At 44.8% G+C, this 71,260-nt stretch overlaps 2 protein-coding genes across 2 annotated transcripts in view; one reads left to right on the forward strand and one right to left on the reverse strand.

Moving 5' to 3' along the window:
- Positions 1–26,250, forward strand: part of LOC121549440 (microtubule-associated protein 4) — a 140,884-nt gene extending 114,634 nt beyond the window's left edge. The window contains exons 7-17 of the mRNA XM_041861248.2: positions 1,071–2,398; positions 3,058–3,285; positions 6,997–7,150; positions 7,436–7,483; positions 9,059–9,360; positions 10,346–10,408; positions 15,033–15,125; positions 15,949–16,030; positions 16,666–16,778; positions 20,215–20,404; positions 21,475–26,250. Of these exons, the coding sequence (XP_041717182.2) occupies positions 1,071–2,398; positions 3,058–3,285; positions 6,997–7,150; positions 7,436–7,483; positions 9,059–9,360; positions 10,346–10,408; positions 15,033–15,125; positions 15,949–16,030; positions 16,666–16,778; positions 20,215–20,404; positions 21,475–21,479 (2,606 nt within the window). The 3' untranslated portion in view covers positions 21,480–26,250. The remainder of the gene's footprint in view (positions 1–1,070; positions 2,399–3,057; positions 3,286–6,996; positions 7,151–7,435; positions 7,484–9,058; positions 9,361–10,345; positions 10,409–15,032; positions 15,126–15,948; positions 16,031–16,665; positions 16,779–20,214; positions 20,405–21,474) is intronic.
- A 13,030-nt stretch (positions 26,251–39,280) lies between these two features.
- Positions 39,281–58,628, reverse strand: LOC121549717 (myosin-7-like). Its single transcript, XM_041861561.1, has 40 exons — positions 58,599–58,628; positions 58,425–58,466; positions 56,522–56,731; positions 55,693–55,836; positions 55,449–55,605; positions 55,336–55,363; positions 55,138–55,243; positions 53,773–53,865; positions 53,323–53,386; positions 53,134–53,232; positions 52,615–52,718; positions 51,859–51,997; positions 51,637–51,755; positions 51,286–51,435; positions 51,013–51,183; positions 50,536–50,845; positions 50,356–50,429; positions 49,956–50,161; positions 49,733–49,856; positions 49,048–49,184; positions 48,706–48,961; positions 48,236–48,478; positions 47,972–48,148; positions 47,730–47,875; positions 47,557–47,647; positions 46,573–46,962; positions 46,339–46,465; positions 46,122–46,240; positions 45,837–46,033; positions 45,327–45,510; positions 44,825–44,990; positions 44,070–44,194; positions 43,674–43,982; positions 43,361–43,564; positions 42,965–43,261; positions 42,718–42,822; positions 42,526–42,621; positions 42,294–42,428; positions 40,275–40,323; positions 39,281–39,398 (listed from the first exon to the last, which is right to left on the reverse strand). The coding sequence occupies exons 3-39, from the start codon at positions 56,720–56,722 to the stop codon at positions 40,303–40,305; spliced, it is 5,814 nt and encodes a 1,937-aa protein (XP_041717495.1). The 5' UTR covers positions 56,723–56,731; positions 58,425–58,466; positions 58,599–58,628; the 3' UTR covers positions 39,281–39,398; positions 40,275–40,302.
- Positions 58,629–71,260: the final 12,632 nt, after the last annotated feature.

The following is a 71,260-nucleotide window of genomic DNA, read 5'->3' on the forward strand; positions in this document are numbered from 1 at the left end:
AACACCACATAAAGAGAGACACCACAACACTACATATAGAGAGACACCACAACACCACATAAAGAGAGACACCACAACACCACATAAAGAGAGAGACCACAACACTACATAAAGAGAGACACCACAACACTACATAAAGAGACACCACAACACCACATAAAGAGAGACACCACAACACCACATAAAGAGAGACACCACAACACCACATAAAGAGAGACACCACAACACTACATAAAGAGAGACACCACAACACCACATAAAGAGAGACAACACAACACCACATAAAGAGAGACACCACAACACTACATATAGAGAGACACCACAACACCACATAAAGAGAGACACCACAACACTACATATAGAGAGACACCACAACACCACATAAAGAGAGACACCACAACACTACATAAAGAGAGACACCACAACACTACATAAAGAGAGACACCACAACACCACATAAAGAGAGACACCACAACACCACATAAAGAGAGACACCACAACACTACATAAAGAGAGACACCACAACACCACATAAAGAGAGACACCACAACACCACATAAAGAGAGACACCACAACACTACATAAAGAGAGACACCACAACACCACATAAAGAGAGACACCACAACACCACATAAAGAGAGACACCACAACACTACATAAAGAGAGATCTAAAACAACAACATAGCATGGCAGCAACACATGACAACACAGCATGGTAGCAACACAACATGGCAGCAACACAACATGGTAGCAGCACAACATGGTAGCAACACAACATGGTAGCAGCACAACATGGTAGCAGCACAAAACATGGTTCAAACATTAATAGCACAAAGGCAAGAAGGTAGAGACAACAATACATCACGCGAAGCAGCCACAGGTGTCAGTAAGAGTGTCCATGATTGAGTCCTGACTAAAGGATATTGTGTGGTGGTACTTGAGGTCGATCTTTGAGGTCAGCAAGGCATTTGGTTCTTTGTATTGATGATGACTTCATTCACATGATTGGTATGGTTCTAAAATATGGTGTTTGCTCTTTCTCTCTCTCTCTCTCTCTGTCTCTCTCACAGTCAAATCCGAGAAGATGGACAAACCAGAGAAAGAGGAGAATATGGACAACTTTGAGAAGTTGGACCAATTTCAGATGTTAGATAAGCTAGACAAAGTGGAGAAGAAGGATACGACTGCGAAGACTGAGGCGTCAGTGAAGGTGGAGTACACAGAACCACTGGACAAAGGAGAGAAGGTGGATCAAATGGACAAGGCAGAGAAAACAGAAAAGCTGGAGCCAACAGATAAGGCAGAAAAGACAGAAGAAGAAGAAGAAGAAGAAGAAGAAGAAGAAGAAGAAGAAGAAGAAGAAGAAGAAGAAGAAGAAGAAGAAGAAGAAGAAGAAGAAAAACCAGAGATGATGGATAAAATGGACAAGAAGACTGACAAGGTAGAGAAGACGGACAAGGTAGAGAAGACGGACAAGGTAGAGAAGACTGACAAGGTAGAGAAGACGGACAAGGTAGAGAAGACTGACAAGGTAGAGAAGACTGACAAGGTAGAGAAGACTGACAAGGTAGAGAAGACTGACAAGGTAGAGAAGACGGACAAGGTAGAGAAGACTGACAAGGTAGAGAAGACTGACAAGGTAGAGAAGATGGACAAGGTAGAGAAGACTGACAAGGTAGAGAAGACGGACAAGGTAGAGAAGACTGACAAGGTAGAGAAGATGGACAAGGTAGAGAAGACGGACAAGGTAGAGAAGATGGACAAGGTGCAAAAGACAGACAAAGAAGAAAAACCAGAGAAGATGGACAAGGACGAGAAGACTGGAAAGGTAGAGAAGGTGGACAAGGTGGAAAAGCCTGGGAAGACAGAACAGGAAGAAGTGGAGAAGGCACCAGAGAAACAGGAGACGTCGGTGAAGTCGAACACATTTGACCATATGGAAACACAGTCTGACAGGGAGAAGACAGACCATGTTGGAAAGGTAACAGTAACAGCTGAGAAAGAAACAGACAGAGCAGAGAAGCCCACAGACAAGGTGGAGGAAGAGAAGAAGCCAGAGAAAACAGACAAGGTGGTGGTGGAGGAGGAGAAGGAGGAGGAGAAAACAGACAAGGTGGAGGAAGAGAAGAAGCCAGAGAAAACAAACAAGGTGGTGGAGGAGGAGGAGAAGGAGGAGGAGAAAACAGACAAGGTGGAGGAGGAGAAGAAGAAGCCAGAGAAAACAGACAAGGTGGAGGAGCAGAAATCGGAGAAAAAAGAGCTGAAAAGTCCTGAGAGGAAAACGGACAAGATAGCAGAGATAGCTGATAAGGCCAAAAAAACTGCAAGTAAACCTTCGACCAATGGGAGCGGTGCCGCACCAAGCCGGGACCTGCCCAGTCCAGACAAGAAGACCAAGGTAGGCCAGAGTCGAGGTTTAAAGAGGAACATGATCAAATCATACATCATTCATGCTGCTGCTGCTTCTACTTTATTATCCGTACAGTAGTGAGATTGTAGTCCATTGAACTCACTTTCATTTAAGTAATATCAGTCATAACATTATTATCAGAACAATGAAAATATTTTGTTCCTTGTTTTAGTGCAGATTTTAACTCGACTTCTTCACTGAGTGTTTGTTTTTATCAGGCACACAGTTCCATTTGTTGGTATTCTGTTGATTAAGGCTGCTTCTGTTGATTAAGGCTGCTTCTGTTGATTAAGGCTGCTTCTGTTGCTTTCTCCTGCTGCTGTTATCCTGCTGCTGTTATCCTGCTGCTGATATCCTGCTGCTGTTATCCTGCTGCTGTTATCCTGCTGCTGTTATCCTGCTGCTGATATAATGCTGCTGTTATCCTGCTGTTGATATCCTGCTGCTGTTATCATGCTGCTGTTATCCTGCTGCTGATATCCTGCTGCTGTTATCATGCTGCTGTTATCCTGCTGCTGTTATCCTGCTGCTGATATCCTGCTGCTGTTATCCTGCTGCTGATATCCTGTGTTTTGTTGTTTTCTTTCTCGCTTTCTTTTGTTCTTTCTGTTTCTCTCCATTTGTCTGGTGTGCCGTCCATCGCGCAGCCTGTCGCCGGGGCAACCAAACCGAGCGCTGCTAAGCCGCGGCCGAGTCCCCCTAAACGCCCCACCCCTTCCACCCCTTCCTCCACCTCAGCCAACCTTGGCAAAAAAACGCCCATGCCCAAGGCCCCCACCCCCACCGCTGGCCACAAGCGGCCCTTGTCCGCAGCCAGCCGCCCCGCGTCCGCAGCCACCACCTCCACCACTGCACCCTGTGAGGTCAAGCCCAAGGTGAGTGCCCCCTGCCCTGCTTTAGGGACAGCCGAAGTCCCCTCCACCTCAGATATCGGCACCTCCATACCCTACCACTGTGTGGTGTCGGTCTGTCTAGGGAAACTACTACCTACTTCTACTCTAGTAGCCTGTCTTTTTATCTCCTATTCATCATGTTGTTGATCAGAAGTATGGGCATGTTCAGTTCTGTTTAGCATAAGTGTTAGCTTAGCTAGCTACTATATTAATTTTCACAGGAGCTGTAAATTAGACACTGTCTGACTGCTGTGGTGCTCAGAGCATAATCCGCCTGTAAGGTATCCACCTTTTTTAAACTTGGCTCCCAGTAAGCCCTTGTGTCCCGAGTGCTGAGTGGCCGTCCACAGGATTACTCAGAGCACGGTTCTAGAGTAGGGGGCCGAGGGGAGGGGCCCAGAGGGAGGGGGCCGAGGAGGAGAGGGCCAGAGGGGAGGGGGCCAGAGGGAGGGGAGAGGGCCAGGGGCCTGAGGGAGGGGGCCAGAGGGGAGAGGGCCAGAGGGGAGAGGGCCAGAGGGGAGAGGGCCAGGGGAGAGGGCCAGAGGGGAGAGAGGGGAGGGGGGGGCCAGAGGAGGGCCAGAGGGGAGGGGGCCAGGGAGAGGGCCAGAGGGGAGAGGGCCAGGGGAGGCCAGAGGGGAGAGGGCCAGAGGAGGGCAGAGGGAGAGGGAGGGGAGGGGGCCAGGGGGAGTGGGAGGGGGGGCCAGAGGAAGGGAGGGAGGGCAGGGGAGGGGGCCAGAGGGGAGGGGGAGAGGGAGAGGGCCAGAGGGAGGGGGGCCAGAGGGAGAGGGCCACAGGGGAGAGGGCCAGAGGAGGGGGCCAGAGGGGGGGCCAGAGGGGAGGGGGAGAGGGGAGAGGGCCAGAGGGAGGGGGCCAGAGGGCCAGAGGGGAGGGGGCCAGAGGGGAGGGGGGAGAGGGAGGGGCCAGAGGGGAGGGGGCCAGAGGGGAGGGGGGAGAGGGGAGAGGGCCAGAGGGGAGGGGCCAGAGGGCCAGAGGGGAGGGGGGCCAGAGGGGGGCCAGAGGGGAGAGGGCCAGAGGGGAGAGGGCCAGAGGGAGGGCAGGGGAGAGGCCGGAGGCCAGAGGGGAGAGGGCCAGAGGGGAGAGGGGGAGAGGGAGGGCCAGAGGAGAGGGAAGGGCCAGAGGGGAGGGGCCTGAGGGGAGGGCCAGAGGGGAGAGGGCCAAGGGGAGAGGAGAGGGCCAGAGGGGAGGGGGCCAGAGGAGAGGGCCAGAGGGGAGAGGGGCCAGAGGGGGAGAGGGCCAGGGGAGAGGGGAGAGGGAGAGGGCCAGAGGGGAGAGGGCCAGAGGGGAGGGGGCCGAGGAGGGCCAGAGGAGAGACGGGGAGAGGGCCAGAGGGGAGGGGGCCAGAGGGGGAGGGCCAGAGGGGAGGGCCAGAGGGGAGAGGGGCAGAGGGAGGGGCCAGAGAGGGCCAGAGGGGAGAGGGCGAGAGGGGAGGGGGCCAGAGGGGAGAGGAGAGGGGAGAGGGCCAGAGGGGAGAGGGCCAGAGGGGAGAGGGCCAGAGGGGAGAGGGAAGAGGGGAAGGGGCCAGAGGGGAGGGGCCAGAGGGGAGAGGGCCAGAGGGGAGGGGGCCAGAGGGGAGAGGGCCAGAGGGGAGGGGGCCAGAGGGGGAGGGGCCAGAGGGGAGAGGAGAGGGCCGGGAGGAGAGGGGGGCCAGAGGGAGAGGGCCAGAGGGAGGGGACCAGAGGGAGAGGGCCAGAGGGGAGGGGCCAGAGGGGGGAGGGCCAGAGGAGAGGGGCCAGAGGGGGAGAGGGCAGAGGGCGAGGGGCTGAGGGAGAGGGCCAGAGGGGAGGGGGCCAGAGGGGAGAGGGAGGGGGCCAGAGGGGAGAGGGCCAGAGGAGGGGGCCAGAGGGAGGGGCCAGAGGGGAGGGGAGAGGGAGAGGGCCAGGGGGGGAGAGGGCCAGAGGAGGGGCCAGAGGGAGAGGGCCAGAGGGGAGAGGGCCAGAGGGGAGAGGGCCAGAGAGGGCCAGAGGAGGGCCAGAGGAGGGAGGGCCAGAGGGGAGAGGGCCAGAGGAGAGGGCCAGGGAGAGGGCCAGGGAGAGGGGGAGAGGAGGGGCCAGAGGGAGGGCCAGAGGAGAGGGCCAGAGGGAGGGGGCCAGAGGAGAGGGCCAGAGGGGGCCAGAGGGGAGGGGGCCAGAGGGAGAGGGGGAGAGGGAGGAGGGGAGGGGGCCAGAGGGCCAGAGGGGAGAGGGCCAGAGGGGAGAGGGCCGAGGGGAGGGGGAGGGGGAGAGGGCCAGAGGGGAGAGGGCCAGAGGAGAGGGCAGAGGGGAGAGGGGAGAGGGCCAGAGGGGAGGGGGCCAGAGGGGAGAGGGGAGAGGGCCAGAGGGGAGGGGGCCAGAGGGGAGAGGGCCAGAGGGGAGAGGGGGAGAGGGGAGAGGGCCAGAGGGGAGGCCTTGAGGGCAGCCAGCATTCATCACTCCTCCCCTGGTATTTACTAGAGAGACCCAGGGCCAACCATCAGTCGCTCAAGGCTTCCCTCACCACACCACACCACGTCTCTCACCTTCAGCCTTCAGTGTAGCAGATATACATTACAATGTACATGATGCACAGCCACTTCTCTAACCTGCTGGTGTAACGTCTTTGACTATATTACACCACTATTTATTGTAGTACAGCAATGGAGTCTAGGGCAAAAGGGCTGGCAGCTCGAAGGATCTCAAGACACATGAATGAGAGAGGGAATGAATGAGGAGGCGGTGCGGAAAACAAGGCCATTTTCCATGTAAAGCCTCCCTCGGGCGGTGCGTCCACGCGTGGGGAAATCAGACACACGGTGCATTGGCATTCTTTTAATATCCCTGGTTCCCAGCGTAATCCTTACATCAGCGCCAAGGCAACATATATCATATTGTGAAACCAGAGACCTACCAACAGCTGTCTCTCCTGTTGATTGAGGATTCTGTCGCATTCTTTTCGATTCCTTCCAGTTCCGATGCAACACATTCCAGACGCTTCCATGACAAGATTGTCTGGAGAGGAATAGGAAATAAATAACCACTTCATTCCTAATGTCTTGATAGTATTAATCTGACCTGTGCTCTAGGGGTGGCCTGTTTAACAACAGACAGGGACATTATCACAGCTTTTTTTTGGCTAAACAACATCCCAGGGGCATGAGGGGTGAGGCAATTTAGCGTGCCCAATGTTGTGAAAATACCGTAAAGAGCAGTGCATTTTGGAAATGCTTCAAAAAACACCATGGGACCTGACCCTTGAATGTTCTGCTCCGCTCTGCTCTGATTGCAGAGGATTCTGGACAGATGGCAATAAGAGAGATATCATGAATAATTATCAATTATAATCGTGCAATTACATTATAAGCATTTGTTGACGTTTTTGTTGTACATCGAATGGTAGATATTTATGGTAAGTGGTTTTATAAATATATCATTATCCAATGTTTTTTATGAATGTAACATTGTGCAATGAGGAGGTTCTTTCCCACAGCTTTAATTTATTAGAGCGCTATGTTGCACATTCAACCTTTTATTTGTTATTGAATTCTGTTACTCCATTATTTGTAACTGAAGAGTGTAGCTCTTTCCTTCCTTCCTTCCTTCCTTCCTTCCTTCCTTCCTTCCTTCCTTCCTTCCTTCCTTCCTTCCTTCCTTCCTTCCTTCCTTCCTTCCTTAATGTCTCTCTGTTTACCACACATTTCCTGTCTGTCTCTGCCTCCAGACCACAGAGAGACGTCCTCTAGTGCCAAAGGCGGCCGCCACCTCCAAGGCTCAAACTGCTGCCCCCAAAAACGGCACTGCTACCACGGCAACCAGTAAACCAGCCACGGCTACCCGCGCCACCACAAGCGCACCCACAACCAGACGCCCTCTGGGTGAGTCTCTATGCCACACACTTACACATCTTCGAACACCCACACACACACCCGCACACACACACACACACACACACACACACACACACACACACACACACACACACTGTCACCAATTATTTTGGTGACTCAAAGGGTCTGATGTCGAGCCAGCAGGGTACCTAACTGTTTCTGCATTCCACAACTTGACTTCACTGTTTTGCCAAACAAACTTAGGCAAGACAAGAACAAGCAAGAATAGGCTGAGCTCTGATCATGAACGATCTCTTCTGTTCTGCCTTTCAGCCTCAAAGACTGACAGCAAGCCAGGAGAGGAAAAGAAGCCAGCAACAGGTACAGAAACACTCTCTTCCTCTCCATCCATTCCTCTCTCTCTGTCTCTCTCTCTGTCTCTCTCTCTCTCTCTCTCTCTCTCTGTCTCTGTCTCTCGCTCTCTCTCTCTCTCTCTCTCTCGTCTCTCTCTCTGTCTCTCTCTCTCTCTGTCTCTGTCTCTGTCTCTGTCTCTGTCTCTGTGACTCTGTCTCTGTCTCTGTCTCTGTCTCTGTCTCTGTCTCTGTCTCTGTCTCTCTCTCTCTCTCTGTCTCTCTCTCTCTCTCTCTGTCTCTCTCTGTCTCTCTCTCTCTGTCTCTCTCTCTCTGTCTCTCTCTCTCTGTCTCTCTCTCTCTGTCTCTGTCTCTCTGTCTCTGTCTCTCTGTCTCTGTCTCTGTCTCTCTCTGTCTCTCTCTGTCTGTCTCTTCTCTCTCTCTCTCTCTCTCTCTCTCTCTCTCTCTCTCTCTCTCTCTCTCTCTCTCTCTCTCTCTCTCTCTCTCTGCTCTCCTCCTTTTAAAGGCAGCACTAGGTCCCTCAGCCACAGTACTGTAACTCCAGCTGAGGGATTCGGGGCAGCTGTTGCACGGAGACAGAAATGAAGAGTGACACAGTGTCACGCAGGAACATATAGATGACGCATGCAGGCCGTGACAAAGAGGCGGTGAAGTCTCAGAGGAAAAAAATGATTTATTTCTAAAAGACGCAGAGAGTAAAAACCTCAACACAGCACTCTAGGGATTACGATCTGTTGACATGAGTTAGTCCTGACACTGGCACTACGTCTCAACGTTGCATAACCAGCAACGCAGGCAGAAGCCGTTTCCATACGCATAAAGAGGGATGATTTCCTGAACCGAGTCTTTCTGCTCAGAAATAAGACTTTCAGGGAGGATCTAAGGTTTGTCTCGGCAGGCAGGGCACATTTGAGGGTATTTTCATCCATATCGGGTGAACTGTTTAGAAATTACAGCACGTTTTTGTACATAGTCCCCCCATTTTAGGGGACCAAAAGTATTGGGACAAATTCACTTATGTGTATTAAAGTAGTAAAAAGTGTAGTATTTAGTCCCATATTAGCACACAATGACTACATCAAGCTTGTGACTGTACACACTCGTTGGATGCATTTGCTGTTTGTTTTGGTTGTGTTTCAGATTATTTTGTGCCCAATGGAAATGAATGGTAAATAATGTATTGTGTCATTTTCTAGTCACTTTTATTGCAAATAAGAATAGAATAGGTTTCTAAACACATTAATGTGGATGCTACCATGGTTACGGAGAGTCCTGGATGAATCGTGAAAACAGATGAGTGAGAAAGTTACAGACGCACCAATATCATACCCCCCCCAAAAAATGGTAACCTCCCCAGTTATTGTAATGGTGAGAGATTAGCATGTCTTGGGGGTATGATATTTGTGTCTCTATAACTGTAAAAAGTGCTGGAGTACAGAGCCAAAACAACATCAAAATAGTCGGTGTCCCAATAATTACGGAGGGAAGTATATATATTTTATCTGCACTGGAGTTTAAGTAATAGTTATTTGCTTCATTACCTGTTTTTTTTATTGTGCTGTTCCTCCTCCTCCCCCCATTCTAGCTGACTCAACCCTGCCCCGGACCAGCACCACTCGCAGCTCCATAGCTAGCACCACCAACGCCACCCCCCGTGTCCGCCCCACCACCACCAAACCAGCCACCGCCCCCTCCTCCTCCACAGTACCAGAGAAGAAGCCCCCTGGGCCCAGGGTCCCCCGTCCCACCTCTACCACCACCTCGGGCAGTGCCAGCGCCTCGGGGACCACCTCCCGCCCAAGCACAGCCCCCGCACCAGACATCCGCAACGTGCGCTCCAAGATCGGCTCCACGGACAACATGAAGTACCAGCCCGGAGGGGGGAAGGTAGGGGGTCGTGCATAAGTGATGGAGGGGGTGCTTTTGGGGATTGGGGGGGTGGAGACAGTGGGATGGACTGATATTCTTATTGGGGATCCCACGTTGATTATTGGGGATCCCACGTTGATTATTGGGGATCCCACATTGATATTGCAAAGGCTTATGAGCCAGGTTCTATTTTATACATTAGTTCTTACATTAATAAAATTGGTATTCTGTTTCAAAGATGGGCTTGCTTTACAGACACTGTTGTTATGATATTCTGTAGGGTTCTGCATGTTGATTCTCAGTGTTGACCATCTAATGGCTTTGCCTCCTACAGGCAGGTTATGTTCAGTAGATGATGACTCAGTTAACTCAGTTAAATTTTCCCATAGTACAAGCCTCCTGACATCACATCCCGCATCAGAGCTGTCCCAGTTAACAACCCCCTCCTCCTAGTTTCGTCTCCCACCTAGTAACTGGTCCCAGCTTGTCTCCTATTTTACCCGTTGTAATTCAAAATGTTCGCCAGTTAATCTCAGTTAACTCTGTGACTTCCTCCATAAATCTCCATTTGATTCCATTCACCATCTTGCATCCATCCTGACATCTCACCCCATTCTCTGCATCTGCCTCTGTAGTACTTCACCTCTCACTTCCTTTTTCCTGTCTGTCCCCTTATTCTATAGCTTTCACTTTTACTGTCAAGTGTCAACATGGTGGAATAACCAAGTCCAATGTTGGAATAACCAATAACCAACGTTGAAAGGAAAATGGTTCCACGTGTTGAGCGATAGACCCCAAACTGCATGTTCCCAGTAACGCAGCCATGCATGTTCCCAGTAACGCAGCCATGCATGTTCTCTGAAATAAACGGAGCCCTGCTGTTTTGGATACATCATCAGAATAGAGGAGGTAGTCCTGCTGTCCGCTCTCCTCCCTCCCTTCCCACGTTCCACCCCTCCGTTGGTCTTCCTGTATTGACCCAAGGTGGGCCTTGTCTCCCCAGGTCTCTGGCAGGAGCGACGCCCTGGGCCAAGGCTCCTCCTCCAAAGAGACCAGCCAGGTCAAAGTGAGTTCACCCCCCATCGCTCATCTCATCCTATTGCTTTTTTTTCCCTCTTCAAATCTCCCTCTTTCTAACCCTCTGTTTACTACTCTCTCTCTCGCTTTCACTCTCTCGCTTTCACTCTCTCGCTTTCACTCTCTCGCTTTCACTCTCTCGCTTTCACTCTCTCGCTTTCACTCTCTCGCTTTCACTCTCTCGCTTTCTCTCTCTCGCTTTCACTCTCTCGCTTTCACTCTCTCGCTTTCACTCTCTCGCTTTCACTCTCTCGCTTTCTCTCTCTCGCTTTCACTCTCTCGCTTTCACTCTCTCGCTTTCACTCTCTCGCTTTCACTTTCTCGCTTTCACTCTCTCGCTTTCACTCTCTCGCTTTCACGCTCTCGCTTTCAATTTTTCTCATTATATTGTCTCTCACCCTGTCTTTCTCTGTCCCTCTCTCTTTCTCTCTCATTTTTGTCTCTTGCCTTTTCTTTTTCTTCCCCAAGCTGTTCATATCTCCGCCCTCTGACTGTTACCGTTTTTTTTTATTGCAACATTTCATTCTTCACACACATAAAGACACGCACTCACTCATCTCTGATTGTCCCTCATTCACTGCATGGACTGACTGACGGACGGCTGTCTAAAGTAGATGGACGAGTGACTGACCGACCGACTGACACACACTGGTCCTGAGTTTTCCATTGTGAAAATGCAGCCTGAAAACAGAGGCATGATGAATCACTCAGTGGACTGTGTTTACAGCCAGACATCTTTTCTGGAATTTCTATTGTCAACGTGTGACAGCAAAGAAACAACCGTTCTGATTCATGTTGTATTTTAGGTTTCACCTCAAAAACAGAGTTAGTGATTATTGAGATATGGAAGAACTGTAAATGGGATACCAGATCGGATGGCATACCCTTGGAGGGGAGACACACATCCGTGGTAGACTGCTCACAGGAATTCATACAGTAACACAAGGCTCAAGCCAGAGAGCCAGCAGTCCATATTGACAATGTTGCTTGACAGCAATACAAATATATATATATATCCTGTATCATGGTTTGAAAACGGGCCTGGCCTGCAGCATAGTGTTTAATGCCCTGAGGCAGAGTAGTTGCTGAGGGCTGTGATAAGTCATTAAGTCATTGTCTTTCTGAGTTCTGCTCAGTCACACACTCTACTAAAATCTCCCTAATTATCATAATGATACCCACCGGACTCCGATGGCTGTCAAGGATCTGAGCTTAAACCTTGTACTGCTTAGTGTGTGTGTGTGTGTGTGTGTGTGTGTGTGTGTGTGTGTATTTGTGTGTTTTTTTGTTTATGTATCCTTGTGAGGACCAGAATTCCTCACTAAGATAGTAAAACAAGGAAAATTCAGACAAGTGGGAACATTTTGCCAGTCCCCACGAGGAAAAAAAGCTATTTTAAGCTTAGGGGTTAGGTTTAGGGTTACGGTTAGGGTTAGAATTAAGGTTAGGGTTAGGATCTACGGCTAGGGTTAGGGTTAGGTATAGTTTTAGGGTTAGGGGTTTGGGGTTAAGTTGGGACATTTTGCCAGTCCCCACGAAGAAAAATGCTATTTTAGGCTTAGGGTTTAGGGTTAGGGTTAGAATTAAGGTTAGGGTTAGGAGCTAGGGTAAGGTATAGGGTTAGGAGCTAGGGTAAGGTATAGGGTTAGGAGCTAGGGTAAGGTATAGGGTTAGGAGCTAGGGTAAGGTATAGGGTTAGGAGCTAGGGTAAGGTATAGGGTTAGGAGCTAGGGTAAGGTATAGGGTTAGGAGCTAGGGTAAGGTATAGGGTTAGGAGCAGGTTAGGGGTTAGGAGCTAGGGTAAGGTATAGGGTTAGGAGCTAGGGTAAGGTATAGGGTTAGGAGTTACGGTTAGGTATAGGGTTAGGAGCTAGGGTAAGGTATAGGGTTAGGAGCTAGGATAAGGTTTAGGGTTAGGAGCAAGGGTAAGGTATAGGGTTAGGAGCTAGGGTAAGGTATAGGGTTAGGAGCTAGGGTAAGGTATAGGGTTAGGAGCTAGGGTAAGGTATAGGGTTAGGAGTTACGGTTAGGTTTAGGGTTAGGAGCTAGGGTAAGGTATAGGGTTAGGAGCTAGGGTAAGGTTTAGGGTTAGGAGTTACGGTTAGGTTTAGGGTTAGGAGCTAGGGTAAGGTATAGGGTTAGGAGTTACGGTTAGGTTTAGGGTTAGGAGCTAGGGTAAGGTATAGTTTTAGGTTTAGGGTTAGGGTTACAATTCAGGTTAGGGTTAGGGAAAATAGGATGGGAATCAATTTGGTCCCCACAAGGATAGCTGTGTGTGTGTGTGTGTTCGCGAGCATATGTGTTTCCTTTGCTTAACTGTCAGCACAAGGGTGGGTGCAGTGATTTCTTACAAACATGTCTAGTGAACTGTATGAAGTTGTCATGTTCCTGTCTAAATCTAAGTACTGGGTTTGTGGGTTCATGGAACTAGTGTCATATTGTCACAGTGTTATTATCGGTCTATGTGCTAACAAGTATGAATGTCTCAATATGGCAGGATATCACCAGGGTGACTAATTAACAAACAAGTATGAATGTCTCAATATGGCAGGATATCACCAGGGTGACTAATTAACAAACAAGTATGAATGTCTCAATATGGCAGGATATCACCAGGGTGACTAATTAACAAACAAGTATGAATGTCTCAATATGGCAGGATATCACCAGGGTGACTAATTAACAAACAAGTATGAATGTCTCAATATGGCAGGATATCACCAGTGTGACTATTAAACAAACAATGACACAAGCCATCCACTTAAGACCATTAGAAGGGCATATGCATAGCAATATCAACAGTGATGAACACCAACACAGTTCTGCTGAGTATCACAAACAACACAAGTAGGTTAGCAACAACATACAGTACATATACAGGTGGAACCATCACTATCATAATACGTTCACATTTAAAGGTGGCCTGTTTCAATACCGCAGCAATTGAGCATCCTCAAAGGGCAGGTGTGGATGTGGGACCCGCATGCGTGACTTTAATAGACCTCTCTGTGTGGCCTCTAGATCTTTTCTGCACTCTTCTCTTCCTTCCTCGTCACAGCACGCCCTCACCCCGACCCTCCCTCTAACCCTAACCCCCACGGTGACCCTACTCTTCCTCTAACCCCCCACGGTGACCCTACTCTTCCTCTAACCCCCACGGTGACCCTACTCTTCCTCTAACCCCCACGGTGACCCTACTCTTCCTCTAACCCCCACGGTGACCCTACTCTTCCTCTAACCCCCACGGTGACCCTACTCTTCCTCTAACCCCCACGGTGACCCTACTCTTCCTCTAACCCCCCACGGTGACCCTACTCTTCCTCTAACCCCCCACGGTGACCCTACTCTTCCTCTAACCCCCACGGTGACCCTACTCTTCCTCTAACCCCCACGGTGACCCTACTCTTCCTCTAACCCCCACGGTGACCCTACTCTTCCTCTAACCCCCCACGGTGACCCTACTCTTCCTCTAACCCCCCACGGTGACCCTACTCTTCCTCTAACCCCCCACGGTGACCCTACTCTTCCTCTAACCCCCCACGGTGACCCTACTCTTCCTCTAACCCCCACGGTGACCCTACTCTTCCTCTAACCCCCCACGGTGACCCTACTCTTCCTCTAACCCCCACGGTGACCCTACTCTTCCTCTAACCCCCACGGTGACCCTACTCTTCCTCTAACCCCCACGGTGACCCTACTCTTCCTCTAACCCCCCACGGTGACCCTACTCTTCCTCTAACCCCCACGGTGACCCTACTCTTCCTCTAACCCCCACGGTGACCCTACTCTTCCTCTAACCCCCACGGTGACCCTACTCTTCCTCTAACCCCCCACGGTGACCCTACTCTTCCTCTAACCCCCACGGTGACCCTACTCTTCCTCTAACCCCCACGGTGACCCTACTCTTCCTCTAACCCCCACGGTGACCCTACTCTTCCTCTAACCCCCACGGTGACCCTACTCTTCCTCTAACCCCCACGGTGACCCTACTCTTCCTCTAACCCCCACGGTGACCCTACTCTTCCTCTAACCCCCACGGTGACCCTACTCTTCCTCTAACCCCCCACGGTGACCCTACTCTTCCTCTAACCCCCACGGTGACCCTACTCTTCCTCTAACCCCCACGGTGACCCTACTCTTCCTCTAACCCCCCACGGTGACCCTACTCTTCCTCTAACCCCCCACGGTGACCCTACTCTTCCTCTAACCCCCCACGGTGACCCTACTCTTCCTCTAACCCCCCACGGTGACCCTACTCTTCCTCTAACCCCCACGGTGACCCTACTCTTCCTCTAACCCCCACGGTGACCCTACTCTTCCTCTAACCCCCCACGGTGACCCTACTCTTCCTCTAACCCCCACGGTGACCCTACTCTTCCTCTAACCCCCACGGTGACCCTACTCTTCCTCTAACCCCCCACGGTGACCCTACTCTTCCTCTAACCCCCACGGTGACCCTACTCTTCCTCTAACCCCCCACGGTGACCCTACTCTTCCTCTAACCCCCCACGGTGACCCTACTCTTCCTCTAACCCCCCACGGTGACCCTACTCTTCCTCTAACCCCCACGGTGACCCTACTCTTCCTCTTTGCCTGGCATGCTGTGTTTGTAGGTTCAGATAGTCTCCAAAAAGCTGGACTTCAGCCACGTCACCTCACGCCTGGGTTCTAAGGACAATATCAAGCATGTTCCTGGTGGAGGGAAGGTTAGTACCGGATTGCGGCTTAGCTTCAATGGCCCAAACCCCACATGACCGACCACACATCATTACCAATAAATACCTTGGGGGTTTTTATTAGATATCTTCTGAAGACTCCACTGGAACAGGTCTGAGACTGAACTGCACTAATACAAAAAAATAATAACTCCCCCGCCCATTTATTGTGGACTTTTCGGTCTGAGACCTTTTTCAAGAACCTGACTCATAGACTCAAATGATCTGAGTCACTGTCCTACAGTTGACAGTTATGTTCAGGATTCGGTTCTAGTCTAGGAAATTCTACAGTGCTGCCCCCTTCTGGCACTGGCACGTCATTGCCTGAACACATCGCTCCTGCCGATTGACACCACCAAACGCTTTTGAGACACGTCACTCTTAATCACAGTTGTTTTCCCTTTCTGTTGTTTTTGGACCTTGGCGACGAGGCTATTGTTCAGCATGGTAGCTTTAGCTAGCCCTTCTCCCTAGTGCCTGCTGCTGCCTTTGGTTTAGACTGTCTCTGTCTCTAACTCACTCAACACCAAACACCACCCTTACTTGTCTGACCTCTGACCTGCACAGACACTCAATCCTGATTTGGCTCTCCATACATACTTCCTCCTTTGATTGGTTGTGCTCTTATTGCTACTGAATGCGGTGGACATTGGTAGAAGGGGGTAGTACATGACTTTTTCCAAGAACAGATGGCTGATGATCAAGCTGAATAGATTCAACTGCATGGCGAAGAAGATGGCTGTCATGGCTCATTGACCGATTTTCATGAATTACCTCTTCAGTGTGTGTAACTGGGTTTGATGTATATTTGCAGGTTCAGATACTCAACAAAAAGGTGGACCTAAGCAAAGTGACATCAAAGTGTGGTTCCAAGGCCAACATCAAACACAAGCCTGGTAAGGTCCTCATGGGTAGACCTGTTGAGTTGCCATCCTGTATGTACCCAGTATTACATGTGTCTCTGTGTTTTATTGACCACAGCACTTACTGTCATTATATTCTCAACTGTATATACGTATTGATAGATAAAATCCAAAAGTAATTAAGGAACATGACTACCAAAGATGATTATAAAGATTAAGCAGAACATCTGTCCATTGGCCTCCCGAATGGCTCAGTGGTCTAAGGCACTGCATCGCAGTGTTTCAGCATCACTACAGCCTGGGGTTCGGCTGGGCGCCTGCAGGCTGACCTTGGTCGTCAGTTGAACGGCGTTTCCTCCGACACATTGGTGCAGCTGGCTTCTGGGTTAAGCGAGCGGGTGTTAAGAAGCGCGGTTTTGGAGGACGCATGATTCGACCTTCGCCTCTCCCAAGACCGTTGGGGAGTTGCAGCGCGATGAGACAAGATAAAACAGGGGGTGAAAAAAAAGAAAAACATCTGTCCATTGCTCGTTTAATCACCAGCTGATTAATTTGTAAGTCGCTCTGGATAAGAGCGTCTGCTAAATGATGTAAATGTAAATGTAATGTTCCTTAGACATAGTGCAGTGTATCTCTATGCTGTTCCACTGACTGTGTGTGTCCTGTAGGGGGCGGCGATGTGAAGATCGAGTCCCAGAAAGTGAACTTCAAGGATAAGGCTAAGTCCAAAGTGGGCTCAATGGACAACCTGTGTCACGAGCCAGGCGGTGGCAACATCAAGGTGAGGTCACCAGACAAAGGGGCCTCATACTGAGTAACTTTATACTCCTACTTACACACACATTACAGTTTAGTCTCATACATCTGGTGCATGTCAGACGTTCAGCCTGTATCAAATGGCATAGTCGAGAAATGTGATCTCCACAATGTTAGCATTCTGAAAAACATTTAAGGGAGGATAGCCAAAGGCACAGGTACAGTAAGTGCTATCTGTATTTTGTCCCTGTTTACTGATCGATGGTAATGCCACGTTATTACAATACACTGTGGACAATACCAGCTGTGGAAAGTGTCGCTCCCCACTGTTTTGTTTGTTTGTTTGTGTGTGTGTGTGAGAGACAGAGAGACAGAGAGACAGAGCGAGAGAGAGACATAAAAATAAGCAATGAGGGGGAAAGCATTGCATTTAGTTTCTCTGTTTGTACTCTTTCCTCACTGTGTTGATAACAACACTTGAAGAATGCTGGGAGGTGTTTTACTCATGGCGGTTGACAGCATGGTTCTCTCTCTTCCTGCGGCACCTCCAGAATCTGAACTCTCCCTCCTGCCTCCCTCCACCACCTTTTCTCCCTCTCAGAGATGTAGGAAGACTGGACCTTCAAGCATGGCTAGGCCCGAGCAGTTCTAGTCTGAGCAACAGCGAAAGACCGGGGGATGGAAGCAGGGGGTTGGGGTGGAGGAGAGAGAGAGAGAGAGAGGGATGAGATGAGGAGGAGGATAGAAGGAGGGGGTTGGGGTGGAGGAGAGAGAGGGAGAGAGAGAGAGAGAGAGAGAGGGATGAGATGAAGAGGGGATGGAAGGAGGGGGGTTGGGGTGGAGAGAGAGAGAGAGAGAGAGAGAGAGAGAGAGAGAGAGAGAGGGATGAGATGAGATGAAGAGGGGGATGTGCATCCCACAGGGGGGAAGGAGAGCCAGACACAGACTGACCCTCATTCCCCCATAAGAGGACGTGTGTGAGAGGAGTAAGGATGACCAAGGGGAGAGGCTGGTGGTACTGGAAGGAACTCTCCTAGGGACCAGCCCTATCTAGCGTGATGTCGCCTGTCCCCTCAGCCTATGACAGTCCATATTATCAGTCACATCTCAATGGCTGCACCATTCATCTCCTCTGGCACTGTGAATTAACTTGAACTTTCTGCAATGCATAGAGTACACAGTTGATAATAAACGCACATACACAATGGGACATGTTCTCAGTTGGTCCTCGATCACATTCTTTTGGATTTCATCTATCAATACTTGTATACAGTTGAGAATATAATCCCAGTGAGGTGCTATAGGCCTATTTCAGAGATGTTATAGTATGCCTGCACATGCCTATCATCTTACACAACACTTGACCAATACATGTTTACATCATACAGTGAGGGAAAAAAGTATTTGATCCCCTGCTGATTTTGTACGTTTGCCCACTGACAAAGAAATGATCAGTCTATCATTTTAATGGTAGGTTTATTTGAACAGTGAGAGACAGAATAACAACAAATAAATCCAGAAAAACGCATGTCAAAAATGTTATAAATTGATTTGCATTTTAATGAGGGAAATAAGTATTTGACCCCCTCTCAATCAGAAAGATTTCTGGCTCCCAGGTGTCTTTTATACAGGTAACAAACTGAGATTAGGAGCACACTCTTAAAGGGAGTGCTCCTAATCTCAGCTTGTTACCTGTATAAAAGACACCTGTCCACAGAAGCAATCAATCAATCACATTCCAAACTCTCCACCATGGCCAAGACCAAAGAGCTCTCCAAGGATGTCAGGGACAAGATTGTAGACCTACACAAGGCTGGAATGGGCTACAAGACCATCGCCAAGCAGCTTGGTGAGAAGGTGACAACAGTTGGTGCGATTATTCGCAAATTGAAGAAACACAAAATAACTGTCAATCTCCCTCGGCCTGGGGCTCCATGCAAGATCTCACCTCGTGGAGTTGCAATGATCATGAGAACGGTGAGGAATCAGCCCAGAACTACACAGGAGGATCTTGTCAATGATCTCAAGGCAGCTGGGACCATAGTCACCAAGAAAACAATTGGTAACACTACGCCGTGAAGGACTGAAATCCTGCAGCGCCCGCAAGGTCCCCCCTGCTCAAGAAAGCACATATACAGGCCCGTCTGAAGTTTGCCAATGAACATCTGAATGATTCAGAGGAGAACTGGGTGAAAGTGTTGTGGTCAGATGAGACCAAAATCAAGCTCTTTGGCATCAACTCAACTCGCCGTGTTTGGAGGAGGAGGAATGCTGCCTATGACCCCAAGAACACCATCCCCACCGTCAAACATGGAGGTGGAAACATTATGCATTGGGGGTGTTTTTCTGCTAAGGGGACAGGACAACTTCACCGCATCAAAGGGACGATGGACGGGGCCATGTACCGTCAAATCTTGGGTGAGAACCTCCTTCCCTCAGCCAGGGCATTGAAAATGGGTCGTGGATGGGTATTCCAGCATGACAATGACCCAAAACACACGGCCAAGGCAACAAAGGAGTGGCTCAAGAAGAAGCACATTAAGGTCCTGGAGTGGCCTAGCCAGTCTCCAGACCTTAATTCCATAGAAAATCTGTGGAGGGAGCTGAAGGTTCGAGTTGCCAAACGTCAGCCTCGAAACCTTAATGACTTGGAGAAGATCTGCAAAGAGGAGTGGGACAAAATCCCTCCTGAGATGTGTGCAAACCTGGTGGCCAACTAAGTCATGTTTTGCAGAGGGGTCAACTGCTTATTTCCCTCATTAAAATGCAAATCAATTTATAACATTTTTGACATGCGTTTTTTGGATTTTTTTGTTGTTATTCTGTCTCTCACTGTTCAGATAAACCTACCATTAAAATGATAGACTGATCATTTCTTTGTCAGTGGGCAAACGTACATAATCAGCAGGGGATCAAATACTTTTCCCCCTCACTGTATTTGTTTTGGCGCTCTCTATGGTTTAGGTATGCACATTTCTTTCAAATTAAAATGGTGATAAAACCCAGGGTTTAATGGGTTTGAAATATATTGAATTACACACACATTTACCAAACGATCTAACTTCCCCTGGATTTTATCATTGGTCCCTTCCATTGTAGTCTCTTTGTGAAATAGTGACACCTGATTTATGGACCCAGAGACTCCTACTACGTACTCCTACACCCCTGTCTAAAGATTCCGATTATTATTATTCCAATTGTTAAATATAGATTAAGAATATATTCCTCATCTAATATGTTTGAGTAAATATAGCTCGATTTTCCACTTGATTTGATTCTGTCAGACCACTCACCCTGGTTGTGCTATAGCTTTAATGATTTTCTTACCATTTTTATTGAAGACATTCTCAGCGCTTGCCATGTTTTCTTTGAGTACTCTTGTTGTCCTACTGTACACACACTGCAAACCCTTTTCCATTCCATTGCCCCAACTGACACCCTGCCACTGTATGTGTTTCTAGGCTGAGGGTGCCCAGGAGATAGCAGAGGGGAATGGGGTTCCCCCCAGTGATACCCCAACCCTAGCCCCAGTCTCAGCCACGGTGCCAGGGCAGGCAAACAGCCCCGCCCAGGAGAATGGGGTGAAGGAGGGCGTCCCGTGCCAGGGCCTCCATTACCCCCAGGGCCTGGACTCACGTATCCCTGAGACAAGTAAGTATGCCCTCCTCCCAAGCCGACCTGTCCCCCACCTCTCCTCGCTCCTCCAGGGCCGCGTACCACTCCTGACTCCTTGTCAGACTCCTATCCCCTGATGTGAGTCCAGGCTCTGTCGTAGCTGGCCGTGACCGGGAGACCCATGGGGCGGCGCACAATTGGCCCAGCGTCGTCCAGGGTAGGGGAGGGAATGGCCGGCAGGGATGTAGCTCAGTTGGTAGAGCATGGCGTTTGCAACGCCAGGGTTGTGGGTTCGATTCCCACGGGGGGACAGTATAAAAAAATAAAATAATAATGTATGCACTCACTAACTATAAGTCGCTCTGGATAAGAGCGTCTGCTAAATGACTAAAATGTAAATGTAAAATATGAGCTGAAATGAGGCCTCTCAAATACTGGCCTGTACCTTTGACCACCTAGCTTCAATTCAAATGTGCTTTATGAATGTCTGGTCTGGAGAGGGGCCTTTTGAAGTTGGGATGCAGAAGGAGCAGAGAGGGTCTGTTATCTAAATGACTTTGTGACGTCCTTATTTATTTTGTGAATTATTTAATTTGTACATGAAGTCCCTGACCTCCACATGACCTTTGACTTCTTATTCTACAGGCGTCTAATTCTTCTTTGTGTTATCCCTCTACCCTCCTCATCTCAACATCTCCTCTCTCTCTCCTCCTCTCCTCTCTCTCCTCCTCTCCTCTCGCTCCTTCACTCCTCTCGCTCCTTCACTCCTCTCTCTACTTCTCTCCTTCTCTCCTCGCTCTCCTTCTCTCCTCTCTCTTCTCTCTCTCCTTCACTCCTCTCTCTACTTCTCTCCTCGCTCTCCTTCTCTCCTCGCTCTCCTTCTCTCCTCTCTCTTCTCTCTCTCCTTCACTCCTCTCTCCTCCTCTCCTCTCTGTCCTTCGCTCCTCTCTCTCCTTCACTCCTCTCTCTCCTCCTCTCTTCTATGTCCTTCTCTCTCTCTCCTTCTCTCCTCTCTCTCCTTCTCTCCTCTCTCTCCTCTCTCTCCTCCTCTCCTCTCTCTCCTCTCCTCTCTCTCCTTCACTCCTCTCTCTTCTCTCCTCCTCCAGATTGAGTCTTTCAAGCTCAACTTCCGCGAGAACGCCTGATCTCGCACGGACCACGGCGCCGACATCATAACCTGGCCAGCCTCGGACGACAGCCCCTCACACCTGCAACCCAGCGTCTCTCTCAATGACTCCCAGGCCTCCGCCAGCTACCCCTGCTGCCCCCGGCCCCCTCACTCCTCCCCCTGCTGGGGCATGGGGGCAACGGCACACTAGCAGGACTCAGGTCATGACCCTCAACCCCACTCCCCACATCCAAACACCTCTCCCTTCCTATGATCTCATTCATGTGTCATGTTATTACGTCTACCCCTGCGCTACCTACCTACCTACCGCTGTCCTGTTCTCATTGGCTGAGCTGACATTGTGCATACAGTAGACCAAGCTTCAGGCAGGGTGGGATAACATTGGGAGGGGAACGGAAGCTTGCCATGTTCTCTCCGATTTCTCTGGTTGTGCTAACCTTGTATTAACGTGCTCTGAGGACTCTCCTAGGATCATGGTTTCCATTGGTCCCTCTGATCAGGTGATGGGAGGAGCGATGGGTTGTGTTGTATATGAACCTTTCCCTTCCTGGCGTCTGACAACAGTGCTCATATTAGATCACGTTTCCTTCACCTCTACAAGAGCATAACATGGCAGTCACAGCGTACAGTAGCAAACGTCAGTCTTATCCAGTATTACAGTACGTACTAGTGCCGTTTTAGTGAGAGCGTAACCTACCAGGCAACCCCAGCCTTGAACAAACCTGTTTGCTTCGCACAGACACCCCCATAGACACTACCCAATGGGAAACCCTCCTAGACTCACCTGTGGGTTATGTATGCAGGGTAATATGTGTGTAGCACCCCTTTACTTGTGAGCATGTAGGGCTGTCGTGTGTTCCCAATAACCATTGATTATTCACTCACTATTCACTAACCATCGACTCACTCACTGCCTCACCTCCCTCCTCTCTTTCTTCACTGTCCATCATAAGAGCATTTTAATCTAGTAGACTGTTTGAACAGTAGGCTATTTAACTCTCTTTAATCTCTGTGTTTGTGATGGTGTGTTTGAGTGAATTTTGCTGTAACAATGAGCTGTGGTGTTCTGTTCTGTTTACTTTCTCTCTCTCGACTGGTTTATTTTCATCATCTGTTTTGGTAGAAGGTTTTTCTCATAGTTTTCTTCTTGATTTTTATATTTTCTTGTACAAGCAATACGGTGGATGGTCACTTTACCGTTAGGACACAGAAAGCCTCTTGAATACACGCACACATTTATGTTTCTTGAAACAAAGGCATACAGTCATAAAGATGCAACTCTGTTTAGGGCTTTGAGACTGAGGAAGCATGTCAGGCGTGTGACGAGGGAGATGAAGACAGGGAGACAATGAACACTGAAAGACGTCTCCAGTGTGTTAAAACAACACTGTGATGTGTCAGAATAGTAGTCTGGGAAAGTTCAAGAAAGTAATAGAGTTTGGAAGCTTTTATTTTGAATTCAGTACAAGGGACTTGTGGGAAGATTAATGATGTGAAGGAAAGTGTCTTGGAAATTGGTGGAGCTGTGTGTCTTTGTCTATGTGCCTCCTGTCCTGCTTACCTGAAACTGGGATGGAACTCGGGCTGGAAGCTCAAGCTGATGTACTCTTGTCCCTGGAGAGACACAGACAGAAAGAATGTCATAGTTGAAAACGAACCGTCAAGCCGCCTGGTGGTACTGTAGTTTGATTAGGATTTAGAAGAGTTGTATTTTGTAACTAGTCCTGGTTGTTGTTCCATTTCAGTTGTTTTCTGAAGGTTCTGGTCAGGTGTTATTGACAGTTACAAGAGGACTTGCTGAAAGACTTGTTGGAACATTATTAGAGGACTTGCTGAAGGACTTGTTGGAACATTGTTGAAGGACTTGTTGGAACATTATTAGAGGACTTGTTGAAGGACTTGTTGGAACATTATTAGGGGACTTGCTGAAGGACTTGTTGGAACATTATTAGAGGACTTGCTGAAGGACTTGTTGGAACATTATTAGAGGACTTGCTGAAGGACTTGTTGGAACATTATTAGAGGACTTGCTGAAGGACTTGTTGGAACATTATTAGGGGACTTGCTGAAGGACTTGTTGGAACATTATTAGAGGACTTGCTGAAGGACTTGTTGGAACATTATTAGAGGACTTGCTGAAGGACTTGTTGGAACATTATTAGAGGACTTGCTGAAGGACTTGTTGGAACATTATTAGAGGACTTGCTGAAGGACTTGTTGGAACATTATTAGAGGACTTGTTGAAGGACTTGTTGGAACCTTATTAGATGACTTGCTGAAGGACTTGTTGGAACATTATTAGAGGACTTGCTGAAGGACTTGTTGGAACATTATTAGAGGACTTGCTGAAGGACTTGTTGGAACATTATTAGAGGACTTGCTGAAGGACTTGTTGGAACATTATTAGAGGACTTGCTGAAGGACTTGTTGGAACATTATTAGAGGACTTGCTGAAGGACTTGTTGGAACATTATTAGAGGACTTGCTGAAGGACTTGTTGGAACATTATTAGAGGACTTGTTGGAACATTATTAGAGGACTTGCTGAAGGACTTGTTGGAACATTATTAGAGGACTTGTTGGAACATTATTAGAGGACTTGCTGAAGGACTTGTTGGAACATTATTAGAGGACTTGCTGAAGGACTTGTTGGAACATTATTAGGGGTTCTGCTGAAGGACTTGTTTTGTCAGGCTGTTGGCAGTGGAACATTCAATGTGGCTTATTTTACTCATAGCAATGTATCCAACAATTGCCTCCAATTGCCTTTTTAGTGCATGGCCAGGTAATATAATGCCCAGAGCAGAAAGCCTATGTGCATTATGACTTGCAGTGTTGTGGTTCAGTATATTTGTCCTTGGGGGCTAGTCAGTGGTGTATCTTTCCTTATTATTGCTTTCTTTGCTTTAGACAGTGGGCAGGAAGAAAATCGGGGGCTGTCATTTTGCCTGACAATTATATTGCAGTTTGGTATATTATATAATTCAGCTATAAGTTCATCGTGTTTATTTGTGTTGTATTCAAATGAGGACAGGACACCAATTACGCCCTGCTATGGAGACCTACTGAAAGTAGCACCAACACTCCAAAATGTGTAAAAATAATACAATTGACACTTGAATCTCCTCTTAAATCAGAGATATGGAAGCTATTAAAAGCACCTTAAAGGCTTGAATATATCAAAGAGGGTTCACTGTGATGGAGATCTGTATTTGATTAAAGGTAGACCTATCCCTGGAAATGTCTACAATGCATCAGGGCCCCTTAACAAACACAGTTAAGGAGCTTTGCACACTCCTGCAGAGCATAGAACTGTATTTAATCTTGATGGCCTCCCATTTTGCTTCTTGGACCTCCATGAAATATTGTTTAAGAGATTAATAGTGTTTTTAAATTGAATTAATCACAATCTATTGAGATGTGTGGAATAATCCCCGGAGCCAAATGTTTTAAGAAAAACAGGCTATACATTTTATTGTTATCAACAAAGATTTTATTTTGAAATTGGAGAGGTTTGTAGATATTGATATTTGAGCAGTTTTGTCGCGCATCAGAGGAGCGGCCGCTGAGGTGGATCGTCGTATGGCCTCTGTTGCCACGGTCCTCGTCTGATGGGGACATTTCTCCTTGTGCCTGTCCACACTTTTACTATCTCTTTCACCCCTGGTCTTGACTGATGTTCTCTCTGAGATCGCACACGGTTGTATAGAAATATAGATCTGACTGTTTATACACTATTTCGTCACAGCAACAAAAACAATATGAAAACAACAATGAGGGTAATAAGGAAGTATAGCTTTTATGTTCATCTACCTTTTAACGGTTTTAATGGTAAGGAGCAACATTATTATTATTATTATTATTATTGAGCAAGTCTGCCTTTTTTTTTTCAAGAAAAGGGCTGCTAAAGTGAAAGAATGTTCTGGAGATATAATGTACTAAAGACGCAACACTTTTGTATATGTATTTATCTTGTGTTCCCATTGCTTCGTGATGGTTGTGTCAGTGGGGAGTGTTAGAGGGTTTATGGGAGGGATAGTAGGGTCTGGTCCAGTTTGTGCATTGCTGTCTATTGAACAGCCTTTTGTTAACTTTCACATAATCTTTGTCCATCCCCACATATTGTTATTTACCTTCTTAGATGTGATTTTGACATTGTAGGATACAGTGACCTCCTTGCGTTGATTTTGAAAACAAGATACCTGTAACATGAAAGGGATTGAAACTAATATGTATGAATTGCACTGTATAAAATACCGTTATAACATGCAAGGAAGAGGGATTAGAAATCAGAGGTCATATCGGTCATTTAGGAACATGGTTCCCCTCGCCCTCCACACACACACACACACACACACACACATATGGAACACACACAAACACACACTACCCTGGAGTGTCATGGAGACCTCCACGTCCTAACACACAGTTTTGTGTAAGACTAACAGTAGCTGTCAGGTTTGGCTTGTGTTATGCTTATAGCTCTCCAGTAATGGAACGATGAGGCCCATAGATGTGCTTCTACCACTAGCGCACACACTGTGTACAAATAGAACACACCTACTTAAAAGCATGCTGAAACAAATGGGGATGTGTTAGGTAGACTTTGTAATTTGCTAAATGTATTTTGTTAGATTTTTTGTTTTTCATTCATTTTGAATTAATTTTTTGGTTTGAAATAAGTGTTTTATTGTGGTTAATTGTTAATTAGTGATGTGATTATTAAAAATGTAATAAAATACAAATGTTTAAGATGTGCTTGCCTTTTGATTAATTACATAATCCTCTCTGCCACAGATGAGCCATACATACATGATATAGATTTACATTGCAAATAGAAAGCAATAAACATTTTGAAACATTTGTCACGAACGTCTACATAGTGATTGGACCAAGGCGCAGCGTGCGATACGAACATGACTTTATTAATTAAAGTACTTACTACAAAACAATAAACAATGACGAATCGTGAAGTCCTCAGTTACAATGACTGATAAGGAACAAAAACCCACAACACTAAGGTGAACACTGACAGTTTAAATATGGCTCCCAATCAGAGATAACGAGCCGACAGCTGACACTCGTTACCACTGATTGGGAGTCACACGACTAGACAAGAACACACAACCAAATACAACACAACCAATACCAAACACAACCAAAATGAACACTCCCTGGCTCAAAATACACAGTCCCGGAGCCAGAGCGTGACAGTACCCCCCCCTAAAGGCGCGGACTCCGACCGCGCCTACACCCCAAATAGGGGAGGGCTGGGTGGGTGTTGCTCCTCGGAGGCGGCTCCGGCTCCGGGCTTGACCACCACCCTACTACAATCTCCCCGTAGTGCCCCCAGTCCGATCTGACCCAGTTAGCTGGATCAGGACTGCCGACGCGCACCCCTGGCTTGGCGCGTGAGGCAGGAATGGACCGGACCTGGCAGACGATACGCACCCTTTGCATGGTGCGTGGAGCCGGAACAGGCCTCACCAGGCTGAAGACTCGCATCCCTGGCTTGGTGCGAGTAGCAGGAATGGGCTGAATCCGGCTGACGACTCGCACCCTTGGCTTGGTGCGAGTAGCAGGAATGGGCTGAATCCGGCTGACGACTCGCACCCTTGACTTGGTGCGAGTGGCAGGAACAGGCTGAATCCGGCTGACGACTCGCACCCTTGGCTTGGTGCGAGTGGCAGGAACAGGCCGGGTTGGGCCGGCGACGCACACCGTGGCCCTGGTGCGTGGAGCAGGGACCGGCTGGGCTGGGCTGACGACGCACACCGTGGGCCTGGTGCGTGGAGCAGGGACAGGCCGAGCTGGGCTGACGACGCACACCGTGGGCCTGGTGCGTGGAGCAGGAACCGGCTGGGCTGGGCTGACGACGCACACCGTAGGCTTAGTGCGTGGAGCAGGAACAGGCCGGGCTGGGCTGTCGACGCACACCGTAGGCTTGGTGCGTGGAGCAGGAACAGGCCGGGCAGGGCTGGCGACGCACACCGTAGGCTTGGTGCGTGGAGCAGGAACAGGCCGGGCAGGGCTGGCGACGCACACCGTAGGCTTGGTGCGTGGGGCAGGGACCGGCCGGGCTGGGCTGGCGACGCACACCGTAGGCTTGGTGCGTGGAGCAGGAACAGACCGGGCAGGGCTGTCGACGCACACCGTAGGCTTGGTGCGTGGAGCAGGAACAGGCCGGGCAGGGCTGTCGACGCACACCGTTGGCTTGGTGCGTGGAGCAGGAACCGGCCGGGCTGGGCTGGCGACGCACACCGTGGGCTTGGTGCGTGGAGTAGGAACAGGCCGGTCCGTACTGGGAACACACACCACTGGCCTTAACCGGGGATCAGGAACGGGCCGGACCGGACTGGTAACACACCTCTGTCACATGCTGACAGTGAACAGTAGATTTAAACAAGCCACACACATTTCATCACTTCCTGGTCCACTTACTGATATTTACTGACCCTGGCCATGACCCCACTCTCCGAGGGTCTCAGGGGGAGTTGGAATATGCAAAAAAAAACATTTCCGATTCACACATGCGTATAATACAAATAGGACAAATCTAACCACATACTAAATTATTATTAATATTATTACTTTAAATAGTTTGTTCGGAAGTCAAAGCATTGTCCATTCAGGGTGGAAATGGGGAAATCTGCTTATAAAAAAAAAAAAAAATGAACAGGCGAGTATGTTTCAGAATCCCCATTGAGTGCATGCTAGTGCATGACAACAATATTTGGAGTTGACTGGAGCTTATCAATCTTAAGTTAAATGAAATGTATTTTTGTGTGACCGCAAAGAAACATTCTTGGCCTTGGGGAAAACTGTTGGCCTATAGTAGGTCAATAAGTGTAAGCTATAGTCTCATATAGCCTGCTCTTGCATTGTTGCCAAACAGATGTCCCTATGGGACAATAAAGTATTCATTAATTCCTCCACCAAGCAAACTGGATGCAAACGAGGATTCTGGTACTTGGCCTCGCATGAGAAAAGTCTGCCCTCTAGTGCACACACAACGATTTCCTTTAATAAATATCTGTCTGCTGCACTTTATGCACATATGATAAGTCCTTTGTAGTTTTTCGCCTCGGAATATATTTCAATAAAATTGAAATAAATGTAAATACATTGGGTAATGTATTTATCAAATATATATATATATATATAAATTAACATTAAAATATGTGTGTAAAATACAGTCACACCTCACAACCTTCTCAACCCTGATGGTAATGCTATTGACCATTGTCATTAGGTTCCCAAAGTGGGCTTTGGATGCAAAAGTTAGATCAGAAAATGAATTATGCAGCTAACCTATTATCCTATTCCTTGAGGTATATCTGCTACTTATTAAACACAGTAAGGTTAAAGAGACAGGTGAACCTAGAACATATCTGTAAATATATTTTTCAGTGAGCTGTCAATCACAATTTCAAATGTTCCCAAGCCCTATATGGAGCGAGATACCTGCCAAAAGGTTGATCGTACAAATCGTTAGGATCGTAAGAAAATCCATACGTAAATTGTTAGGATCGTAAGAAAAGCCATGCATGAAACGTAAACGTGAAATGTAATCTGTGAACATGCAAACACCATGTTACGATCACGGACTAACATTTTAGGCTTCAACAAATCTTGTGACATACAATAATACCTTTCAGAGTTTTCGCAGTTTCACATCACTAACAAAAAAAACGTACACCAAACGGCCTGTGAGGAGTGCTACGCGAACAAGCATAACGCAGTATAAAAAAAAACGGAAGTCAGGGATACCGGAAAGAGGTAACCTGCACTTTAAGTTAAAATTCTCCATTCTCTATTACTCCTCAGTTGAGTTTACTTCATATTTAGGTAGCTAATGTAATGGATTTGTTTGCCAGCGCAAGTCTAGATAGCACTAGCTGTATTATGCCTGCAACAGTGAAGTTTCAGTCCGCTAGGACCACGATGGAACTCGGTCAGAAGAGACGGGTCTAAGATGTCCCTCCTCGGAACCCAGCACCTCACTCCTCGAGGACGACCAGGCGGACGCGGAGCTGGGCGCGTAGGACGACCACGATGGAACTCGGTCCATCCTGGATTCGAGACGCCGGATGGGGGGGCTCCAATATCTCGTGGAGTGGGAAGGGTACGGCCCGGAGGAGCGGAGCTGGGTTCCGAGGAGGGACATCTTAGACCCGTCTCTTCTGACCGAGTTCCATCGTGGTCGTCCTACGCGCCCAGCTCCGCGTCCGCCTGGTCGTCCTCGAGGCCGGGGTCGGCGCACGGCTGGAGCCGCGCGTCAAGGGGGGTACTGTCACGGTTTCGGCCAAGGCTGCTTCTCCTCCTTGTTCGGGCAGGCTTCGGCGGTCGTCGTCTCCGGAGTACTAGCTGCCACCGTTCTATGTTTCGATGTTCGTTTGGTTTGGTCTGTTTGTACACCTGTTCTTTGTTAGTGTTGATTATGTGCCCTATAAGTTCTCTTAGGTTTTGTCATGTGTTGTGTGTAATTGTTTCGTGTCAGCTAGGCGTCAGTTTGTTCTCTCTCGTTCTGTTTTTGTTTTGAGAGAGTGTCCGCACTGTGTGCGCAGTTTGGGTTACGCACTGTTTTCTGTGTGCGTAATTTTTCGCTTGCCCTCCGGCTGGGATTTTGCCGTGAGTCTTTTGTATTGTTTGATCCTCACTAAAGACTGTTGAAGAGCCTCTGTTGTCCTGCGCTTGATTTCTGCACCACATCTACGCTCAGCCCTTGACAGAAGATCCCACCAACACTGGACCAAGCAGCGTGTCCAGGAGCCAGTGCCAGAGGTATCGCTAAAGGACATCAACCTCGACTGGGCCTGGCCCACTGGGAGGAGAGACCCCCAGAAATTTTTTAGGGGGGGGCTCACGCCGTGGACGACGGGGCAGCAGGAGGCCGCGATAGAGCGGTCCAGCGGGTTTGCAGAGGAGGCCGCCAGGTTAAGGGGGCCACTGGTCACAGAGGAGAGGGAAAGTGTAGAGGCACGGCGAGAGGTACTGGGGTGTGTTACCAGTCCGGTCCGGCCCGTTCCTGATCCCTGCGTAGGGCCAGTGGTGTGTGTCCCTAGTACGGTCCGGCCTGTTCCTGTTCCTCGCATCGAGCCTGTGGTGCGCGTCGTCAGCCCGGCCCGGCCTGTTCCTGCTCCACGCACCAAGCCTATGGTGCGCATCGTCAGCCCGGCCCGGCCTGTTCCTGCTCCACGCACCAAGCCTATGGTGCGCATCGTCAGCCCGGTTCGGCCTGTTCCTGCTCCCCACACCAAGCCAGTGGTGTGCGTCGTCAGTCCGGCACAGCCCGTGCCTGTTCCACCGGTGCCTGGTCCGGCACCGGTCAGCTGCTCCACGCCGGAGCTAGAGCAATCCGCTCCACCGGTGTTCAGTCCAGCTCCGGCCAGCAGGGTCAGACCGGACCAGGGGTACTTTGGGGGGTTGGAGAGGAAGTGGAAATCATGCCCGGAGCCGGATCCGCCGCCAAGGGGGAGTGCCCACCCGGTCCCTCCCCTGTGGTGTTTGGTTGGCGCGGCCGGAGTCCGCGCCTTTGGGGGGGGGTACTGTCACGCCCTGGCTCTGGGGACTCTAGTATGTTGAGCCAGGGTGTGAGTTTTCATTTGTTTTTCGTTCTAGTTTTGTAGTTCTATGTTGGCCAGTGTGGTTCTCAATCAGAGGCAACGTGTATCAGCTGTTGCTTGTTGTCTCTGATTGGGAACCATATTTAGACAGGCTGTTTCCCACAGTGTTTGTGGGATCTTGTTCCTGTGTAGGTTTGTGTTTTTGCACCTTTGGACGTCACGTATCGATTTGTTGTTTTTGTTCGTGTAATCATTATTTAATAAATATGTTCACCTTCCACGCTGCGCCTTGGTCCTCTGTATCCGACGATCGTGACAAATATGACTCATTTAATATTGCACCATCCCATTCTCCGGGCTCTGTCTGCAATCATAACCAGTAGTATCTACCAAGAATAATGAAACATAGAATAATAATAGATGTTTGGTGAATCTATGGATTATGTATGACCACTGGAGTCTGCCAATCAAATGTTGTTTTTTATAGAATATTTCAATATTTATTTCATCACTCAAAATCTTGCCAAAGCATATTCTGTAGCAGGGGTTAATATGAATTTAAAATAATTTTACATGATTTATATGAATCAGGTCATGAACATATGGACTTTGAAATGAACAAGGGAGAGGTTAAACGTAGGTTAAAGTCTGGTATAAGCTTATTCCCACACTTTACAATAACTCTGTTGCAGTGGTCTTAGGTAGTCTCCGTATAGGCTGTTCCCTCCATCGCGACACCGCTGCCCAGTTGAAGAGCTTGTGATCTCCATGCAGCACCACAGCACCATGCGCCTTCGGAAAAGCACCCCTCAGCCTCAGAAGATGTCCTTCTGGAGGCATGCAGCCATAGAGTCATTATACCCTAATGTAGGCCTATTTGCCTACTAGCCAAATAAAGTGCAGAGCATGCATGATGCGTGCAACTCGTCATTCCAACATATTTGAACATTTAATTCATCCTTCATTCAGTTCAGTCAGTCAGTCTGTCATCCATTCAGTCATTTGTCTGAGTTGCAATAGGAACTAAATCAAAGAGAATAGAACAGTCTTATCCATTTGTTTATTGAAATCCATGTTTGTATTCAAAATTATCTTAATTCTCCAAAGTTCTTTAGGCTATCGCTTTAATAATTCAATGTTTAATTTAGGCCTATCCAAATAAAAAATTTGCATTGCAATTTAGGCTATCATTTTGAGTACTCGTGTCTTGTGGAATAGTTTTAGAACTCTGTGTTTTTTAACTGTTGTTATTATAGGGCTCACAGTCCTCTCAATATAGCGTCTAAATAAATGTTAAACAAAATAGTTGAAGAAGCACGTGCAGTGGCAGATAGGGAAAACAGATCTGGCAATAAGAACAGGCTATAGATACAGTAGTCTTGACCATTTGGGACCCCTTGGCTATTTTGTTCAGGACAGGTTATAGCCAAGACTTAATCAATATTTTATTTTGTCTCATTTATTGATATGGATATAGCCTCTGCGTGATGGGGTTGTGCAACGCAAATGGCTATAACAAGTCACTAAGACAACAGTCAAAATGCCTAATATAAGGCCTACAGTCCGTGCTCCCAAATACTGGAAAAAGTGTGATTCATTAGGTTACATGATCACCACAGTAGCCCCACGTGGCTATAAAAATAAATTATACAATTATATGGCCATTAAATAACACACAACAGCATGGCATATTTAGATAGGGGAATAGGCCTAAATCATATTTACTTACTATTTTGCAGCTCAGGCGGTTATTCTAGACAAGGCTTTTCTGTGTCTTTATCATTCTCACACAAGTCATTTACTGAAGGCCCAAGCCTATACTACGCCATCTACTGGTATAACGTTGTTATTGAATGCAGTTCTAAAACAAGCTCTAGACTTTTATTTTGGAAATTAAACCAGAAGCTGCAAAGCAACTCTAACATCTGCAAAGCAACTCTAACATTGCTTGATTGACTAGCTAACTCTGACTAGCTACTTTCGGTTCGTGTCCTTTGCAGATACCACATTACTGACAACAGTTTGTACATATAAAAAAGATCTGTAACCGAGTAAAGGGAGACGTAAAGTAAGAATTGAATGTGTAAATGTTAATTCATAGTCGTAACATGTTTACAGATCTAATTTAACGTTTACATTTAATGTTTTACATGGCTTTTCTTATGATCCTAACAATTTACATATGGATTTTCTTACGATCCTAACGATAAGTATGTTCAAGCTTTTGGCAGCTATCTCGCTCCATAGAGCCCCGTCTGCAGAGTCCAACCAACAGAGCAACCGTTACAATTCAAAAAATAAATTGCTCGGAGGAAGGAGAAGAGCAGTCATTACCAAATGTTTTCTCATGGAAAATGGCATTTTATTGAATTACATATTCATAACATTGATAAAAAATATTTTTCCACCTGGGGGTGACAGAGGAAGAAAATAAATTGTTCGGAACTGCTTGCAAGCAAGAGTTTTCATCGAGCTAACGTTATAGCTAGTTCATGTTAAATGTTCTTGGCTAGCAAGCTAGCTACATACTGGCAATAAAGATGGTTTTCCGTACCATACTTAGCGCTAGCTAGCTAAATAACGTTAGTAGTCAAAGCGAGTGGAATGAACGGGCAGCTGCAGTCACTATGGTAAGTTATGGGAGCTGTTAAATTCTGCATAAGAGCATAACCCTGTAGCTAAATGGTTGAACTAGTGAGAAATATGTGATTGTGGCAAAAAATGTGTGCCGAAATTGAAATGTTGATTTATTTTTAAATATATTATTTTATATTGCGCTCATTTTCTGTAGCTACATGGACAGTTAATTAGCTACTACACTAAGCGGGACACATTACATTTTTTGACGATTTGTTGTTTCTAAATTGCTGCTGGGTAATTTGATATGCGTTGAAATCTTCGTTCGTAGGCATCGAATTGAGCGAATGCTGCGCAGGTTCACTGAGTTGCAAACGAAATGGATAGGTCTAGCTCATTGATTTGTAGATCTGATGCAGATTATGATAAAGTGTCGCGAATGAGGTATGCAGTACCCACAGAAGGCCACAGGGAGGAGCAAGAGAGCTATAAACCCATACTGTTTGATTTAGTGTCACTATAAATCACTTAGTTAGGCTGTGTTTACACAGGAAGACAAATTCTGATGTTTTGCACAATTGTTGGCAAAAGATCTGATCTGATTGGAGTTGGAGTGAGTAGTCATGCTGTACTTCGCTCCGCAGGTAATATGACACACATTACATTACAATGGAACGATTTGATTAGTGTAATGTTAGCTAGCTACATAGTTGTCTTTGTATCAAAGATAAAGGTGTAGTATAGAGAAACTATCGAGGTTAGCTAGCCAGCTACATTCGTTCACAGCGACGCCGTTTTTTCAAACAAAGTCAACACCGCAGCCATTTCTAGCTAGCCAACACTACCAGCTAGCAGTACTGAAGCAACTAAATACAATATCATTTTAGCCAGCTACATTCGTTCGCAGCGACGCAGTTTTTTAAACAAAGTCAACACCGCAGCCATTGCTAGCTAGCCAACACTACCAGCTAGCAGTACTGTAGCAACTAAATACAATATCATTTTAGTCAATGAGAATTTTGCAACGTAAAGCTTCACTTTCTGAACATTCGAGATGTGTAGTCCATTTGTGTAGCTAGCATGACTGACTTTGTGCTAGCCAGCCAGCCAACGAATGAATTATTTCTGCATTATGAAAGGAACTAGACACGATTATCTGTTTAGTGTGTTAACACACTATTTACATTTTACGTCATTTAGCATACGCTCTTATCCAGAGCCACTTACATAAAAAAAAAATCTCTTTACATACACGACCCACGTGGAGTTCCAGGTCTCCGGCAGCCTCTGGAACTGCCGTTCTGCTGCCAACAAGGCAGAGTTCATCTCAGCCTATGCTACCCTCCAGTCCCTCAACTTCTTGGCGCTGACGGAAACATGGATTACCACAGAAAACACTACTACTCCTACTGCTCTTTCCTCGTCTGATCATGTGTTCTCGCATACCCCGAGAGCATCTGGTCAGCGCGGCAGTGGCACAGGAATCCTCATCTCTCCCAAGTGGACATTCTCTCTTTTCCCCCTGACCCATCTGTCTATCTCCTCATTTGAATTCCATGCTGTCACAGTCACTAGCCCATTCAAGCTTAACATCCTTATCATTTATCACCCTCCAGGTTCCCTTGGAGAGTTCATCAATGAGCCTGACGCCTTGATAAGTTCCTTTCCTGAGGATAGCTCACCCCTCACAGTTATGGGTGACTTTAACCTCCCTACGTCTGCCTTTGACTCATTTCTCTCTGCCTCCTTCTTTCCACTCCTTTCCTCTTTTGACCTCACCCTCTCACCATCCCCCCCTACTCACAAGCATCATCTTTACTAGATGCTGTTCTTCTAATCTCACTGCAACTCCCCTCCAAGTCTCTGACCACTACTTTGTATCCTTTTCTCTCTCGCTCTCCTCCAACACTACTCACTCTGCCCCTACTCAGATGGTAATGTGCCGTCGCAACCGTCGCTCTCTCTCTCCCGCTACTCTCTCTTCTTCCATCCTATCATCTCTTCCCTCTGCTAAATCCTTCTCCCTCCGATCTCCTGATTCTGCCTCCTCTCCTCCCTTTCTGCATCTTTTGACTCTATGTCCCCTATCCTCCCGGCAGGCTCGGTCCTCCCCTCCTGCTCCGTGGCTTGACAACTCATTGCGACCTCACAGAACAGGGCTCCGGGCATCCGAGCGGAAATGGAGGAAAACTAGACTCCCTGCGGACCTGTCATCTTTTCAATAACCTCCTTTCTACATTTTCTTCCTCTGTTTCTGCTGCTAAAGCCACTTTCTACCACTCTAAATGTCAAGCCTCTGACTCTAACCCTAGGAAGCTCTTTGCCACCTTCTCCTCCCTGCTGAATCCTCCTCCTCCTCCTCCCTCTTCCCTCTCTGTGGATGACTTCGTCAACCATTTTGAAAAGAAGGTTGACGACATCCAATCCTCATTTATTAAGTCAAATGACACCGCTGGTCCTGCTCACATTGCCCTACCCTATGCTTTGACTTCTTTCTCCCCTCTCTCTCCAGATGAAATCTTGCGACTTGTGACAGCCGGCCGCCCAACAACCTGCCTGCTTGACCCTATCCCCTCCTCTCTTCTTCAGACCATTTCCGGAGACCTTCTCCCTTACCTCACCTCGCTCATCAACTCATCCTTGACCGCTGGCTATGTCCCTTCCGTCTTCAAGAGAGCGAGAGTTGCACCCCTCCTCAAAAAACCTACACTCGATCCCTCCGATGTCAACAACTACAGACCAGTATCCCTTCTTTCTTTTCTCTCCAAAACTCTTGAGCGTGCCGTCTCTAGCCAACTCTCCTGCTATCTCTCTCAGAATGACCTTCTTGATACAAACCAGTCAGGTTTCAAGACTGGTCATTCAACTGAGACTGCTCTTCTCTGTGTCACGGAGGCTCTCCGCAATGCTAAAGCTAACTCTCTCTCCTCTGCTCTTATCCTTCCAGACCTATCTGCTGCCTTTGATACTGTGAACCATCAGATCCTTCTCTCCACCCTCTCCGAGTTGGGCATCTCCGGCGCTGCTCACTCTTGGATTGCGTCCTACCTGACAGGTCGCTCCTACCAGGGGGCGTGGCAAGAATCTGTCTCCGCACCACGTGCTCTCACCACTGGTGTCCCCCAGGGCTCAGTTCTAGGCCCTCTCCTATTCTCTCTATATACCAAGTCACTTGGCTCTGTCATATCCTCACATGGTCTCTCCTATCATTGCTACGCAGACGACACACAATACATTTTCTCCTTTCCCCCTTCTGATAACCAGGTGGCGAATTGCATCTCTGCATGTCTGGCAGACATATTAGTGTGGATGTCGGATCCCCACCTCAAGCTGAACCTCGGCAAGACGGAGCTGCTCTTCCTCCCGGGGAAGGACTGCCTGCTCCATGATCTCGCCATCACGGTTGACAACTCCATTGTGTCCTCCTCCCAGAGTGCAAAGAACCTTGGCGTGACCCTGGACAACACCCTGTCATTCTCCGCTAACATCAAAGCGTGACCCGATCCTGCAGGTTCTTGCTCTACAACATTCGTAGAGTACGACCCTACCTTACACAGAAAGCGGCACAGGTCCTAATCCAGGCACTTGTCATCTCCCGTCTGGATTACTGCAACTCGCCGTTGGCTGGGCTCCCTGCCTGTGCCATTAAACCCCTGCAACTTATGCAGAACGCTGCAGACCGTCTGGTGTTCAATCTTCCCAAGTTCTCTCATGTCACCCCGCTCCTCCGCACACTCCACTGGCTTCCAGTTGAGGCTCGCATCTACTACAAGACCAAGGTGCTTGCCTACTGAGCTGTGAGAGGAACGGCACATTTACATTTACATTTACGTCATTTAGCAGACGCTCTTCTCCAGAGCGACTTACAAATTGGACTGAAGGTAAGGCACCTCCTTACCTTCAGGCTCTGATCAGACCCTACACCCAAACAAGGGCACTACGTTCATCCACCTCTGGCCTGCTAGCCCCCCTACCTCTACGGAAGCACAGTTCCCGCTCAGCCCAGTCAAAGCTATTCGCTGCTCTGGCACCCCAATAGTGGAACAAGCTCCCCCACGACGCCAGGACAGCGGAGTCACAGACCACCTTCCGGAGACACTTGAAACCCTACCTCTTTAAGGAATACCTGGAATAGTATAAAAGTAATCCATATTTTGCATGTTATCATAAACAAAGTACAAGGGGAGTGAATTGATGATAGCTTCATCTGTAAGCTAGCAAGACAAGTTAGCCTACAAAGCTGGAAGCTACCGGCATCTTCTTGCATTGTAAAGTGTTCTAGCCTGTATGGACATTGTTTTGCGAACAGTAGTGAACAGTTTCAAAATTTCTACATGCCGTGTCACATTATTCAAATGTGGCACGGTGCTTTCGTGCTATAAGGGGGACATCGGCTGCGCTAATAGACAGAGTTGATCTGTGAGACACATTTGACAGAAGTATCGAAAGTTACTTTTTCATGTTCTATTATCGAAAAATTATACAAGTTTCGGTATGCGGTGCGACACTAATCGAATTGTCTTGAAAGGGAAAGATGCACACCCCTAAAACATTTATATCTTGGCGCTGGCTGGTGGAATTTCTCACTCTGGGTGATCAATCATCAGTGTCCTACATGACTCCGTTTAGTATGCAAGAAGTCATTGTTATGAGCATAAAGACACATTTCCATTCTCTGTAAATTCATGGGCAATAAAGCAAATCTTATCTCATGAGTATATTTTTATTTTAGCTTCACTGTCCCAATACATCTGGAGGTGAGTGTAGTTGTCTGGTTTGGCTCGCTCACATGGGCAAGTCAGAATAACCTATAGAGAGCTGTGCAGGTCAGTGGAGAGATTGTAGGGGGTAAAGGCTCTCCAAGACATATACAAAGAGTGGAAACTGCTTTGGATCGAACAACATCCACTGAATAATCAATATGCAGGTAGCTTAGTGGTTAAGAGCGTTGTGCCAGTAACCGAAAAGTCCTTGGTTCTAATCCCCGAGCCGATTAGGTGAAAAATCTGTCGATGTGCCCTTGAGCAAGGCACTTAACCCTAATTGCTCATGTAAGTCGCTCTGGATAAGAGCGTCTGCCAAATGACTAAAATGTAAATGCAGTACTGCCATAAGTGCGCAAACTCAGGTCTTTGCCTCTCAAAACCAAGAGAGCCACTAACAGTTTTGTACCGGCATATGTATGGCTGTTACCGACGTCTGTTAGATGTTTACTGTATTTTTAGATCTTATCCGACGTGCAACAACTGAAGTTCCTTCAGGGAAAATAAAGTGATTCTATTCTTAACTGCCAATTATGCCCTTAAGGAAAGCTAATAATCACAGCACTGACATTATGAAAGATCCCTTTCAGTAGGTATGTCAATAGATAAACAATTTTGATATAATGCAATTGCTAGTGGGTAAGTCAGTTTCTGTCCAGCATGCCACTGGGCCATGTGATTAGAAGTCAATTTGAGGTAAATAACCAAATTAGATTATGGAACATATCGGAACTATATTATCAAAATGTCCTGTTCGTAATGGAATTTATGTTCATAATGGAATCAACACCAACCCAGATAGATGTCTATACCAGACATGGAAAAACTTTGGCATACAGGTAACATGTTACAAGCAAAACACAGAGGGGCTATTTTAACTTGACTTCATTCTTTATTCTGCTCATGTTACATGGAGAATATAGAAAACTAAATCACTACAGTCAGGAGATGTTCAGAAAGGTCCATCCGAGAGCTTCACTCTTCATCATGTCCTTTCTGTGACAAAGAAGATAGATAAACGTTGAGAACATTAACTTCTGAACACGTTATTATTAAAATACTGTTCTTCATTTAAAGGAGTCATTATGTTTAAATCTTACAACCAAATCTTACAAGAAATAACCATTATGCTTTTGAAATAATGTTTAAAAAATAGTTACAAGTGAACAATAATCCAATTCATAGTTGATTCTGTCTTGTACTGTAGTGTATAAAACATTAGGAACACTTCCTAATATTGAGTTGCACCCCCTTTTGCTCTCAGAACATGATCAATAGGAGGGGCATGGACTCTACAAGGTGTTGAAAGCGTTCCACAAGGATGCTGGACCATGTTGACTCCAATACTTCCCACAGTTGTGACAAGTTGGCTGGATGTCCTTTGGGTGGTGGACCATTCTTGATACACACAGGAAACTGTTGAGCGTGAAAAACCCCAGCAGTGTTGCAGTTCTTGACAAACTCAAACTGGTGCGCCTGGCACCTACTACCATACCCCGTTCAAAGGCACTTCAATCTTTTGTCTTGTCCATTCAACCTCTGAATGGCACACATACACAATCCATGTCTCAAGGCTTAAAAAACCTTCTTTAACCTGTCTCCTCCCCTTCATCTACACTGAATGAAGTGGATTTAATAAGTGACATGGATAAGGGATCATGCTTTCACCTGGTTAGTCTATGTCATGGAAAGTGCAGGTGTTCCTAATGTTTTGTACACTCAGTGAATATAAAAATATATAATATGAATGATAGTATAGCTGTTTGACATCAAATACTTACAAAGCTATTGAGGTAGAAGCTGTTGACATAGTTGACATGAGGGAATTTGCAAATTATAACCAATATAATGAATTTGATTAGAAGAACTGACCTGGGAGCGGGTATCACAACTCTTGACCTCACTCCTCATCCTTTCCTTTCTGTGACAGAGAAGATGGATTCATCATGAGAAAATGTTTACTGTGTACTGGAAAACATTTTATACTGCCATTTACTGTGTCCTTAAAATGATATGGTGGGAAACTTAAACAGGTATGTACAGTATGTATATTATGGTGAAGGGTTTGTGTCAGCTTTTAGAAATCTGCATTTTCAAAACGCAGACCATCAAAAAATATTTTTTAAACCATTTAGTTTTGCATTTTATATTGGAAGTGCACAGGTTTTTTTCTTCTTCAGTAGAATGATCAGGGGCATGCAACTATAGTTTTCCTTCACACAAAATACATTAGTGCTACACATTCAACAGAAAATAGCTTCATTTTCATCAGATGACAACAGAAGTGCAATGCTATTTTGGGCAGCAGCTAAACAAGTAAATTGGCTTTCACTGAAAAAGCAAGGTATTTTTTTTGCTAAAACGATGCATGGCCATCATATTTCTCATGTTTATCGTAGAAAGAATGTAGCCAACTATATTTCCTAATGTTTTGCTTGAAGTTAATCTTACATTTTATGAGAGTAAAGTACACGGAGAAAAGTATCGGAGAAAAGTAGCTACACATCAGTCAGAGTGCTGATTGGTCTGATGACAAGAGCAAAGATTTCTCATCTGAGTGGAGAAGTGCAACTGAAGCACAACATTAGTCAGAAGCCGAGCAGAAATGACAATAAAGAAGCATTATAGATCTGCGTTTACAAAATGCAGCCAAGATATTTGTTATGCGTTTTAGCCTATTTTTCTGTGTGGAAAATTGCAGAATTCTGCATTAACGCAACCCCTGCTGGTATGGAATACACTATGAACATCATGCTGTCCCTATACAGATACGAAACAAGTACCTGATTCACGTTACTGTGTAATACACTCAAGAGTTTACAAAACATTTATTGGAGCAATAATGTCCAATTTAAGAATTCAATGGACACAAAAAAATTATACAATCTGTTATATTTTTTGCCTAATTCCGTTTTTTCCCAAATTATGTTTTTTCCATTTTGTCTTTCCAGGTTTCTGTTTTTCCCCCTGTTCTTTCAGGTTTTTGCTCTCAAAATTACACATTTGTTATAGAGAAACATCTCAATTGGATGTTTTAAGTCCACAACAATGCTTTAACCACATCAGGAGACCACTTTTGAGGTCTGGGAAAAATCTAATACATTTTTGCGTGTTCAACTGGGCACCGGCAAGAGACTTGTTTGGTTAGCGGTGTTTCTGTAGCACACATATAATTGCAGAGTTTGCTAAACAAATCGCCACTGGATTGATGCAAATAATCATGATATCATGATACCAGGTAGGCATACTTTGTAGTTAACATTTAATTTAGAAGGTTTTTGTGAAAGCCTTTCCATCTACCGGAAGACGGTTATCATCATTAGCATCATCGCTAACGGCTACACAAAATGGTAGACAAACGCGCACACAAAGACAGGGGCATTCCTGCGTTACCTCAACAGAAAGATTAAGGAAATACGAATCACTGATGCATTTTGTTAATGTATTATGATCATCTTGGGAAAATACATTTAGTTTATTTCCTACTAAGTTCAATGCATTGTTGAATTCTGTTTTAATGTCTGGATTCCGTGATTCCGTCCGCGCCCTCCGCTTCCTGGTTTTTATAGGGCCCTAATTTTTAGCTCTTCAACTACAGGATGTATTGCAGAAAATTGTTAAAACCTGTTTGCGGCACAAATTCAAGGAGTAATCTAAAACAATTCTAGGGTTAAATGAAATTAAAGGGGAACTCCTCAACAACAACAAAAGGAAAAGAGATAACGATAATATTAATATTATTTATTAATTATTATTATTAATATTATAATTATAATGTTATGCTATTTCATGTAATATGCCTTTAAGCTATTCCATGTTGAGTTTTTTGCCATCTACATGGGAAGTCTGCAAATTATCCTTTTGGACTCTTGAAAAAGTAACTTTACTGACCTTGGAGCCGGAATCACGACTCTTGGCTCTCATCTTGTTGACCTGAGACTCAGCAATATCAGCCCTCTCCTCTGCTTCATCCAGTTCATGCTGAATCTTGCGTAACTTGCCCAAATTAGAATTGGCTTGTTCCTCCTGTGAAATGTTTTAAGTATGATTTCAGTTTTTAGCAAACACAACAACTAGAGAATTACAGATGCATCAGTTGGATGATGGAATATTTTCTACTTACAGCCTCCTCTGAAGTTCTCTTGTAGGATTTGACCTTCAGCTGCAGTTTGTCCACCAGGTCCTGAAGACGGGACAAATTCTTACGGTCTTCCTCAGTCTGTACCCAAAAAGAAAGGGAAAAAATTGTAATGTATCTTACATTTGATTCTTAGCATGTTAACAGTGCACTGTTAAATTAAAATATATGATGTACCTGGTAGGTGAGCTCCTTGATGCGTCTCTCATATTTACGGACTCCTTTCACAGAATCACCGCTCCTCCTTTGCTCCATTTCCAATTCACTCTCTAGCTCCCTCACCTAGAAAGACATGATGGATGTTAACACATTATTTCCAATTACGATGTTAGTTACCACTGCTTTTAATATTAAAGCTAGAAATATGACTAGAAATATGAAAAATAATTTAGAATGAATAGAAGATAATGTAGCTGGGCCTTACTCTGGACTCCAGCTTCTGGATCTGCTTCTTGCCACCTTTCATGGCGATTTGTTCAGCTTCATCCAGGCGGTGCTGCAGGTCCTTGATGGTCTGCTCCATGTTCTTCTTCATGCGCTCCAGGTGAGCACTGGTGTCCTGCTCCTTCTTCAGCTCCTCTGCCATCATGGCAGCATCAGTAATGGCCTTCTTGGCCTTTTCCTCAGCGTTTCTGCACTCCTGCACAGCCTCCTCCACTTCATTCTGAAGCTGGGATGTGTCACCCTCCAGCTTCTTCTTCTGGCTCAACAGGCTGGTGTTCTACACATGTATATGACAAATTACTGTTATATTACCTCTACATACCTCAAGTAGCAGACTTTTAAGTAGAACACTAATTGTTATCTATTACCGTCTTACCTGTGAGTGTAGCAGCTGAACTCTCTCACTAACATCCAGCAGTTCCTGCTCAGCCAGTTTGCGGCCTCTCTCAGTCTGCTCCACCATAGCTCTCAGCTCATCCAGTTCAGCCTGCATCAGGTTGTTGCGTCTCTCCACAATGGCAATGTTCTCCTTCAGGTCATCACTGCCACGAAGAGCATCATCCAGCTGCATTTGAGAATCCTGTAGAGAGAATTGATTTTACTATATTTCTTTCATTGTTTCACAGTGTGGTTTGGCTTTTTGTGATGGCACAAGCAATGTTTTTAATTCAATGGTGTGGAAGTATTACCTTCAGATGGGAATGGAGACCCTTAAGTTGCTTCTGGGCCTCTGCTGCCTGCCTGTTGGCCTGGCTGAGCTGGATCTCCATCTCATTGAGATCTCCCTCCATCTTCTTCTTCAGCCTGAGAGCTTCGTTCCTACTGCGAGTCTCTGACTCCAGGGAGCTTTGCAGGGTATCCACCACTCTCTGCTGGTTCCTCTTATTCATCTCCATCTCCTCATCCTTCTCCACCAGTTTCCGTTCAATATCAGCTTTGACCTGGTTGAACTCCAGCTGTGCTCTCAGGATCTTACCCTCTTCATGTTCTAGGGAGCCCTATGAAAACAAAGCCACCCATACTTTGTAAAATCTTCTAATTAAATTCTGGTACTTTCACTATCAGTAAATGTTTTCTATTCTCACCTCAGCTTCCTCTAGAGCAGACTGTATCTCAGCCTTCTCCTGCTCCAGCTGTTTACGGATCTTCTCCAGCTCATGGATGCTCTTTCCTCCTTCACCAAGTTGCTCAGTCAGGTCAGAAATTTCCTCTGTGGAATTATTTTATTGTACATCAGAATATTTTTTTATCTCTATTTTTTATTGTATTTCCACCCCCCCACCTTTTTCTATAACATATCAATCTTTAATTGACTAAGTCATGCTATTTAGTGATATCAAGAAGAAGAAGAAGAAGAAGAAGAATGGATAAGGAAAATACATTTCCCCAATGTTATTCTGCTACCAAATATGTTGTATTATGATCATTTACGTGAACTCAATTTAATTATACATATTCCCTTTAACAGAAAGTGAATAGATCAATTGATAGCTACAGTCACACATTGTATAAGATGACTTCCCAAGCAAAGTCAAATTTCTTTGACCCCTCGACTTTAGAAGGCCTTAACTCAGCTTCTGAATGTCATAGAGCCAAACCAAATATATTCCCATGTGCATCAGTTGCGTCTTAATTTTGGCAGTTTACTGCTTGTTTTTTTTTGCATAAAGCATCGCGGATGTATGCGTCGTTTTAGATCAGTATAACAATCGTGAATTGTGCCCCTCAACTCAAGGAAGGTCCCGTGTTCCCCCCACGAAACGTGGGCACCTCCTATGCCGGCGTGGCATAGGGAACCCCTGGACTAAGTTCTATAGTCCAATAATGCATATGCTCTGACCTTGGAGGTTCTTGTTCTCCCTCTTCATGGTCTCCAGATGATCCAGAGATTCCTCGTAAGAGTTTTTGAGTTTGAAGAGTTCAGTGCTGAGAGATCTGGCCTCTTTCTGGGAGCTCTCCAGCTCAGTCTGAGCCTCTTCAAACTTCTGCTTCCACTCAGCTAGGACCTGGAAACGTAAGTGGTTTCAATACAGTATATGATTAGGATAAGATGTACTTTATTGTCCATTAGCTTACAGAAGAAGGATGCTCACAACCCAAGCCCCCGAGACATACGGGCTGAAAGCAAAGTGTCAGCCGCTGTGCAGCTCCCTTGCTCAAGGGCACAACTGCAGGTGATGGTAGGAGGATGTCAGCAACCCTCCGGTTGCCGGCTCACTCTACACAAGGTTTTCCCGTCTGAGGTTACTGGCCCGCTTCTCTAACCACTAGGCTACCTGATGCCCCTACCATGTACTATAATGAAGGCTAATAGGACTTGTGTATACCATTTATTTTCTTACCTTGTCGAAGTTCCTTTGCTTTTTGTCCAGAGCGGCAGCAGCTGCATTGGATCTCTCCACATCCACCATGAGATCTTCAATCTCATTCTGGAGTCGGTGTTTAGTCTTTTCCAGGGAGGAGCATTTAGCGTTAACAGCTTCCACAGCTTCCTCTGCATCCTGCAGACGCTGAGCCAGCTTCTTCCTAGATTGACATAGATGAGAAACACATTTAAGAACAGCTGCCTTTTTTCTGTCTGATATTTAATGATTGTACAGTGCATTTAAAAATCCTGTTTTTGCTTTGGAATTATGGGGTATTGTGTGTAGATTGATGAGGAGAAAAAAACCCAATTTAATCCATTTTAGAATAAGGCTGTAACGTAACAAAATGTGGAAAAAGTCAAGGGGTCTGAATACTTTCCGAATGAACTGTAAATCAGGTAATCCATGTATCATTCATCATGTACTTTTGTGTGTCACTAATTCAGCCAAGGTTGAATAGCCTTAAAAGGAAGAAAACATCCTTACTTTGCGTCTTCAAGCTCCTCAGTCTTCTGGATGGCATCAGTTTCATACTTGGTTCTCCACTGGGCCACCTCAGCGTTGGCCTTGGACATGCCACGCTGCAGCTCAGCCTTGGCCTCCTGCTCCTCCTCATACTGCTCCCGGAGCAGGTCTGAGTCATGGCGAGCAGACTGCACCGCATGGGCAAGTGCGTTCTTTGCCTGGTAAGGACATTAAAAAGATTATCTGTAATTATGCCAGAGGATAAATAAAGTTGATTATGGACACTGCATTTTTTTGTATAAATACCTTGACTTCCTCCTCCAGTTGTCTCTTGAGGTCTTCAATCTGCTGAACGTTGGACTGCTTACCTCTGGTCAGTTGGGAGACCAGAGAGTCCTTCTCCTCCAGCTGTCTGGCAAGTTCACCTGTTTTAATACAATTCAAATTAATTTAAATTATATTATTTATTGTGGTTATTCATTGTGGCTGTTCATGTGAATGTCCAGGTTTTTAGTTAATATACCATTCTCAGTTTGAAGCTTTGCTTTCTGCATGGTGAAATCATTGATGGATCGCTGTCCTTCCTCAGCTTTCGTCCTGTATTCACTCATCTGGTCCTCTAGAGTGCGGCACATTTTCTCCAAGTTTGTCTAAAAACAGATTTGTTTTTTGAATGACGGAACACCATCACTAGATTCCATCTTTAAAAATCCTGTACAGATAACACATGTTATGATTGCTCAATGATACCACATACTTTGGACTTGACAATCTGCTCCATGTTGGAGACCACATCATCCAGCTCCAGCTTGAGCTCACTCTTCTCCTTCTCCAGCTTCTGCTTCACTCTCTGAAGGTTGTCAATCTGCTCTCCCAGGTCAGCCACACTGTCAGCATTTTTCTTCCTCAGAGAGGCAGCTGTAGCCTCATGCTGCAGAGTAGCCTCTTCAAGGTCTCTGCGCACCTTCTGGAACTCAGCCTCCCTCTTCTTGTTCATCTCAATCTGGGCAGCAGTGGCTCCACCTGCCTCCTCCAGTCTCTCACTGATCTCCTCCAGCTCTCTGGCCAAGTCTGCCCTCTGTTTCTCCACCTTGGCACGGGCAGCTCTCTCAGCCTCCAGCTCTTCCTCCAACTCCTCAATGCGGGCCTGAAATGGAGGGAATTCAGATTTTCTGGTAAGAACAGAACAAGTGTACAATGGTGGAAAGAGTACTGAAATATCAAGTAGAAGTAAACTTACTGGTGTAAAAATAAAACTACTAAGTAAAAGTAAACAGTAGATAATTTAAAAAGTACTCTGTGTAAAAGTAATTGAGTTACTTTTAATATAGAAACATTGAGCTTGATAATTACCTAATTTTGCTAAGGTTATCTGAATGTTTTCCATGTATTAAATTGAAAGAGTACTAGAGGAAATGAATGTACAGTAGGATCTAAGTTAATTTATTTTATGAGTTGCGACAAGGCAAATCTGTATGTAAAAGAACTAAGGATTTGTCAAATATATACTATTAACATTTGAAAATAAATGAAACATTCAAAGCAATTAAAGTCAGGGGTGTAAGGATTACTGAAATATCCTACTCAAGTTGAAGTACTGTTACACAACATTTACTCAACTAGAATAAAATTACTGACTTTGAAAGCTACTCAATTACATTAACGAGAGTAGTAATTCATTACTTTACACCTCTCCAAGTGTAATCGAAATATTCCCTTTTCAACAATGCTATTGAAATACCTGCAGTTCCTTGAGTTTTTTCTGAAGCTGGGCACCCAAGGCCTGCTCATCCTCAATCTTGCTGTTGAGTTGGCTCATCTCAAAGTCCTTCCTATTGAGAAGAACATACATTTTTAGCAAGCGTTTTCTACTGAATAATACTCTATAAGCATTTTTTTGATCTGTGATCTTACTTCTTCATTCTTTCCTCCATCTGTTGCTTGTCGTTCTCCAGGTCCATTAGGCTCTCCTGGGTCAACTTCAAGTCTCCTTCCAGCTTTCTCTTGGCTCTCTCAAGGTCCATCCTCACCTTCTTCTCTTGCTCCAGAGACCCTTCCAGCTGATAAAGGATATATTAAACAATATTGTACTGTAGCCTATTTTAGGATAGTACTTATTTTTTTGCTATTTTTATGATTTCCTGTTTGGTACTCACATCATCAACTTGCTGTTCCAGTTTGGCTTTGGCCTTGGTCAGCGTGTTGACCTTATCCTCCTCACTCTGAAGGTCATCCAACGTTTGCTGATGAGCCTCCTGCAGAGCCTTCTTCTCCTTGGTCAGCTTGGCAATGATTTCGTCTAGAGCTGCCATCTCTTCAGTCAGGTTTTTAACCTAAGGAAACAGAACAATGTCATTACGCTTTCATCCAAACCAATCAATTGGAGTTTTAACAATACAAGAATGAAGAAAAACTTTTACCTTGTTCTCTGTGGCATGCTTCTCCTTCTCCACTTTAGCCAGAGTGAGCTCCAGATCGTCAATGTCCTTCTTGAGTTCTGAGCACTCATCTTCCAGCTTCCTCTTCTTAGCAGTCAGCTCTGAATTCATCTCCTCCTCATCCTCCAGTCTTTCTGTCAGCTCTTTGGCTTTGGCCTCAAGCTGGATTTTGCTCTTGATCAGACCCTCGCATCTCTCTTCAGCATCACCAATAGTGTCTTCTGACTGTCAATGTGTCAATATATTGTAAGTATATAGAATTCTCCAAAGCTCAGAAGTTTGTTTGGTGGCAAAATATTTGGACACTACAAATGCTCCACTGATTGTACATACCTATTTAGCAAATCATATCTCTTCTCTCTCTGTTTTTCAATTTCTCTAGTTAGCTAAGGACATTTTGAAAAAGGATGTGAGTGCATTAAAGTAACTGTAGTGTAGTTAAAGTTACTCACAGTTTGGACAGCGAGCTGCAAGTCATTCTTCTCTTGGATAAGGGAGACCATCTTCTCTTCTAGCTCCTTTCTACGGGCTTCAGTTTTAGCATAAGCCTCTTTAAGCTTCAGGAATTCTTCCTTCATGTTGGCCATCTCCTTCTCAGTCTCTGCTGTCTTCAACAGAGGTTTAATCTTGAAGTACATCTTCATCCAGGGCCAATTCTTGACACCCATGAAGGCACGAATGTTCCATTGGATCACAAGCAAGGCATCCCTGTGACATTGAATACAATTATCTTGTTATACCTTTTCCACCTCCACCATATTGTCTGCAAAAGTTGTATTTATTCTTATTCCAACCTGCGTTCAACAATTTTCTGGTACTCAATTCTGGCAAGTAGACCACGTGATCGGGCCTGGAGGCCAGTGATGATAAGAGCGAGACGGTCATCTCTCATCTCCTCAAGGGTACCCAGGAGACCAGCCTTGAAGAACACCTAATGATACACAAAGGCCATAATGTGGTGGTTGGATCGTCTTCGGTAGGATTGTATTTTTCTGCCAGTTGACTATAAATAACTTGAATGTGTTATCTCATCCCCCATGTTTATAGTGTCATGTTTAGATTGTTGATTTCTTGCCTCTGTGCGAAAAAGGCACACATTGACCACAAGGTGGCCCTGGAATGAGAAATTGATTTGACAACTTTAGACCCAGCATGTTTGACCAAGAGTTAAAACATTTGGCAAGGTCTATCTCAAACAGTATGTGCACAATGCTTTTAATATCTTACATGTAGATCCATATCTGGATCTACTTCATGGTGACGCTACACCAAGTATATATTTGTATCTCTTGACTTGATCCATTTCCCCTAGAGACAGATGATATGTAGTAATCATGCTCAGTAGTATATCAGCAGTTATTTCAAGAGGCATTGCTCAGGTTAACCTGATGGTGGTGTAGTAGTAATATACTGCTTGGACCCCGTAATTGCTGCTGGTCCAACAAGTCTTATTGCTTTTCATCTATTTAGAGAACTTACCTTAGTATGTCCTAATCTGTACTGGGTGTGGTCAATGTCCAGAGAGCCCAGCAGTTTTTCTGCTGCCTTCATGTTGTCCATGAACTGACCCTCAGGGATAGCATTTGGATTGAGGATGCGGTATCTGAATTTAAATCAGAAAGCAATTATCTTCAATAATGGAACACCTGAATAGGTAAACAGTTGAATTTATTTTGGAAAGGAAATGCATAATAATTTGTACCTTTGTTTGAAGTCAGCATACAGGATCCTGTTGGGGAAGCCCTTTCTGCAGATCCTGATGCCTTCCAGCACACCGTTACAGCGCAGCTGGTGCATGACCAGAGGATTTTCCATGGCCCCAGGAGTCTTGGTCTCGTTGGGGATGAGGCAACGCACAAAGTGGGGGTGAGTAGACCTCAAGTTGGTCATGAGTTTACCCAAGTTCTCCTGTGAGTATGACAAATGTAGAATTTTCCATCAATGAATGACTCTCCCAGTACCTCACGAGTCACAACGGCATTTAATGCTAACATGCCAATCCACAACATACTGGCATTTCAAATGTAGCGCAAATATAATACATTTGTTATTTTCTGCCGTTTGAAAACATCAGAAGTATATTGATTTGAAGTCTGATTTACCCTGTGCAAAGCAGACACAGTCTGGAAGGAAGAACCTTTCTTCTTCTTTCCTCCAGCTGCTTTTTCTTCAGCAGCTGTATGATAATGAAATAATTCAAATATACTATTATTACTACTGTCATGTACTTTTGTATTTATTTTATTGTTTTTTTAGTCTTTGCAGATAGAAACACATAGTACCTCCTTCTGCACCAGCATAGCCCACAAAGAGGTTGGCCAGGAACTTAAGACTTGACTTCTGGAACAGTCCGACCACAGTCTCATTCAGCGGGTCCTTGTTCTTCACCAGCCAGTTACCAATGTTGTAATCAACAGTGCCAGCATAGTGAACCAGGGAGAAATGGGCCTCTGGTCTACCCTTAATAATCCTAGGCTTCTGGAAGCATGCATTTTTGCCCAGATGGGTGTCATACAGCTTAGCTTTGAATGTAGAATCACTGGCCTTGGGGAACATGCACTCCTCTTCAAGGATGGACATGATACCCATGGGCTAAAAGGGAAAATGAATGAAAATAAATTAATACTAAGGGAAAAGCATAGTGAATAAATATCAGAATAATTTGTTGTTGCACATTTAGGAAGATTGTCCTTGTAATGTTTGAAATCTCAAAGATTCAATCATATAAATTAAACTACTGTGAAACTGAAGACACCAACCCTTTCAATGAGGTCAATGCAGGCAGCCAAGTCCATGCCGAAGTCAATGAACTCCCAGACGATGCCCTCTTTCTTGTACTCCTCCTGCTCCAGCACGAACATGTGGTGGTTGAAGAACTGCTGCAGCTTCTCATTAGTGAAGTTGATGCACAGCTGCTCAAAGGTGTTGAACTGAAAAAGAAGTTCACAGTTACATTATTTTGTCAGCTGTAATGTTTTAGATTAATCGTTTTATGATATGGCCTTTTTATCAAATTTACATCAAACACTCACATCGAAGATCTCAAAGCCAGCAATGTCCAGCACACCAATGAAGTGCTGGCGAGCGTTCTTAGTGTCCAGCGAAAGGTTGATTCTTATCACCATCCAGAGGAACATGTTCTCGTAAATTTTCTTTGCCAGTGCACCAATGGAGTAGTACACCTACAAAATATTGAGAAAATAATTTACTCAAACATTGACTCAACATAGGGACAGTTTCCCAGACACAGATCAGGCATTATCCTGGACTAAAAAGCATCGTCAATAGGGAATCACAGGCATGAAGATACTAGCAACTCTAAACAGAAGTTTTATGCTCAAAATTATTATCTCCTGGAAATGTCCAACTTTTTTGAGACTCACCTGGTCGACACTCTGACCTTTGGTGACCCACTCATTTCCTACTTTGACCCTTGGGTGACACAGCCCCTTGACCAGGTCAGCAGAGTTCAGGCACATCAGATATGCGGCTTTGTCAATATCTGGAAAGGCAAAGTTTTATGGTTGGAGGAGGCATTGTGACCGTCAGATTTTTCAGAGATTACTGTATGTTAAAGTGAGAGGTTTTAAATGCTCAGTGCTCACCCTCAGTGCCGTCTGCCTCTGCTTGCTCCTCCCTCTGCTTGTTCTTGAACTTCATGTTGCCATAGTGCATGATGGCACCAGTCAGCTTATAAATGCCATTCTTCTCCTCTTGGGAGAAGCCCAGCACATCAAATGCATCCTAGTTCCGAAATAAAGGTCATTGTTTTGAATTGGAGAAAGAATCGGATACAAGTGGAATATTATCGCATATACACTGAGTGTACAAAACATTAGGAATACCTGCTCTTTCTGTGAAATAGACTGACCAGATGAGTTCAGTGAAAGCTGTCATCCCTTATTAATGTCACCTTCAAGCAGTGTCGATGAAGGGGAAGAGACCGGTTAAAGAAGGATTTTTAAGCCTTGATACAATTGAGACATGGATCGTGTATGAGGGTGAATGGGCAAGACAAATTATGTAAGTGCCTTTGAACGGGGTATGGCAGTAGGTGCCAGGCACACCGGTTTGAGCGTGTCAAGAACTTCAATTGCTGCTGGGTTTTTCACGCTCAGCTGTTTTCAGTGTGTATCAAGAATAGTCCACCACCAAAAGGACATTCAGCCAAATTGACACACCTGTCAGAAGCATTGGATTCAACATGAGCCAGCATCCCTGTGGAATGCTTAAAGACACCTTGACGAGTCCATCCTTTAACGAATTGAGGCTGTTCTGAAGGCAAAAGGGGATAGAACTCAATATCAGGAAGGTGTTCCTAATGATTTGACACTCAGTGTATATGAACATATTTTACTCACATCAGTAGCCATTAGCTCATCTGAATCATTAATGGAAGTTACTGTAATCTCTCCTTGGGAGATGAAGGCGTAGTCATAGGGATTGCTGGTGATGAGTAGCATCTCTGAAATGAATTGAACAGCACAGTTTAATTTGTGTTCAGGCTTTGGTATAAGCCATAACATAATATACTATTAGGAACATTGGCATTGTACAAAAATAACAAAACAACAGTAATATTATACATAGACAGGATGACAAATTAGTCCTAATCAAGTTTAGAAAAACTGCAGCTGGAGATAGTTTTTCGTGCATCAAATGTTTATGTTGTGTGCTGAAATGGTATTTAAATTATTGCAACTTTCTCATGGACAAAGGAAATGTTACAGCATAAATCACGATGAGTGGGGAATGGGGGGGTAACTTCCTGCGTTGGCTGCACCATAAGAATTGAATTGGAATTCATCCAAAATTCTCAGTTGAATTCAGAATTAGACCTCAACCCCGCTCAGTACACAGTTTGATGATTTAATACTCACCCAGCAGTTCTGGTTTCTTTTGGGACAGGATCTGGTAGAAGATGTGATAGTCTCTCTCAGCCTTGAGCTGGAAAGTTACACGTGACTTCTCCAGAAGATCTGATCAGTATGGAAAAGTGCTTTTGGTATTAATGTGTTTCCTGTCAAAGAGATCTGTTCAAGCCTGAGAAAATGTTGTATTGTACTCACAAGTCTCAATGTCAGCAGACGAAAGCTTCCCACTGACTCCAAAATGAATTCGGATGAATTTACCCTGTAAGTTATTGTCAAAGCAGAAATGAATGAGCACACCAGATCTGGGTTCAAGTAGTATTTGTTTTCTTTTTGAATACCTTAGGTGTGCTTGAACGGTCTAATGGAAGTTTAAATCCCACCTATCTTGTAGGCTCAATCAAACACTGAAAGTATTTGAAATAAAACAAATACTATTTAAACCCAGGTCTGTTGCACACATACAGTCCCAAAAGGGAAGATTAGCTGATGGACCGAGGAAGATTAGCTGACGTCATGACATCCACTAATGGGGATCTTAATAAAATTCTTATCCTAATGAAATTCAAATCGAGAAGGTAACAGATAAGATGAACATTTATGATAAGATTTGAATGGTATTTGACTGCGAACAAAGACCAAACTTACGAATCGGGAGGAGTTGTCATTCCTGATGGTTTTGGCATTACCAAAAGCCTCCAGGGCAGGATTGGCCTGGATGATTTGATCCTCCAAGGTCCCCTAGAAACCAACATCGATACAGTGTCAAAATGCAGCAATGAACACCAATACTCTATATATACAATTTGATGTTGTCAACATATGCTCATCCAGCCATGAAGAATGTTTAATTTAGGATCGATAATGATGAACACAGGGCTCGACATTAACGCTTGTCCGCTCTCCCGGGGCAAGTAAAAAAAGAATAATTGTTGGACAAAAAGAATATAGATTTAAGTTGTCCAAATGGACAAGTAAAAAAAATCACGAAACAAATCACAATATCAAACAATTAGGCTCCGATCAGAATTGGATCAGTGTCCTCCGGATGGCACGTTGTTCTCCCAATCTCTGCAGAGCACATCGAAGTATAAATATTGTAGGCCTGCATTGACAGCCACGAGCGGTCTTTCAATCATGCAGTCGCGAGATGCGTAAAAAAAATAAAATAATCAAAGCCACATTGCTAGTTAGTGAGTTATTTGCCCAGTTATACCTACATTTTGGTCAGCAATGAAAATCCTGGAAAAGTCATGTTGTTTGCATCACCTGCATGTGCCAGTGGGCCATTGGCAGTGGGCCGTTGCCAGTGGGCCGTTGCCAGTGGGTAAAATAATGACATACAACAGACTAACTAGCAGTGACGACCCATCATTCAGGGCATGTGGGGCAGAGACCCACCTATTTTGAGCCCTACATGTTTAGCTAATTAATTTATTTATTTGCCCATTTTGCATGTTATTTTGGCATGAATTCATGTTACATATCAGTTTGCAAACAATGTAAAAAAAATCAATAAAAAAAATCCTTGAGTTAATAAAGCCGCATACAAACAGTAAGACAGGTCCAAAATGTTTTAGCCTAGCTCAGTGCTTTCTGTGGTGGAGGGGCAGCCAGCGAAAGCACAGAGTGTAGGCGTTGGTCATTTTCCCTAGTTGCGCCGTGATTGGCTGTGTTCTGTCACTCATTTATATTTTAGTCATTTAGCAGACGTTCTTATCCAGAGCGACTTACAGGAGCAATTAGGGTTAAGTGCCTTGCTCAAGAGCACATCAACAGATTTTTCACCTAGTCGGCTCGGGGATTAGAACCAGCGACCTTTCGGTTACTGGCACAACGCTCTTAACCACTAAGCTACCTACCTGCTGTCATGGGGACACTACCTCACCGCAGAATCTTCAGGGAGAGCTAGGCAGTTCAAGCCCCCCGTGGGTGCTGCTGTAGATTTACACTAGAAGTGCCCCTCCAAGAAGGCTCAAGGTCAAGGACCAGTGCATTCTATTTTCTATTTACCTTTTTTTCTTCTGCTGCACTTTTCTTTCCGCTAACAGCAGCAATACTGGCAAAGTACTGGATGACTCTCTTGGTGTTCACAGTCTTTCCAGCACCGGATTCTCCACTGGGATTGGATATACAAATGTTGATGTTTCAAAAATGTATCTTAATTTTAAATATCCTCAAATCAATATAACCTTTGGTTGATGTACTTACGTGATAAGAACAGACTGATTTTCCCTGTCTGTTGAAAGAGAAGTATCAGTAAATGTGTCATTATCCAAATATCATTTGATTTCTGTAGATGAAAATGAAAAGTGATATTTTACCTGACAACATGTACTGGTAGGCATTGTCAGAGATGGAGAAGATGTGAGGAGGAGCTTCTGTCCTCTTCTTGCCTCTGTATGCATTGACAACAGACTGATCGTACACTGGCAGCCACTTGTAGGGGTTGACCGTGACACAGAACAGCCCTGAGTAGGTCTGTGGAAGACGAGGGGGATGCAGATTTAGTTTGATTCATTTGAATGAATGTTTGATTTAATGGAGATATTAGCAGGCATGACTTACGTAGATCATCCAGGCTGCGTAACGCTCTTTGAGGTTAAACAGCACAGCGGGCTCGTGCAGGAAGGTGAACATCGCCATGTCCTCAATTTTATCGAACTTTGGCGGGTTCTGGGGGTGGACGTCGTCCTCCTTCACAGTAATAGTCTGAAAGACGAGCAAATAAAATTGTTTTGTTTCATTTACAAGTTGGTGAGGTATTTACTTTGAGACAAATCCTTACTTGAGATTTTTCACAAATCATCCTGATGTGCGTGAAAGGTAAATATCTCAAGTCAGGACTCTGCTCTTTGTTATACACTATACATACAAAAGTATGTGGACACCCCTTCAAATTAGTGGATTCGGCTATTTCAGCCACACCCGTTGCTGACAGGTAAATAAAATTGAGCACGCAGCCATGCAATCTCCATAGACAAACATTGGCAGTAGAATGGCCTTACTGAAGAGCTCAGTGACTTTCAACGTGGCACCGTCATAGGATGCCACCTTTCCAACAAGTCAGTTTGTCAAATTTCTGCCCTGCTAGAGCTGCCCCGGTCAACTGTAAGTGCTATTATTGGGAAGTAGAAACATCTAAGAGCAACAACGGCTCAGCCGCGAAGTGGTAGGCCACACAAGCTCACAGAACGGGACCACCGAGTGCTGAAGCACGTAGCTCGTAAAAATCATCTGTCCTCGGTTGCAACACTCACTACCGAGTTCCAAACTGCCTCTGGAAGCAACGTCAGCACAAGAACTGTTCGTCGGGAACTTCATGAAATGGGTGTCCACATACTTTTGGTCATGTAGTGTATCTCGTAAGAAGAATTTTAATAGTGAAAATATTTACCTTTCCAAACTCAGTATCAACGGTGACTTTAGCCCCGTCTCTGCTGGTGATTGTGGCCTTGACGTACTCAACCTCAGGGTCAGGCACATAGCACTCCCTCTTTATGTCAAAGGGTCTAGTCTGGCATTCCATACGCTCCTTGTCTGACTTACGCAGAAAGGAAGCTGCGGCACCAAACTCTGCCATCAAACTGTCCCCCATTTCTTAAATCTGTGCAGACAGAAACAGAGCATTGAATACATATATACAGTATGTACATAATTTACACACAGTACCAAGTTTAAATTAATGCCGCCCCCAAACTCTGCCATCAACATGTCCCCCATTCTTAAATCTGTGGCACAGAGCATTGAATGCGTACAGTGGGGCACACAATTATTGACACCCTTGACTGTATAAAATAAATTATATTATTTTATACTAATACAATTGCACAGAGAAAGATATATATTTTTCCTCAAAAAGGTAGGGGTCAAAATTATTGACACCTCTAAAGATTCTTATAAATAAGGTAGTCAAAAGTTTAGTAAGTGGTCCCATATTCCTAGCACGCAATGACTGCTTCAAGCTTGTGACCCTACAAACGTGATATATGTATTTTCAGTTTGTTTTGGTTGTGTTTCAATAGAAATTAATGGTAAATCATGTATTGTGTCATTTTGCAGTCTCTTTTATTGTAAATAAGAATATAATATGTTTCTAAACGCTTCTACATTAATGTAGATGCTACCATGATTACGGGTAATCCTGAATGAATCGTGAATAATGGTCAAGAGAGAAAGTTACAGAGGGTCAAAGATCATACCCACAAGACATGCTAACCTCTCACCATTACCAATAACAGGGGAGGTTAGCATGTATGTATGTACAGGGATGGAAATTAAGCTAGCCTAGAAGTCTACAGGATGCTAGCTGTTCCCATAGACTTCCAGTCATTCTGCTAATGCTAGTTAGCAACCTTCATACTGAACGCAGAGACATAAAAATGGTATCCACACGTTCATCTGACTGGGGAAGTAGACAAAAGGCCTCACTGCCTAAATCTGTAACTATCCCTTTACTCTGGAACCAGTTTTGAAATGCATACTAACTGTAAGTCGCTCTGGATAAGAGCGTCTGCTAAATGACTAAAATGTAAATGTAAAAAAAAATTGTAAATTATCCCTTTGATTTCGCCGTAATACTTAACTAAATTAATTTTAAAAAGTTGGTCCCAAACATTTTCCCCAAAGACCTAAATAAATTGGAAAATTGGATACTAAATTAGTATCACTTTATGTATGTTCTGTATTTGAGCAGTACACTCTACCATCATGGCAGACCAATAGAACTTTAAAATGTATGGAGTGACTGTAGATCCAACTTTTTCTGGATTTTTTGTCTGCTGCACTAAAACATCTGGAGCTTCCAGAAGCTTCTGCGCATGTGCGGATCACGTTTTGTGCATGTGCGTGTTCTCTACTTAACGTGCAGCGAACAGGCTACTCAGGCGAATGGTCATGGTGCTCGTTTAATAAAGTTAGATCAAAGCTAAATCAATGTCTGCTAGATCACGTAATGATCACTGTGTTCTATATAACAGAACCGAATATAATAGCATAGTATAACGTTATTGTAAGACAAAAACACCACCGCATTTTTCTGTCATGTGGCTAAAACTCAACAGCGCACGCCACTAGGCAAAATACACAGTTAGACTATGCTACAGTTTGTTAACACCATCCGCTCTAAAAAAACGTTCACTCCATCATTCAAAACAACACTGTGGGCTACTTCGAAACTACACTGTATAACTCAATACGTTTTAAATGCATATCCCCATGAAACTGATTGAGATCAAATGGTTACTATGCAGAATGATGCGTGTTGTAGAACCTCTATTTTAGAAGACTATGAGGCTTACCTGTTGTTGGTCACCCCTTGGATACGTTGGAAAGGATCTCTACTGAGAATGAAATAGACAAATACAAAAGACCAATATCAATCAACTGAGCAGTTTTTATGTGGGTAATGACTAGTGTTAGGTCCTATGATGATTATCTTTGCCCTCCTCAGCGGACTGCCTCTATATGCTTACCTTCAGGATGTCCGGTGCCGTGTGTCTCCCCCTGGTCTGTCTCCCCCTGGTCTCCATCACTCTTTATAAAGAGGTTTGATCAGCCCTATATGGAGATGGGCCATCTATTGTAATACATTAGTCTGATTATTTTAGAAGATCTGTATTTGGAAGTGGAGGTGTGTATCTCAGACCTATACGGCTTGTTGTAACAACAGGCTATCAATGAGGGAGGAGGGGAGCAACAACCCAAGGTGCATGGCACAGCATCACACTTTGCTAGAACTCCTTTTTTGGAGTGTCACTTTACGAGATGGCTACATGACGACATTAGGACATTTCAGAGACCATTTTAGCACCCTCCTTTATAGAGCAGTTTCAGGCACCATGGACATCCAACACATATCAATCTTGTATTTTGAGCATTGGAAATTCCTTTTGAATTTAGCATTTTGGTGCAATATCTGTCAGCAATGCCAGTAAAGGGGAGTTCTGGTAATCTTCATGCAGATTCGTTTTTTTTTTGAGTTTTGCATTTTATGTTCTAGTAAATGTTTGGCAACAAACTAGGATGTCTTATGAACGCTTTCGTTGTTTGTGATTGCTTAAAGTCATTGAGATGACATGATAGTCTTCTCGCATGGTGTGAAATCATTGCAAGACAACTGCAGCTGTCCTCATTTGTTCACCAAGGCAAGGTCACTGTCCTATCCATTGTCTACTGTAAGCATATCCCATCTTGTTCATGTGGCATTGTCTACTTTTGATCCTTGAGGACAAATATAAACCTGTGAAATTCTTATTGGATTCCTTCTACTGTGGGCCTCACCATGTCTGGGCCTCACCATGTGACATTGTGATAGCTGCAACCTTCTCACATAAATATTTCCAGGCCACAAATGGAAGAACACAAGCCACCTTCCTCAAGCATCTAATGTTGGGGGGACTCAACATCAAATCAAAATGTATTTATCACATGCTTCGTAAACAACAGGTGTGGACTACCAGTGAAATGCTTACTTACATGAGTTGTTAACGTGAGTTGTTAACAAAACTGTTAACAAATCTTCCACCCAGGGCGTCAAACTTCCACTCAGGGCGTCATGCATAAATTTGAAAGAAATAATATATTTTTTATTTTACACATAATTAATTGGTGCTCCTTCAAGAAAAATGCGTCAAACAGGTCAGATACCCGTAACACTTTCACTTCCAAAGACAATATCACATTGAAACCTTGCCTTTTATAGTTTTACCCTCTTAATTATTAGCATCCTTTGTGTAAAGTATGGATCAACTCAGTCTTAGTACAATTTAATTCACACAAAAACATTTTCATTCCATTCCACTCTCTCCCTTCAAATGCTCTTAGCCATACATTTCCATTAGACTGAGTGAATATCTGATAAGGTGTTGAGACAAGGGGGCATGAGGTCTTGGATTTGTAAGTGTCACACTGTTAAAGATCAAGATAGCTGTCAGGGCATCATGTACAATGTGGGGAAAGTCAAGCTGTTAAGGTGATGATGTAGTGGTGACTCCTTCAAGACCTGTACATTAAAGTATACTGGAGCCCTTTTGACTCTTTCAACTTCACACCTTGAGCCTCACTTCAGCCTTGAGGTTCTGCAATAGCTTCCAGAGCTGAGCATACCAACTCCTGCCCTTCAATGACTTGCTAAGGGTCCCCATTCCCAGCTGTCGTGTGCGTGTGTGTGTGGAGGGGAGAAGGGGTGGGGGAGATGGCTGTGCCCTCCACTGCATGCCGGTGTGTGTGGTGTGGGGCCTGGCGGCTTGGTAAGTATGTGTGTGAGGTCTTGCTATATGGTGTCAATTCCTGAAGGGGTTTTTAAGGGGGTTATTTGAGTGTTGCTTGATGTACTTGAACACATGGACTCACCTTAAACTATTCTCCTGTCATCCTTTGTCTCCATAGAATGACAGACTGCCAGTCCATCTCCACGGCTCCCCCAGGCTGAGACCATCTCTTCCCTCACCAAGGCACGTGGGCTCTCTGACAGGGAGTGAGTGAAAGAGGAAGGCTAGGCTAGTGATGCAGGAGTAGCCTCCACAAATCTTCCTCTAGCAACAGAATTAGCACTGATCAAGGTAAGACATAATGACATTATCTGTAACACATACACAACTGTCAGTATGCACTATTCAATGTGCAGGTTCAGGGATATCATTGTTTAAGAAATAAGTGTGGATATTATAATCAAATAGGCAATTAGTGAGTGTCATGGTCTGTATCCCAAAGACGGAACAAAAAGCCTTGATCTTACAAGACCTTCGAGATAATTTGTTGTGACTTCTGATAACCTACCAGTAGTGGCATGAGAAGCCAGTAAAGAGGTGGGTAATGATACGCTTATTTTCTACCTTCCCCAAGTGGACAACGTTGGAAGTACAGGGAGAACATTCTGAGTCTGCAGCCCAGGAGGCCACGTTACAGTCCCTGTACTTTCACCCTTACTGTAGGAAGGGTAACATATGAAATATTTGTTGTTTCTGTACTAGTAGTAATTTTTTAAGATTTTTATTAAAGGTAATTATGATACTTTTCAAAATTATACTGAACAAAAATATAAACGCAACATGCAATAATTTCAACAGTTTTACTGAGTTACAGTTCATATAAGGAAATCAGTCTATTAAAATAAATTAATTAGGCCCTAATCTATGGATTTCACATGACTGGGCACAGGGGCAGCCTGGGAGGGCATAGGCCCACCCACTGGGGAGCAAGGCCCAGCCAATCAGAATGAGTTTTTCCCCCACAAAAGGGCTTTATTACAGACAGAAATACTCCTCAGTTTTAGCACCTGTCCAGGTGGCTGGTCTCAGACGATCCCGCAGGTGAAGAAGCCGGATGTGGAGGTCCTGGGCTGGCGTGGTTACACACGGTCTGCAGTTGTGAGGCCTGTTGGACATACTGCCAAATTCTCTAAAATGACATTGGAGGCGGCTTATGGTAGAGAAATGAACATTTGGTTATCTGGCAACAGCTCTGGTGGAAATTCCTGCAGTCAGCATGCCAATTGCACGCTCCCTCAAAACTTGAGACATCTGTGGCATTGTGTTGTGTGATAAACTACACATTTTAGAGTGGCCTTTTAGTGTCCACAGCACAAGGTGCACCTGTGTAATCATCATGCTGTTTAATCAGCTTCTTGATATGCCACACCTGTCAGGTGGATGGATTATCTTGGCAAATGAGAAATGCTCATTAACTGGGATATAAACAAATTTGTGCGAACATTTCAGAGAAATACGCTTTTTGTGCATGTGGAAAATTTCTGGAATCTTTTATTTCAGCTCATGAAACATGGGACCAACACTTTACATGTTGTGTTCATATTTTTGTTCAGTATATTTCATATGAATCATCAAATAATTTACTATGAAAGTCCTAAATTCCTCATAATATGGCAAAACATACACGCAGAACTTAGGCTACTATGAAATTATAGGCTGAAGTTAATCAAGCACTTTAAATTTTTTTTGCATGTTAATCAATTACTTAACAAACAGCTTTCCAAAATGCAGGGTTTTCATCAGAAATGCTCTGTGATGTAGTGATATTATCTGTGATTACTTTATAGGCGGATTATTAAACCAACTAATTGGTCAATTAAACTTTTGCAGTTCACCATCAATAAACCAAATTATTGAATACCAACACTGTTTTCAGTGAGAAGTTAGGGCTGATCAGAAGCCGAAATGCCAGGAAATTAAATTAAACAACACAGCTCAACCTCACTCATGCAATACCAAGGTTTTCCAGCACACAGCTTTGACACTTGCTACATTAAAGTGCAGAATACTACTACTAAACTACTAGAGCAGGGGTATTTAAATCCATCCTTTTCTGGAGGTCTGCTGGTTTTATGTTCTACCTGATAATTAATTGCACCCACTTGATGTCCCAGGTTAGAAGGAATATTTCTTTTTTTAAAGCAGAGGAACTGGCTTTGAGGTCCAGATTTGAATTTGTACACATAGTTCTGATGATTGTGTTGAAATTAGATTGATGTAACAACCTGTTAGTCAAGTTAAGTCAATGTATTTAAATTGAAGTTTTACCCTAATTTAAATGTTTACAACACTTGTTGAAATGAGATGAAAACTACTGGTTGATGACTTTTTTCAAATCCAATGTATTTTCCACATTGATTCTATGTCACAATATGTTGACAAAATACGTTTGAAACGACGTTGATTCAATCATTTGTGTCTGGAAAGTAGCTAGTAAGCTAGCCAACATTGGCCAGTTAGCTTGGGTGCTTGACTGCCGTTGTGAAGTCAGAGCGCTGAGATCAAACCTACTCATTGGATGGAGCGTCCAATGTGCGCTCTGAACCCTCCGAGAGCGAAACTCTCTGAATTTATGAAAGGAAATCTGACAACGCTCTGAATTTACGAACGGCCCAGAGCGTGCACTCTGACGCTCCAGAGTGAATTTACGAACTAGTTGGCTAAATTAGTTACGTGCAGAATACAGAAATCACTGTCCCCAACTATACTTTCCTTAGGAGTTGTAAAATACTGATATAAACTGCTCAGAGCTTGGCCCCTCTTTATGAAGTGCACTGTTGTCAGTTTTAGGTCGGCATTCAATCTAATCGCGGGTTGTCGACAATTAAGCTTTTTAAAGGCAGTGTTCTCCCATTCGCATAGATCGCATTTCAAGGTAAACGCTGCAGATGTCGGCTCAATCAGAAAATGCTTTTAAAAGCTGCATTGTTGACAACTCGCGTACACACAACTGTCCACAGTTGGTGCATCAGTTGGAAGACAATCAATTAGGCAAATAAAATATTATAGTTTTGTTGTTTTTTTCAGCTAGAAAGCATTGTCTAATGACTAATTAGCAAAAAAAACATACACCAATTATATTACTCATAGTTACATTTTGATTAGCGTCTTTCAAAAGAGCAATGAAGAAAAGTATAGAGAAGCACCTAGAAAACAGGAAGAAAACAAGCAGAATACAAGTACGGTTGTGATTAAATTATAAGCCTAAATATACAGTGCATTCGGAAAGTATTCAGACCTCTTGACTTTTTCCACATTTTGTTACGTTACAGCCTTATTTTAAAATGGATTAAATAAAAAAAATGTCCTCATCAATCTAAGACAATCCTCCATAATGACAAAGCGAAAACAGGTTTTTAGAAATGTTTGCAAATGTGTTAAAAATAAAAAACAGAAATACCTTATTTACAGTGAGGGAAAAAAGTAATAATAATAATAATATTAATATGCCATTTAGCAGACGCTTTTATCCAAAGCGACTTACAGTCATGCGTGCATAATTTTTTTTGTGTACGGGTGGTCCCGGGGATCGAACCCACTACCTTGGCGTTACAAGCGCCGTGCTCTACCAGCTGAGCTACAGAGGACCACTTATGTACCACCAAGTATTTGATCCCCTGCTGATTTTGTACTTTTGCCCACTGACAAAGACATAATCAGTCTATAATTTGAATGGTAGGTTTATTTGAACAGTGAGAGACAGAATAACAACTAAAAAATCCAGAAAAACGCATGTCAAAAATGTTATAAATTGATTTGCATTTTAATGAGGGAAATAAGTATTTGACCCCTCTGCAAAACATTACTTAGTATTTGGTGGCAAAACCCTTGTTGGCAATCACAGAGGTCAGACGTTTCTTGTAGTTGGCCACCAGGTTTGCACACATCTCAGGAGGGATTTTGTCCCACTCCTCTTTGCAGATCTTCTCCAAGTCATTAAGGTTTCGAGCCTGACGTTTGGCAACTCGACCCTTCAGCTCCCTCCACAGATTTTCTATGGGATTAAGGTCTGGAGACTGGCTAGGCCACTCCAGGACCTTAATGTGCTTCTTCTTGAGCCACTCCTTTGTTGCCTTGGCCGTGTGTTTTGTCATGCTGGAATACCCATCACGACCCATTTTCAATGCCCTGGCTGAGGGAAGGAGGTTCTCACCCAAGATTTGACGGTACATGGCCCCGTCCCTTGTCCCTTTGATGCGGTGAAGTTGTCCTGTCCCCTTAGCAGAAAAACACCCCCAAAGCATAATGTTTCCACCTCCATGTTTGACGGTGGGGATGATGTTCTTGGGGTCATAGGCAGCATTCCTCCTCCTCCAAACACGGCGAGTTGAGTTGATGCCAAAGAGCTTGATTTTGGTCTCATCTGACCATAACTCTTTCACCCAGTTCTCCTCTGAATCATTCAGATGTTCATTGGCAAACTTCAGACAGCCCTGTTTATGTGCTTTCTTGAGCAGGGGGACCTTGCGGGCGCTGCAGGATTTCAGTCCTTTACGGCGTAGTGTGTTACCAATTGTTTTCTTGGTGACTATGGTCCCAGCTGCCTTGAGATCATTGACAAGATCCTCCCGTGTAGTTCTGGGCTGATTACTCACCGTTCTCATGATCATTGCAACTCCACGAGGTGAGATCTTGCATGGAGCCCCAGGCCGAGTGAGATTGACAGTTATTTTGTGTTTCTTCCATTTGCGAATAATCGCACCAACTGTTGTCACCTTCTCACCAAGCTGCTTGGCGATGGTCTTGTAGCCCATTCCAGCGTTGTGTAGGTCTACAATCTTGTCCCTGACATCCTTGGAGAGCTCTTTGGTCTTGGCCATGGTGGAGAGTTTGGAATCTGATTGATTGATTGCTTCTGTGGACAGGTGTCTTTTATACAGGTAACAAACTGAGATTAGGAGCACTCCCTTTAAGAGTGTGCTCCTAATCTCAGCTCGTTACCTGTATAAAAGACACCTGGGAGCCAGAAATCTTTCTGATTGAGAGGGGGTCAAATACTTATTTCCTTCATTAAAATGCAAATCAATTTATAACATTTTTGACATGCGTCTTTCTGCATTATTTTGTTGTTATTCTGTCTCTCACTGTTCAAATAAACCTACAATTAAAATTATAGACTGATCATTTCTTTGTCCGTGGGCAAACGTACAAAATCAGCAGGGGATCAAATACTTTTTTCGCGATTTCACTGGGTTTCGAGAAACTTACCACTGTCTGCATGGAGAACCAACATAGCTGGTAGGGGAAATCGCTCCAGTTGCACAAAATTGAATATAACGTCGTGGATAAAGTTAGGAATTACGCAATTTCATATTGTACAACATCTTAAGGTCTGCATCACCATACTGAGAGCTTTGCCATTTCTAAAAGGATATATTTGGGTGTTTTTCAATCCTTTGTTCATGTTTTTCCGTAGACCCCATACTGCAGAACGAGCAATGAGGAAGTCTTGCAGGTGGGGATAGTTTCTTAAAACCAAGTTAAATCGCAGAAAAAGTGTCTGGACTATAACATACCATTTGCATCAAAAAGTAGAGATTTGGTTAAAAAATTGTGTTTTCTTGTGTTAGTCTTGTGTTCCCTCCCTTTGTCCAAATATAATCCAATGGCATTTCTGCTGAGTGCCTTTCTCTGACTGAGATGGACAGCTTGTGAGGTACATTGCTATCTGAGATTAGATAGTGGTCTATAAAAATGTCTGTTCACTTAAATTTGGTAACAGATATATAAACCAATTTAAGATCATTACTGATATAATTACTACAATATTCATCCTTGAACGGAAGCGTCACTAAAAGTGAATGGAGGGAATGTATTCATTATTTTAAGTTTACCATAACCAATGCATGATTGTCAAAGCCATAGAGAGGAAACATTTCTGAGAAGCATTCCCTTTGAGAAGCAGCTGGTGCGTGTGATTGAACCGTGGTTGAGGAGGGGAATGTGGAAGCGTGAGGGCAGCAGGTTACAACAGCAAGCAAAGAGTTAAGTTTTAGGTCAGGGGTTAATAGTTGCAATGCCACCTTTTAGCACCATCTCAAGGAGGGACTGCTCCAAAGTAAGTTGTTGAAGCCTTAGATGACCTCTTCACTGAGGAATGTGGTTGTTGTTTTTTTAAAATTATTTTAATTTGTGTGTTTCTTCCTTGTGTAATTACCTGGTTTTGTAATGGAGGGCTCCCTCGATAAAAGAGACCGTGGTCTCAATGGGACCCCTGCTTAAATAAAGGTTAAATTAGGTCCTTTGCCTTGTTTGAACCTACTGTAAGAATGTCTTAATATATCTTAAGTAATTAATGGTGCTGTCTAATGTGTCCACACGACAGTAGTATGCGGTGTCGGGAATTGGGAACAGACCCCAGCTGTTCAGACCAGACTCCTCTTCCAATAAGACGGCCTTCAAATTGCCTTACCACGCACTAGTCACACTCTGTTGCAGCGCTCCGTAACTTCATGCTTGCTTGGCCTTATTCATCTGTGCTGCCCCTATTGAAGGAGAAAGATGGCCTGCTGCCCCACTCTCACCTCTCTTTTAATGAAACTGTCTGATCTGATGCCATTCCTGTAGGTGCAGTTCCACTGAGGACCGGAATACTCATTGAAATCCTGATCATGAGGTGGGTCAACTTTACAAACCCTGTATTAGCCTGTTAATATGGATAGTAATACATTATATGTGTTATTACCTTTTTTTTTTTGCTCATAAAGAAGGCTCTAAACATGGTATCCGACATTAGATAATTCTATTGAATTCTGGGTGGGGTCAATTCGAATTGCTTTGGTGAACCCAAGTTCAATTAAAGTTTGAATTTGAATTGAGAAAGTCCAGAGGAAGCACATTTCGAATTGGAGTAACAGAATATGTGATTATGGAAGTACCTTTTCCATTACTTCCATGCTTCTCTCTACTAATGTTGTATACTGGTACCACCTTAATATCACGGTACCAAAACGTCATAATACTTATGATACCAACATTTTAGAATACCTTAGGATAGGACCGTAATCAAATTATTATTATTATTATAGGACTGTTTCATATACTACCAAATGTTTCAGCCCTACCGATCTAATGAACCTGCTGGCGCCTCGTATATAATGTTTATATAGTCAGTTTTGTTGATGAATTAAGTTGAATTTAAGCAACAGCCACTCGTTTCTTGTATTCGCAGGTCGCATCCCCTACCCGCCCTCAGTCACCTGCTTCTCTCCGCTCTTCATGCGCATCTTTTCCTCCGACAGTGTTTTTAAAATATAATGTAGCAGTGATGGCGAGCGGGGATGCAGACCCAGACCCTGATGAGTCTTTTTTTTTTGTTAGATTTGTACATTTGTTACATTGGAGCAGCGCGCAAAGCGAGCAATGTTGTTACATTGTATCATTTAATCGCCTGTTTTAACCAAGAGCACAGGCCAGTCTGAGTAGACTTTGCAAGTTCACTGTCGTGCAGCCTCTGAGTATCAGAGAGGGAAAATGGAGCACCGCTGCGCAACAGGCATGCTTCCAGCTTTACATTTTAGTCATTTAGTAGACGCTCTTATCCAGAGCGACTTACAGTTAGTGAGTGCATACATTATTTTATTTTTTCATACTGGCCCTCCAACTGAGCTACATCCCTGCCGGCCATTCCCTCCCCTACCCTGGACGACACTGGGCCAATTGTGCGCCGCCCCATGGGTCTCCCGGTCGCAGCTGGCTATGACAGAGCCTGGATTCGAACCAGGATCTCCAGTGGCAGAAAGGATGATGGCTTGTCTCTAGCCTAAATGGTTAAAAAAATATGACCCATATTACCAGAGATGACTTTTTATCTTTCTATGGGAATTTGTGCGCATTTTAAACTAATCCTGGGTTGTTTATTATTGGTTTATTAACAAACAACGTTGTTCAGTCCTGTTACCAAGCTAGCTAACAATCTGGTAACTGGACACATGGTTTAGGCAAATTTGATTGGCCCAGGAAGAAAGGAAAAGTGTCTGCTAGTCATGAGATGTGCTTCAAAGGTAGGATTCATATAGGCCTAATGTAAGCCTAAATGATATAACAAATATATTTATTTATGGTGCTCCTTAAATTCTGTTTGGTGCCTAACATTTTAAAAGTTGGGAGCAGTGTGTGTTTGTGGGAGAGAGAGTGGTGTGTGTGTTTATGAGAGTGAGGGAGACAGAGAGAGTGGTGTGTGTGTTTATGAGAGTGAGGGAGACAGAGAGAGTGGTGTGTGTGTTTATGAGAGTGAGGGAGACAGAGAGAGTGGTGTGTGTGTTTATGAGAGTGAGGGAGACAGAGAGAGTGGTGTGTGTGTTTATGAGAGTGAGGGAGACAGAGAGAGTGGTGTGTGTGTTTATGAGAGTGAGGGAGACAGAGAGAGTGGTGTGTGTGTTTATGAGAGTGAGGGAGACAGAGAGAGTGGTGTGTGTTTATGAGAGTGAGGGAGACAGAGAGAGTGTGTGTGTGTTTATGAGAGTGAGGGAGACAGAGAGAGTGGTGTGTGTGTTTATGAGAGTGAGGGAGACAGAGAGAGTGGTGTGTGTGTTTATGAGAGTGAGGGAGACAGAGAGAGTGGTGTGTGTGTTTATGAGAGTGAGGGAGACAGAGAGAGTGGTGTGTGTGTTTATGAGAGTGAGGGAGACAGAGAGAGTGGTGTGTGTGTTTATGAGAGTGAGGGAGACAGAGAGAGTGGTGTGTGTGTTTATGAGAGTGAGGGAGACAGAGAGAGTGTGTGTGTGTGTTTATGAGAGTGAGGGAGACAGAGAGAGTGGTGTGTGTGTTTATGAGAGTGAGGGAGACAGAGAGAGTGGTGTGTGTGTTTATGAGAGTGAGCGAGACAGAGAGAGTGGTGTGTGTGTTTATGAGAGTGAGCGAGACAGAGAGAGTGGTGTGTGTGTTTATGAGAGTGAGGGAGACAGAGAGAGTGTGTGTGTGTTTATGAGAGTGAGGGAGACAGAGAGAGTGGTGTGTGTGTTTATGAGAGTGAGGGAGACAGAGAGAGTGTGTGTCTGAAAAGTAAAGAAGGTTTCATCCTTACTGACACAATGACATGCATATTTACATTTACATTTAAGTCATTTAGCAGACGCTCTTATCCAGAGCGACTTACAAATTGGTGCATTCAACTTAGGATAGCCAGTGGGACAACCACCACTGGAGGAGGGGGTGTAGAAGGATTACTGTTATACTATTCCAGGTATTCCTTAAAGAGGTAGGGTTTCAAGTGTCTCCGGAAGGTGGTCAGTGACTCCGCTCTCCTGGCTTCGTGGGGGAGCTTGTTCCACCATTGGGGTGCCAGAGCAGCGAATAGCTTTGACTGGGCTGAGCGGGAACTGTGCTTCCGTAGAGGTAGAGGGGCTAGCAGACCAGAGGTGGATGAACGTAGTGCCCTCGTTTGGGTGTAGGGTCTGATCAGAGCCTGAAGGTAAGGAGGTGCCGTTCCCCTCACAGCTCCGTAGGCAAGCACCATGGTTTTGTAGTAGATGCGAGCTTCAACTGGAAGCCAGTGGAGTGTGCGGAGGAGCGGGGTGACATGAGAGAACTTGGGAAGGTTGAACACCAGACGGGCTGCAGCGTTCTGGATAAGTTGTAGGGGTTTAATGGCACAGGCAGAGAGCCCAGCCAACAGCGAGTTACAGTAATCCAGACGGGAGATGACAAGTGCCTGGATTAGGACCTGTGCCGCTTTCTGTGTAAGGTAGGGTCGTACTCTGCGAATGTTGTAGAGCATGAACCTGTAGGATCGGGTCACCGCTTAGATGTTAGCGGAGAACGACAGGGTGTTGTCCAGGGTCACGCCAAGGTTCTTTGCACTCTGGGAGGAGGACACAATGGAGTTGTCAACCGTGATGGCGAGATCATGGAGCGGGCAGTCCTTCCCCGGGAGGAAGAGCAGCTCCGTCTTGCCGAGGTTCAGCTTGAGGTGGTGATCCGACATCATCATGATGCATGTATATTCCTACCTCCCATTCCTTCAGCCAAATCACAGGTAGGCTTTTGCAAATATGAGCAAATCAGCCATTCTATGCAGCATTCTATTATACACTGAACAGTGTGAAGTTAAATTAAATGTGTTGTATTGAGTAAAAGTGTGAATTTCAGTGACAGGTTTTTAGAGAACGTTTAGAAAAAGGGAACACGTGTCCGGGGGACGTAGCAAACAGGATGCTAGGCAACTGATTTTTGATGATTTTATGTGGTGTAAATTCACTTGCCACCTGTCGCTGTGTTTATGTGGTGTAAATTCACTTGCCACCTGTCGCTGTGTTGATTTCTTTCAGCAGAAAATCAACAAACGCTAAAACTCTAGTGCCTTTTTGTCAGCAGATAAAGTTTCTCCATGGATGTAGTGTTGGGTCACATGCAAATATGATCTAATATTAATCAAATTCTCATGAAACCTCACAAACTCTTAAGTTTTAGGAAAACAAAATATATTGTTAATCGGTGTGGGTCGGTGTTTCACTTTCTGTCTAATTAGGTATTTTCTGAACAATGTTTCTGTCCATTTAGGGCAGTTCCCAACCTTTTTCGATTACTGTATGACCAACTGAATTTTGCTCTGCCCAGAATACCCCTGAAATTCCCCCCACGTGAATTTTACCAGTAGGCATATGGTCTCATGAGTCTTCTCAAGTCACCCATGTGGATAGGCTGGATAGGCCAAGTAACCCCAGGTGTACTAGTACCCCTGGTTGGAAGCCACTAATTTATGGGGACCCAATTTGGCTCAGGAGTACCCCCCAGAGAGATGTTTGTCTATTTTCATGATTCTCTGTGGGGGAAGGTATCACTATGAAAACCAGTGTTTACTTAATTTTGTTAAATAATAGTGGATTTCATGCTTATAAAATGTCTGGAATTCCTGTTTGTAATAG

This window comes from Coregonus clupeaformis, chromosome 34 (genome assembly GCF_020615455.1).
Source record: "Coregonus clupeaformis isolate EN_2021a chromosome 34, ASM2061545v1, whole genome shotgun sequence".
NCBI classification, from domain to species: domain Eukaryota; kingdom Metazoa; phylum Chordata; class Actinopteri; order Salmoniformes; family Salmonidae; genus Coregonus; species Coregonus clupeaformis.

Excerpts from the sequence above, each read along its gene's own strand:
- LOC121549717 (XM_041861561.1), bottom strand. The coding sequence starts at position 56,722 with ATGGGGGACAGTTTGATGGCAGAGTTTGGTGCCGCAGCTTCCTTTCTG. Across the intron at positions 50,846-51,012 it reads GCATTGACCTCATTGAAAGG|CCCATGGGTATCATGTCCAT; the intron begins GTTGGTGTCTTC and ends TTTCCCTTTTAG. Across the intron at positions 42,622-42,717 it reads TCAAGGAGCTCACCTACCAG|ACTGAGGAAGACCGTAAGAA; the intron begins GTACATCATATA and ends TTTTGGGTACAG.